Source organism: Mustela nigripes, unplaced genomic scaffold, assembly GCF_022355385.1.
Source record: "Mustela nigripes isolate SB6536 unplaced genomic scaffold, MUSNIG.SB6536 HiC_scaffold_148, whole genome shotgun sequence".
NCBI classification, from domain to species: Eukaryota; Metazoa; Chordata; class Mammalia; order Carnivora; family Mustelidae; genus Mustela; species Mustela nigripes.
Window position 1 is genome coordinate 10,056,531 of NW_026739562.1, and position 69,191 is coordinate 10,125,721.

At 36.5% G+C, this 69,191-nt stretch overlaps 5 protein-coding genes and 2 pseudogenes across 5 annotated transcripts; 5 read left to right on the plus strand and 2 right to left on the minus strand.

Moving 5' to 3' along the window:
• Positions 1–7,362: 7,362 nt before the first annotated feature.
• LOC132008358 (olfactory receptor 4C12) lies at positions 7,363–8,292 on the plus strand. Its single transcript, XM_059386874.1, has one exon. It carries the CDS (start codon positions 7,363–7,365, stop codon positions 8,290–8,292), a length of 930 nt encoding a protein of 309 aa, XP_059242857.1.
• An 8,384-nt stretch (positions 8,293–16,676) lies between these two features.
• LOC132008360 (olfactory receptor 4C46) lies at positions 16,677–17,606 on the minus strand. Its single transcript, XM_059386878.1, has one exon. It carries the CDS (start codon positions 17,604–17,606, stop codon positions 16,677–16,679), a length of 930 nt encoding a protein of 309 aa, XP_059242861.1.
• Positions 17,607–23,011: 5,405 nt separating this feature from the next.
• Positions 23,012–33,099, minus strand: LOC132008486 (large ribosomal subunit protein P1-like; annotated as a pseudogene).
• A 782-nt stretch (positions 33,100–33,881) lies between these two features.
• Positions 33,882–34,796, plus strand: LOC132008487 (olfactory receptor 4C12-like). The gene has a single exon (XM_059387138.1). The coding sequence runs from the start codon at positions 33,885–33,887 to the stop codon at positions 34,794–34,796; it is 912 nt and encodes a 303-aa protein (XP_059243121.1). The 5' UTR covers positions 33,882–33,884.
• A 9,744-nt stretch (positions 34,797–44,540) lies between these two features.
• On the plus strand, positions 44,541–45,476 carry LOC132008372 (olfactory receptor 4A47). Its single transcript, XM_059386889.1, has one exon. The coding sequence runs from the start codon at positions 44,547–44,549 to the stop codon at positions 45,474–45,476; it is 930 nt and encodes a 309-aa protein (XP_059242872.1). The 5' UTR covers positions 44,541–44,546.
• Positions 45,477–57,274: 11,798 nt separating this feature from the next.
• Positions 57,275–58,204, plus strand: LOC132008375 (olfactory receptor 4A47-like). Its single transcript, XM_059386897.1, has one exon. It carries the CDS (start codon positions 57,275–57,277, stop codon positions 58,202–58,204), a length of 930 nt encoding a protein of 309 aa, XP_059242880.1.
• A 1,145-nt stretch (positions 58,205–59,349) lies between these two features.
• Positions 59,350–60,489, plus strand: LOC132008488 (POU domain, class 5, transcription factor 1-like; annotated as a pseudogene).
• Positions 60,490–69,191: the final 8,702 nt, after the last annotated feature.

Consider the following 69,191-nt stretch of genomic DNA (forward strand, 5'->3'; position numbering starts at 1 on the left):
GTTTCATCACCAGCAGACTTGCTCTCCAACAAATACTAAAGGGAGTCCTTTAGACTGAAATGAAGTTGACACCAGGCAGTAATTTGAATCCACATGCAGAAATCAAGAACTCTAGTAAAAATAACTACATAGGTAAATATAAAAGACAGTATTTGTGTACTTAGTTTGTATCTCCATTTTCCTTGTATCTGATTTAAAAGGGATCTGCATAAAGCAGCAATTATAAATCTGTGGCAAGGGGCTTACAGTATATAAACATGCACATTGTATGGCAATAAAAACACAAAAGGAGAGAGGGACTAGAGCTACACGGAAATAAAGTTCTTGTGCGGTATTGTAATTGCTCTAGTATTAATCTGAGTTGTATTGTTTAAGATTTTAACTATACTTTCCAGAGAAACCAAAATAACTTTGTTATTAAAAGTTCAATTAAAAAAAGCCCTAAAAAACAGAAAAATAAGCAATAAGAAAAAATAGAACACTATGAAATATCTATTTAGCCCATCAAAAAAGGCCGTAGCAAAGAATAAAGATGTAAAAAAGAAAGGACAGTGGAAAACAAATAGCAAAATAAATGTAAATTCTGTCTTAACAGTAATTACATAAAATATACATTTTGGAACTTCATTTAAAAGGCAGAGATTCACAGAATGGATATAAAAATATGATCTAAATACAGTTGAACCTTTTTTTGTTGTTATTTTTCTTTTTTGTTTCAAGTTTTTATTTAAATTCTAGTTAGTTAACATATAGTGTATTATCTGTGTCAGGAGTAGAATTTAGTGATTCATTACTTATATGTAACACCCAGTGCCCTTGAACAGCATGGGTTTGAACTGTGTGGGTCCACTTACAGGCAGATTCTTTTCAATAAATATAGTACAATACTATAAATGTATTTTCTCATCCTTAAGATTTTATTAACATTTTCTTTTCTCTAGCTTACCTTATTGTAATGATACAGTATATAACACATATAAAAATATGTGTTCATTGACTATGTCATTGATAAGGCTTTCAGTCAACAATAAGCTATTGGTAGTTAAGTTTTGGGGGAATCAAAAGTTATATGTGGGTTTTGACTGAGGTGTCAGTGTCCCTAACCCCCACTTTTTTCAAGGGCCAACTGTATATTTTGTCTATAAGAAATATAGTTTAGATTCATAGACACAAATAAGTTAGGAAGGGAAAGTATGAAAAATCTATACCATGCAAAAGGTAATCAATTGAGAGCTGAAATTTTTATAGGTTATTTTATATTAACATAAGATGGAATAGACATTGAGATGTAAATTACTAGAGACCAAAAAGATACTTTATAATGATGAAAGAGTCAATTAATCAAGATATGATAATTATAGATTTATATGCAGCTAATAGAGCCCCAGAATTCATGAACACATGTATAATACTGACACAGAAGAAAGAATACACAGACATCTTTAACACTAGTAGCTGGAGACTTTAATATCCCACTTTCAATAATGGATAGAGAGCTTACCAGAAGTTCAACAAGAAAACAAGAGGGTTAATACTATAAACCAGCTATACCTAACAGATAACTAATATAGCTCTTGAACAACAGCAGACTGTAAATTCTTCTCAACCTCACGGAAAACATTCTTTAGGTTGGATCATATATGAAGACATAAAATAAGACTCAATAAATTTAAAAGTATTGAACCTACAAAGTATGTTCTCTGACCACAGTGTAACAAAATTGGAAATTATAATAGGAAGAAATTTGGGAACTTTATAAATGTGTGGAAATTATATAACATACTCTTAAATAACCAGGGGTCCAAGAGGAAATCATGAGGAAAACTAGAAAATATTTTGAGAGGAATGAAAATGAAAACACCACATACTGCAACCTGTAGAATGCATCTAAATCAGTGATTAGTGGGAAATTTATATCTGCATATACCTATATTAAAAAAAAAAAGAAAGGCTTCAAATAATTTAACCTTCCCCCTTAAGGCATTTGAAAAAGAAGGGCAAACTAAAACCAAAGTAAACAGAGGAAGGAAATAACAATGATTAGATCAGAAACAAATGAAGTAGAAAAAAGAATAGAGAATAGAAAAACAATCAAACCAAAAGGGGGTTCTTTGAAAAAAAAAAAAAACACACACACAAAACACTGAAATGACAAACCTTTAGCTAGATTGACCAGGAAAAAAAAAATGGAGAGAAGACTCAAACAGCTAAAATCAGGAATAAAAGTGGGGACATTATTATGAACCTTACAAAAAAAAAATCATAAGGAGATCCTATGAACAGTTGTATGCCAGCAGTTTATAAAATTTAGATGAAATGAACAAACTCTAAGTAAGATACAAACTAATGACTCAAGTGAAATAGATAATCTGAATATATAAATAACAAGAGATTGGATTAATAAAAAAAAAAAAAACTTGCCACAAAGAAAAACTCATGTTAAGATGGCTTCATTTTGAAGTGAATTTCATCAAACATTTGGGATAGAATTAGCACCATTCTTTCTCAAACTCTTCCAGAAAATAAGAGAGGAGGGAACACATTCTATAAGACCAGTATTGCCCTAATATCAAGACTAGACAATGATACCATTAGAAAACTATAACCAACATCTCTTATGTAAAGACACAAAAATCCTCAAAAAATATTACTAACCTGAATCCAATAGTCTATAAAAATAATTATATACTGAGAGCAAGTGAGATTTATCTCAGGAATGCAAGTTTGGTTTAATATATGAAAATCAATCAAGGTACTACACCAAAGTGAGGGAAGAAGGGACATAGGGCTTAGTAAGGATAGCTGCTGTTACATTTTTCCTGGTCTGCCATCTACTGCATAGCCATACATTTAAATATAGCCACTGTTTTAGTTCTCATGATATGTGATTTTAATAATACCTATTTCCTTCAGGCTGCAGAGTACTTGCTACTGTATATGTTTGCAAGACCACAGAACATTCTGATCTCCATTGACCTGAGAATACTACGTGTGAAGAAAATTTGAAGAAATCTGTTTGCCTAGGAAAGATTTCCATTATCAAGTGGCCAATAGAACTCCAGATTTCCAAAAAAAGGTCATTGAAAAGGCATCAAAATCTGTGTTTTTTAGACTTCTACATCAGACAAGTTGGACAAGAACTTTTAACCTCCATTTGGCCTCCAACTCTACATCTTAGTCTGCTTGAAAATATATCAAGTCCAATTGTTCTTATGTGTTCATTTATAGTATAGTCGAGAGGCTGACTTACTATCTTAACCTTCTCTGGTGCCCTCATCCAAGGAAGTTATTTCCTTGGGGATAAGCAATCTAAATGAAACCCCATGTTGTTGTTACAGCCTTTAGTGCCCATTTTGTGATACCCAAGGGCTGGGAGGAGGAATGCTTTATTACATAATTTATAGACCAAGAATGTAGTTTATGCCACATAGGCATAAACTGCAGGGAAAAGAGACATTTGGGTGAAGATATGTTGTTCACAGATGCATTCTCTCAAATAGTTATTTCTAAGGCAAATCTTTAAAAAACAGAGATAATTAATTCCCGAGAGAGCAAAGCCTTAGATAGAAAGCTTTGATGCTCCCAGTATCATCTCTAAACATGATGACTCAAAAGGAAGTTGCTTTCTTATTTTAAGGGCAGAATAAGAGAGTTGTATAAAGTGATAGAAATATGTGTGTGTTTTTTTTTTTTTTTCTATAGCCATAGAGCTAGGTGCTGAAGATCAGAAGATTCTCAGTAGCTAAGGACTTTGAATTCCATGTTCGAGATAACAATTTCTTTTCCTTTGACTTGAATATCTAAAGCGTTGGAGCTTTGAAAATGCCATTGTCCTGTTGGTGGGGACATGAGAAATATACATGTACATGGCATGATGTTTGAACAGGTACGCATAATGGTTATTTCTTTTTCCTGAATACATTGGGCATTCTCCTTAACAACAGAGGCAGCCAGGTAAGTTAACTAGAATTGCTGTTTTTTAATCCAGTTTCTCACATTTCCATTTTCCCTCAAGGGGTTTTGAAACTAAAATCGTTGAAATATTGCTTTCTGATATTTTATGGGTGACCACTTTAAGATATTGTAGGATATTTTGCAGAAATATTTGTTCTCTTCACTCTATATGGAAATATCCATAATCTATCAGGAATAATTTTACATTTTATGGATTCCTGAGTCAATTGCTAGGCTTTTGAATGTGGAGACTGCAGTAGAGCAGCAAATTGGAACTGGATGGTCACTGAAGGGTTTCCTTCAGCGTTAGGGCATATAGTGTGGGTAGCTTGGATAGCCAGAGACTGGCTTATGTCTGGTCACTCATTTCATTGAAGTAGTACTCTGATTTTCATAATTTCTAGGGATGAAAGAAGGGGGAAAATCTCTTCTAATTATAGGAGCAGATATGAGAGGCAACTGAAAAGAAACAAAGAGAAATTTGAGGTGAAGCCAAGACAGGCTGTATGACTTTTACCATCATTAAGATAGGTCAGCATGGAAGAGAGGAGAAAGGACAATATTTGGATTCTGTTTCTTAAAGGAAATCTTAAGCCCTAAAACTGAGAACCTTGAGGAGGGTGCATTAATATATAAGATCTGCAAGAAGGAATGTACCTCCTGCACAGTTGGGAAACTACACTAAATCCCAGGCTCGGAAGCACTTGTTATTCTGACTCTTAACTTTTCTTGGATTTCATTCTAACTTAGGTAAGACCTTATTTCTGCTATAATGGATGTAGTCCCAACAGTATGATGGCATTTTTTGCATCCTTAACTCACAGGTAGCTCCCCCCATCCTTCCCCATTTTTTTAGAGATTCAAGGCAGGCATTGCTAAAGATAAGAGATGAAAGTTAATTCTCTTTGTTACCTTAGGGTGATTTTTTTTCTTGTAAACATTCATTTCAAGGGAAGCAAGATGTGATGGTAGAAAAAAAAAATCACTGCATTGGGCACTAGAAGACTTTTTCCTGTGGTCTGATCTAAACAGTTAGCTGTGTTTTCTTGGACTTTATCTCTCTGCAACTTAGTGTCCTCATCTTTAAAGAGCATATATGTTTTCATTGCAAGGAACTAGAGCATTTTTACTGTACAACAATTTTAGCATTCAATGGACCCTTGAAATCATTAGAATCTGACTCTACATTTCATAGTTTAGTGAAATAAATGCCATGGATTTTATATGGTCTCCGGTGGTGGCTTTAGTTACCAACCCACTTGTCCAAACTCTGACATTGGCTGATTCTCAGAAGTAAACTGGATCTGTATTGGAGAGGCACTTAGTGCTGATGAGCTAGAAGCAGACATCCTGGGTTTAAAGGCAGTCTCCCCCTCCCCTTTTTTTTTTTTTAAATCATTATCACTTTCGGCAAGTCATTTACCTTCTCTCTCTTTTTTTTCAAGATTTTATTTATTTATTTGACAGACAAGATCTGCCTGCTGAGCAGAGAGCCTGATGTGGGGGCTTGACCCCAGAACACTGAGACCATGACTTGAGCCGAAGGCAGAGGCTCTAACCCACTGAGCCACCCGGGCACCCCCATTTACCTTCTCTTGACCAGAGTTTCATTTTATTATATATATATATATATATATATATACATATATATATATATATACATATATACTGTTATCTTCATAACTGGCACTGTTATGAAAATTAAGTGAAATAATGCATGTGAAGTATTTAGTATGGTGCCTAGCACATGACCACCTCTCATTAAAAATGAACTATTATTGTAGGAACTAACATGTTGTGAAAATAAATCTCCACATGCTATTAATAATGGAGTAAAACAGAGCTGTAATAAAAATTTCCATTTCAAAATGTTTGAGCATGTGAATTTAAACAAGTAACAAAGATTTCTGTGCTTAGAAGAAATTTGTCTGAAATAAGAAATGTCGTTATTTTTTTAAAAATAGATTTTATTTATTTATTTGACAGACAAAGATCACAAGTAGGCAGAGAGGCAGGCAGAGAGGCAGGCAGAGAGAGAGGAGGGGAAGCAGGCTCCCCACTGAGCAGAGACCCCCAAGGTGGACGTGGGGCTCGATCCCAGGACCCTAAAATCATGACCTGAGCCGAGGCAGAGGCTTAACCCACTGAGTCACCCAGGCACCCCCATAAGTCCTTACTTTTAATTGCAGTCTGAGGATTCTTTTATGGAAGACCAGGTTCATTCTGTTTGATCAACACTATTCTCCATTTCTCACTTATCCAAAAATATGAGTATTAGAGGGTTTGAGTAGTAATAGGTACATTATTGGTCTTTGGACTAGGACAAGAAAAGAAACTGATCCTGAGGGCGCCTGGGTGGCTCAGTGGGTTAAGCCGCTGCCTTTGGCTCAGGTCATGATCTCAGAGTCCTGGGATCGAGTCCTGCATCGGGCTCTCTGCTCAGTGGAGAGCCTGCTTCCCTCTCTCTCTGCCTGCCTCTCCATCTACTTGTGATTTCTCTCCGTCAAATAAATTAATAAAAACTTAAAAAAAAAAGAAACTGATCCTGTGCTTGAGTCTGTCAATTAATAGAGGGCATCAAACACATTAATTTTGACATAAGACCAAGTTTTGTTTGTATGTTTGTTTCTATATGGGGTAGATGAAAATTATAAAAGACAAGCATTTAAAAATATACTCAAATTACTTCAAGATTTGCAAGAAACAAGTAAGTGAAATAATAGTAATGAATGAGTCAAATTTGGGGTTTTCTGTCTGATTTTGATCATAAAACCCAACTTTTGGCCTGGACCTTCAGGAAGCTATAAAAATGTATTAGTTAGTTGTTGGTTCTCCCAAAGGTCTTCTCCTTTAGAGAAGAGTTGGCAATTAGAAGTGCACTCAATTTTCTTCTCAAGGGCTCTCATCCCTGGAAGGATTATCTGATGCATTGGTCTTCCAGAAGGGAGACCACTGTCTTGGGGCTTGGACTCTTAAACTACCATTTCAGTAAAGCACTTATGGGATCATCTGGAAGAGGTGTTCTTTCCATGTACCTCATTATGTAACTTGCCCATATGTAAGAGGAACAGTTTATCTTAACCTTCTCTGCCTTTATGATTTAAGAATACATTGAGATACAGAGAATAGAGCAATCTGAGGTCCAGGAAAAAGTGAGCATTAACAATGGCAAAACTTAGCTTTAAATACTATATTGAAGTTTAATTCTATGTCCACCAAGAGAAGTTTTGACCTACCTATTCCTAGAAAGTTTTGGAAAGGGAAGGAATCATCTAAGATTGTCAGACTACTGTTAAAAGTCAGAGTTTTGTACTGTTTGATGATTTTATGGTTCCTTATTTCTTTCCTTTTTGTTCTTTAGAAGTAAAGCTTTCCTTCCTGAAGTTTTTTATCCCCCACAGCACATAGATGGAGAATAAAAGAAATGTGACTGAATTTATTTTAATAGGTCTTACACAGAACCCCATGATGCAGAATATAGTGTTTCTGGGATTTTTGGTTCTGTACTTGGCAACACTCTCAGGCAACCTACTCATTGTGGTTACCATTACCACCAGCCAGGCTCTGAACTCTCCCATGTACTTCTTTCTGACTCATCTTTCCTTGATAGACACAATTTATTCTTCTTCTTCAGCTCCCAAGCTGATTTTGGACTCCCTTCATGAGAAGAAAACTATCTCCTTTAATGGGTGTATGGCTCAAGTCTATGCAGAACATATTTTTGGTGCTACTGAGATCATCCTGCTGACAGTGATGGCCTATGATCGCTATGTGGCCATCTGCAAACCTCTGCACTATACAACTATCATGAACCACAGGCTGTGCCTTCTTTTGCTAGGAGTGGCCTGGACTGGAGGATTTCTCCATGCAACGATTCAGATCCTCTTCACTGTCTGGCTGCCCTTCTGTGGCCCCAATGTTATAGATCATTTCATGTGTGATTTGTACCCTTTGTTGAAACTCGTCTGCATGGACACTCATACCCTTGGTCTCTTTGTTGCTGTCAACAGTGGTTTCATCTGTCTTTTAAACTTCCTACTTTTGGTGGTGTCCTATGTGGTCATCCTGTGCTCCCTAAAGAACTATAGCTTGGAGGGGAGGCGCAAAGCCCTTTCCACCTGTGTTTCTCACATTACAGTAGTTGTCTTATTCTTTGTGCCCTGTATATTTGTCTATCTGCGCCCAGTGATCACTCTGTCCATTGACAAAGCTGTTGCTGTCTTTTATACTATGGTGGTCCCAATGTTAAATCCTTTAATCTACACCCTCAGAAATGCTGAGGTAAAAAATGCTATGAGGAAGCTCTGGAGAAAAAAAGTAATTTCAGATAATAATTAAATGTATCTTTGATATAGAAGTAATAGAAGTAATCTAATGCAAGCTTATTGATATATATATGAGGACATCAGCTCTAACAAGAATTTGAATAACACTTGCCAATAGCCACTTAAATGCAAAACTAAGGGTTGAACTGGAATCCATACTTACTGTCTCCCATCCCACACTCGTATCATTACAATTTACTGCTTCTTAATTCATAAATATTTACTTATTACTTAGAATCTCAAATATCTTTAGAACTAAAAGATATGAATCTAGAATATTGTACTTGTTTTAAAATAATCTTATATAACATTAAGATACTGGTTATTACTGATTATAAAATAATAGGTTTAATGATATTCCTTTACTTTGGACTCTAGCACCAATATAAATTCTTCCCTTTGTGAATTTTCTTGTCCATTAAATCTTGGTTGTACAGTAGAAAGAGATACTATTTATCAAATACCTGTAAGTCAGGCGTCGTATTAGGTACTTTCCATGTTGTATCTCAGGGCCTAATTAGGAGACAGATAACACAGTAATTTGAACTGGGAAGGGTTACATACCTTCATGTTCATTATAGCAGAGCATTAACTGGAAAGGGCTAATGATTACTCTAAAGGATTCCCTGGGACTAAGAGGTGAATATCAAAGGAAGGAATACATTTAAAAGGGAGAATTCCTCCCCAAAACTAGGATTCATCTTTTGGAGAAGTAGTTGTTGCCCATTGGATGGTGAAGTTCACTCGGTTGTCTTGGCCAGGACTAGTTTATGGTAGCTGGAGAGAGACTGACAGGAAAAAAAAAAAAATGGACTGGTAAGCTGGGAACCTCCCTCTGGGTTGCTGATAGCCTGAGGCTGCTGAGCAGAGGACTGTGGCCTGGACTGGCAAAAAGGAAACAACCTTCTAAGGCACAGATGGACCAAGGCTGGTGGAAACCACCCCAACTAAGGTGTAGATCTACTGAACTGAGAACTTGATCTCTGAGTGCTTGTGTGATTCACTGGAATTTGCCTGCAGAAGTGCCACTGAAACTCATTGGGAAATCATCTATGGAGGTGGCAGTGTCAGCACCACCAGATGTTTATCCAGCCACCTCCCCCAAGCAGGCACTCTTGGAAGCTATGTAGAACAAGCTGAGATGAGAAGCATATCCAAGAAATCATTACCCAGGCCAATGTCAATAAGCTTTTTCCATATGTTTTCTTCTAGCAGTTTTATGGCTTCAGGTCTCACATTTAAGTCTTTAATTGATTTTCAATGGATTTTTATACGTGGTACAAGATAAGGATCCAATTTCGTTCTTTTGCATGTGAATATCCAGTTTTCCTAATACCATTTATGGAAGAGACAATCCTTTCCCCATTGAGAAGTCTTGATATCCTTGTCAAATATTAAGGGGCTGCATATGCAAGTGTTTATTTTGGGACTCTCAATTCTGTTCCATTTATCTAGGTGTCTATTTTTATTCTAGTACCATACTGTTTAGATTACTACTGATCTGAAATATAGTAGCTTGAAATCAGGAAATGAAAGTGTGATGCCTCCAGCTTTGTCTCCTTTCTGGGGTTGCTTTGGCCATTCAAGGTCTTTTGTGGTTTCAGATATATTTTAGGATTCTTTGTTCCATGTCTGTGACAAATGCCATTTTATTGAATCTATGGATTGCTTTGAGTAATATAAACATTTTAACAATATTAATTTTTCTCATCCACTAACATGGGATCTTTCCATTTATTTGTGTCTTTTTTAGTCAATTTCTTATACCTTTCAGCGTGAAGAATTTTCACTTACTGATTACATTTATTCCTAAATATTTTTTTCTTTCTGATGCTATCATAAATAGAATTATTTTCTTCATTTCCTTTTTAAAAATTTTTTTAAAAATTTATTTTCAGCATAACAGTATTCATTGTTTTTGTACTACACCAGTGCTCCAGGCAATCCGTGCCCTCTATAATACCCACCACCTGGTATCCTGACCTCCCACCCCCCGCCCCTTCGAAACCCTCAGATTGTTTTTCAGAGTCCATGGTCTCTCATGGTTCACCTCCACTTCCAATTTCCCCCAACTCCCTTCTCCTCTCTATCTCCCCATGTCCTCCATGCTATTTGTTAGGCTCCACAAATAAGTGAAACCAGATGATAATTGACTCTCTCTGCTTGAATTATTTCACTCAGCATAATCCCTTCCAGTCTCGTCCATGTAGCTACAAGAGTTGGGTATTCATCCTTTCTGATGGAGGCATAATACTCCATGGTGTATATGGACCACATCTTCCTTATCCATTCGTCCGTTGAAGGGCATCTTGGTTCTTTCCATAGTTTGGCGACCGTGGCCATTGCTGCTATAAACATTGGGGTACAGATGGCCCTTCTTTTCACTACATCTGTATCTTTGGGGTAAATACCCAGGAGTGCAATGGCAGGGTCATAGGAAAGTTCTATTTTTAATTTCTTGAGGAATCTCCACACTGTTTTCCAAAGTGGCTGCACCAACTTGAATTCCCACCAACAGCATAAGAGGGTTCTCCTTTCTCCACATCCCCTCCAACACATGTTGTTTCCTGTCTTGCTAATTTTGGCCATTCTAACTGGTGTAAGGTGATATTTCAATGTGGTTTTAACTTGAATCTCCCTGATGGCTAGTGATGATGAACATTTTTTCATGTGTCTGATAGCCATTTGTATGTCTTCATTGGAGAAGTGTCTGTTCATATCTTCTGCCCATTGATTGTCTGTTTTGTGTGTGTTGAGTTTGAGGAGTTCTTTATAGATCCTGGATATCAACCTTTTGTCGGTACTGTCACTTGCAAATATCTTCTCCCATTCCGTGGGTTGCCTCTTTGTTTTCTTGACTGTTTCCTTTGCTGTGCAGAAGCTTTTGATTTTGATGAAGTCCCAAATGTTTATTTTCACTTTTGTTTCCTTTGCCTTTGGAGACATATCTTGAAAGAAGTTGCTGTGGCTGAAATCAAAGAGGTTACTGCCTATGTTCTCCTCTAGGATTCTGATGGATTCCTGTCTCACTTTGAGGTCTTCTATCCATTTTGAGTTTATTTTTGTGTACAGTGTACGAGAATGGTTGAGTTTCATTCTTCTACATATAGCTGCCCAGTTTTCCCAGCACCATTTATTGAAGAGACTGTCTTTTTTCCACTGCATATTTTTTCCTGTTGAGATCAGGAACAAGACAAGGATGCCCACTTTCACCACTCTTGGTCAACATAGTATTAGAAGCCCTAGAAACAGAAATCAGAAATAAAAGGTATCCAAATTGGTAATGATGAAGTCAAACTCTCTCTCTTTGCAGATGACATGATTCTTTATATGGAAAACCAAAAAGACTCCACCCCCAAACTACTAGAACTCATACAATAATTCAGCAACGTGGCAGGATACAAAGTCAATGTACAGAAATCAGTGGCTTTCTTATACACTAATAATGAAAATACAGAAAGGGAAATTAGAGAATCGATTCCATTTCCTATAGCACCAAGAGCCATAAGATACCTGGGAATAAACCTAACCAAAGAGGTAAAGGATCTGTACTCGAGGAACTACAGAATATTCATGAAAGAAATTGAAGAAGACATAAAAAGATGGAAGACCATTCCATGCTCTTGGATCAGAAGAATAAACATTGTTAAAATGTCTATACTGCCTAGAGAAATCTATACTTTTAATGCCATTCCGATCCAAATTCCACCGGTATTCTTCAAAGAGCTGGAGCAAATAATCCAAAAATTTGTATGGAATCAGAAGAGTCCCTGAATCACTAAGGAAATGTTGAAAAACAAAAATACAGCTGGGGGCATCACGTTACCTGATTTCAAGCTTTACTACAAAGCTGTGATCACCAAGACAGCATGACTGGCATAAAAACAGACACATAGACCAGTGGAACAGAGTAGAGAGCCCAGATATGGACCCTCAACTCTATGGTCAAATAATCTTCATTTCCTTTTTGTATAGTTTATTGTTAGTGTAAAGAAATGCGAATAATTTTTGTATGTATTATGCATCTTTATTGAATTCATTTATTAGTTTTATAGTTTGTGTGTATGTGTTTGTGTGTGTGTGTGTGTGTGTGTGTGTGTGTGTGTAGGTTTTAGGGTTTCTACATATATGATCATGTCATCTACAAACAAATTATTTTACCTTTTCCTTTTCAGTTTGGATGCCCTTATTTATTTTTCCTGTCTGATGGCTTTTGCTGCTACTTCTAGTACTATGTTGAATAAAAGTGACATGAGCTTCCTTGCCTTGTACTGGATCTTAGGGGAAAAGGTGTCAGTTTTAACCACCGATCATCACGTTAGCTTTGAGATTTTCACAGATGGTTTTTTTTTTTTTTTTTTTTTTTTTTGCATGTGTGCTAAGGCAATTTCGTTCAAATCTATTTTGTTGAGAATTTTTATCATGAAAGATTGTTAAATTTTCTTAATACAATTTTGTGAATTGGGGTGCCTGGGTGGCTCAGTGGGTTAAAGCTTCTTCCTTCAGCGCAGGTCATGATCCCAGAGTCCTGGGATTGAGTCCTACATAGGGCTCTCTGCTCAGCAGGGAGCCTGCTTCCTTTCTTCTCTCTCTGTCTGCCTCACTGCCTGCTTTTGATCTCTGTCAAATAAATAAATAAAATCTTTAAAAAAAATTTTGTGAATCTATTGAGATGATCATATGGTCTTAATGTGATGTATCAGATTGATTTTTTGTATATTTTAAAGTAACCTGGCATCACAGAGTTAATCCCATTTAGTCATGGTGTATGATCTTTTGAATCCATTGATTTCAGTTTGCAGAGCTTTAGTTCTTGAACAATTAAATTTATGAGTCTTTGTATGTTGACAATCTATTTATTTTATTCTTCTATTTGAGTTCTGTATTGCATGATACGGAATTAGTTGTTACAGTCCTTTCCCTTGAGAACATTAAAAAAATTTTCATTTTCTCCCAATTTCTACTTTTGCTGGCAAAAATTTTGATGTCTGTCTGATTTTTAAAAACTTCTTTCATAGCCTGTTTTTATTTTATAGGTTTGGTGTTTCACTGAGTTTCTAATAATAGACCAACTGACATTTTTAGAGTTCTATTTTTTTTTTAAAGTGATGGCCTGAGGCACAGGCATTTTTCTTTTAAGATTTTATTTATTTATTTGACAGACAGAGATCACAAGTAGGCAGGGAGGGGGGGGGAGAAATAGGCTCCCTGCTGAAAAGAGAGCCTGATGTGGGGTTTGATCCCACGACCCTGAGATTGAGACCTGAACTAAAGGCAGAGGCTTAACCCACTGAGCCATCTAGGCACCTCTAGAGTTCTATTTTAGGATCAAAAAAATTTTTTTTTGTTTTCTTTCTAAAAATATCAAAATGGCTATTTGATAGACCACTGAAAACCACCCATAGTTGACCAAATCACACTCTCCATAGCTGATCTAATACTTCTATGTTTTTTTTTTTTTAAGATTTATTTATTTATTTGACAGAGGGACAGAGATCACAAGTAGGCAGAGAGGCAGGCAGAGAGAGAGGGGGAAGCAGGCTTCCTGCTGAGCAGAGAGCCCGATGTGGGACTCAATCCCAGGACCCTGAGATCATGACCTGGGCTGAAGGCAGAGGCTTAACCCACTGAGCCACCCAGGTGCCTCTTCTTTTATGGTTTTATTGGCCATCTATGTGTTCAAATTTTCTACATTTCTGTGGCCTACATCTTTCTGAGGATCAGAAACATATATTTAATTGTACATTGTTACTTAAAGGTCATCCAACACATTAAAAAAACATTAATCTTTTCTCTGTTCCATGTATTTGGTAATCTATTCTAGAAACTGGGTATCATCGATGAATCCTCTCTCAAATCTTTATCCTGCATCAAATTCTTTTATTTGTAGTACCAAGTATTTCTTGAACACTTTTCTATCTCTGTGTTAGTTTGGGATCCCCAGATGCCGACTTTGAGATGGGAATTGGACACAGTTGTGTCCACCAAACTCTGCCTCCTCACTGGCACCACGAGACTTCAGACATCAATCCTTTTGCACCCAAATCACCACTGTGACCTCTTACTACTCTCCTGTGGGTAGTCTCATCCTCTTCAAACCATTTCCCACACTGTAGCCATAGTTACCATTCTAAAACTCAAAGCTTTTTTTTTTTTTTTTTTAGATTTTATTTATACATTTGACAGAGAGAAACACAGCAAGAGAGGGAACACAAGCAGGGGGAGTGGGAGAGGGAAGCAAGCTTCCAGCTGAGGAGGGAGCCTGATGCAGGGCTTAACCCTAGGATCCTGAGATCATGACCTGAGCCAAAGGCAGACACTTAATGACTGAGCCACCTAGGCTCCCCTTAAAGCTTTTTTTTTTTTTTTTTCTTTTTTAAGATTTTATTTATTTATTTTACAGAGGGTGACTGAGCACAAAGCAGGGGGCATGGCAGGCAGAGGCAGAGGGAGAAGCGGACTTCCTACTGAGCTAAGAGCCCCATACAGGATTTGATCCCAGGACCTTAGGATCATGACCTGATCCAAAGGCAGATCCTTAACCAACTGAGTCACCCAGGCACCCCCACTAAAATTCAAATCTAACTGCATCATTCACTAGCTAAAATCAAACTTCCAGTGTTTTTGAATTGATTAACATATTGAATTGGTAAGGTTTCCTGTGTACTCTTTTTCACCTCCTGGCCTTTGTTATGTATTCCATCTTCTAGGACAGTCCACCAATCCCATTCCTATTCATTGTACCAGCGGACTTATTTTTACCACTGCTTTCTGTTTCTTACATCTTTTCATCTAGGCATCTTCTTTTGATCCTGTATCTCTCCAGTGTGGTTTCATAGCACCTTGTGATTCTGCTATCTTATCATTTAAGCTTGTTGTAATTTTCTGCTTCATCCTGGGAGACTTTCAATGGATTCTAAGCTCTGTGGAGGCAGAAACTATTTCTTTTTTTGTTCACCACTGAGGGGCCAGCAACTATCAACCTGTCTGATACATTTCTTGGGCTCAAAAATATTTGCTGATTATGAAGATACGACAAAAGGGGTGAATGGAAAATATCCTGAGATAGTTTTGTGTGTAGAAAGAGCCACATATTTTAATAATGCCATGGTACCAAAAAGTAAACTGATTAACACAGAAACATAATATAAGCAGGCCACATTCATAAGGTAGCAAAATGTCACTGAAAGCGGGAGAGTATCAAGTTAAACTATTTTGCATATTGTAGTTTCATATGCTGTGAAATGTAGTTTCAATTTCATTCTCATCCTTAGTATAAGCAAGAGTGAAAACAAGCTAGTCTAGTTTCCCCAAGAGGTCTAGCCAGAATTCTCCTTACAGTTGAATCAGATAAAAGTGGGGAAGAATTCCCCAGTCTCCAGTACTGCTTTCTTGCTCTTTATTTTTGAATTTATTCATCTTCCTTTATACTTTTAATTAATTAAGTAATTAATTCAATATTTACTGTGCAACAGACATTATGCTACCTTGGGGAGACTATTGTTACACAGTAGGTAAGTATTTTACAGAGTATGACTGTATATTCAGTAATAAGGAATTTCTGTCCAACATCAAAATTTTTGAGTCATTACTCTTTCTGATGGGGTATCAGCATAAAATGAGTGATATGAACAATGCAAAATGGTTCTGAAGCCTACAAGAGAACCTGGAAACCTGGAATAGTCTTTATTACCTACCCTTCAGAGGTTAAACTGCTAATGGTTTTATAGCCCTAAATAGTTACCTACCATAATGTTATAGGCAACATATAAAATCAATTGTTATATGTAAAAACCAAGCAGTTATACATGAAAAATTATTAGGTTTTTGTTATAGATAATGAACTAATATATATATTGTGTCCAGTGCTGTCTCTGGCTCAGTAAATGTTAACTAGTATATTTATCGGTTCTTTTGATCATCATTGCCTGGCAGTTAACAGCAGTTAAGGACATGATCTGGGAAATCAGTCAGTTCTGGTTGCTGGTTTTCCAATATATCTGCTTTGGTACCTTTCCATTTCTATCAGTTTCCTCACCTGTAAAGTGGTGATAATTTCAGTGCCTACCTCCTTGGATTGTTAAAGAGATTATTGCTTCATAGCAATAAATTCTAGTATTTCTTTAAGTTGTTATTAGAAGGAAGGCATACGAATCCATATATTTGGTTGAAGCTAGCAAACTAAAATCCAACTTGGTAGAATTTTCTGAATAAGCAGTGGTCCTTGTTTATGTTTTCTCTCTTTTCTTGTATTTATTTCTGTTATCCTCAAAGCAAAATTTATGATTAATAGTGGTTAGTTTATTTCTCCATCCTTTAACTATTACTTGCTGAAATCATGCAAAATGTCCTTTTGAGCTTTCTTTCCACTGGATCAGTGTTGAGCTCCAGGCACATTTATTTGTCACCTGAAACAGTTTTCATACTACACAATTTCTTAATGGCATTTTTCATTTGGGCATTTCTCAAGGTGTAGATTAAGGGGTTTAACATGGGAGTTATAATAGTGTAGAACACTGCGACTGCTTTATCAATAGATAAAGTAGCTGCGGGTCTCATGTACACAAATATGCAGGGCACAAAGAATAGGACGACCACTGTGATGTGGGAGACACAGGTAGAGAGGGCTTTGCGCTTTGCCTCCAAGCTGTGATTCCGGAGGGAGCGCAGAATGACCACATAGGAGACCATTAAGAGGAGGAAGTTTAGCAGACAGATGAATCCACTGTTGGCAGCAACAAAGAGCCCTAGAGTGTGGGTATCAGTGCAGGCAAGATTGAGCAAGGGGTTCAGATCACACATAAAATGATCTATGACATTAGGGCCACAGAAGGGTAACCGGAAGATGAAAAGGATCTGTATGGTTGCATGAAGAAAGCCTCCCACCCACACTACTCCCATTAGCAGGCTACACACTCGCCGACTCATGATGGTTGTGTAGTGTAAAGGCTTGCAGATGGCCACATAGCGGTCATAGGCCATCACAGTAAGCAGGATGCCTTCAGCACCTCCAAAAAAATGTTCCCCAAATATTTGGGTCATGCATCCATTGTATCCTGTAGTCTTCTTTTCATGGAGGGAATCTATAATCAGTTTGGGAGTATTGACAGAGGAATAACAGGCATCAATAAAGGAGAGATAGACCAGGAAAAAGTACATGGGGGACCCCAACAATGGGCTGGCAGTGATGGTGATCACAATGAGCATATTACCTACCACAGTGATGGTGTAGATGACAAAAAACATGACAAATATAATTTTCTGCATCTTTGGATTCTCTGTAAGCCCCAGTAGAACAAACTCTGTCACATTGTTCCTATTCTCCATGTGTTTCACCTGATAGTTAATTACATTGCCTGAAAAGAAAATAATTTTTATTAACATAACCCTGAATTTACTAAACTTCCCATTTTAATATATAATGCATTCTTGGATTCTATTGAATCGTGAATGCTTTTGAGGTTCTGTGTGTGTTGGCAATAAAGATTCTGAGTTATTGGAAATTAATCAAACTACCCCCACTGAAGTTATTGTCAAGATTATGGACATGAAGAACTTTTGTAAACACATAGGCAGGAGGCCATATGTGCACTTAGTCATCCCAAATGACCAAGAGTCTACGTTGTAGTAGTAGATTGTACACATTGTGCTAGCCAAACCTGAAAAAGTGGTAGTAGATGGATGTAGAGCTTCCAAATGCAGAGCTTCAGAATTTTCCCTTTAATCTCTAGGAAATGGGGAACCATGGAAGATAATTAAGAATATGAGTGGGAGGATAAAGAAGAATGTGAAGGGGGGAAATTTAGACATTTTTTATTCTCCTAAAGATCTTTGTGTTCTTTGGCTGAAATGGGTTGAAGTTCAGTGAGGGGGTGGAAGGAAGACACAGGAATCCCAGTAGCAAACTATTGATAGTAGTTGAATAAAGAGTAACAGGGCATCTGTGATGGGAATGTAATCGGATACAAGAGCTACTTAAAAGTACTCATAATGTATGTTTTCCAAGTCGAATAACTTTAAAATAGCTAGTAATATATACTTTTGAATGACTGATTGCTGTGTGCGTGGCATGTAACAAATGCTTTGTATGCATGGTAACTTTTCGTATGATTACCTGTGTGGATGGTATTATATCACTCATTTTGCAGAAGAGGAAACAATCTCAGAGACTAATATTTATAATTATAATAATGATGGCAATATTAACTAAAGCTTACTGAAAAGTTAGTAGTGTACTCTAAGTATTTTTGCAGACATTTGGTTATTTAATCCTCACTACAAACCTACAGAGTGGTTACTGCTATCATTTTTATCCCTATATTACACATTAGGGAATAAAAGCCTAGAGAAGAAGTTAAGGACCTTGCCCAAGATGATGAGCAGCTAATAAAGACTGGAGCCAAGAAAACTCAGGTTATATTTGCTAATTGTTTTACCTCCCAATTTTTAATCCATGCCCTATATTGTTACTTTATAATAAACAATGTTGAACTAGTAATCTCTTTTTTGATATGACCATGATACCTGTAATTACTTTAATACTACTTTAGAGTCAAGCCCATGTGGAGCAGTTTCATCGGAAGACACACAGCACACACAGTGGCATATTGGAACTCTCGAATATTAAGAAAAATGTGGCACAGCTTTCATCGAATAACCCTTTTATCTTGGCCTCTCCCCTAGCCCTAAGTGTTTCTTATTGTAATATATCTATATATATATATATAGATATAGATATAGATACAGATAAAATGGGCCACCAGATTCTTCTGCAAAAATATCAAAACAAATGATCCCGTGGTTAATTGTATTGGTTTGGAAATCAGAAAGACTGAAGTAGAATCCTTGTTCTTCCACTTGTAGTTTCTTTTATCTGGGCTACATTACTTTAGACCTTACAACTCTGTTTCCTCATCTATAAAGCCAGAATGATAATACCCACCTAAAAGTTATCACAACAATTATTTGAGACATTGACCACACCTGTTTAGGATGTACACAGGATTTTCATTTAATTTTATGACTGTGAATGCCCTTATAAGATAGGAAGAATTGGCAGTTTGGGCAATAATACAGAGAAACATTTAACTATGCAATTGAACTTAGGAAGGTTCATCACCAATTTTACTCTCAAAGGAAAGATAGAGACTTGTGCAAGACCTAGCAGTGGATCCCAGAAACTGTTCTCTATGTTTGTGCTTGGGTGAAATAGCTGGTGACCTATATCATTTAATTTTTGTATTTGTGTGTTTGAAATGTAGTAATTTTTTGTTTTTATTCTCATGATTTTTTTTTTTCATTATTAGGAGGTGTCTCCTGGCCAAAGCATGGTATCTGGTGTCAGAAAGCTGGGTCCTACCATTTGCTTAATCTCTATGAGCCCCCAATTTTTTAACTGTCCAATTAGCTAATGATATTCATGAATTATCTTTTGAAGCATTGGGATAAGGATAAATTATTTTATTACTATGTCTGAAAAGTTGGAAAGTAATGAGTAGTATATGTGGAAAGTAACAATCTTTAATAAAGCATCAGCAGTATTGAAAAACTTACCTCAGCTCTCTTATATGATCTTAATGATGTTTGAGGGTATTCAGAAATAGCTCCGTCTTCAAACTGGCCTCTTCTTGTAATAAGTAATTTTCAGTATGAGAAATGTGTCACACTTGGGAAGAGCCTATTCAGATAATTCACTCTCAACTCAATAGTTATTAAGTAATTGTATACATTGAATGTATCCACTTTTGGGAGCTATATATAACTCCATGAGTTTTATAACTCCACGAGTCTACTAAAATGAGTGTTCTTATGAGTCCAAATCTTTATATCTAGCCTAAAGCCTCAAAACTTTTTCACAGATAATTTGTTTGAAATGTGTTTCCTGGTTTTGAATTTAGAATGGATTCACTTAAGACACTACAGAGAAATGATCTATATATGGCTCTGGTCCTGCAGGGCAAGAGGCAAACAGTGTGGAGAAATCACATTCAGGTGGTTCACTCTGCCTACAATGAATTTTGCTCTGGAGAGGTGGAGAAAAACATTTTCACCTTGCCCCGTATGGATAGTTAAAGAGGTTTCCATCAAGGTTCAGGGACCTTGTCTTGTAGTTCTTGTTTCCTCTCCCAGGAATTAATTATCTCTTTTGATGAAGGGCTTTGTCTTAAAAAAAAAAAAAAAAAAGAAAAGAAACAGTATTCTAAAGAGACATGTTGAGAAACACTCATTCTTATGTGGGGAATTGTATTCCCTACACTTGGAACCTAAGCCTGTTAGTCTCTTTCCTCTATGTCCTGGATTTTTAAGAAAGCTGTGGAGTATAACAAATAGCATGGAGGACATGAGGAGTTAGAGAGGAGAAGGGAGTTGGGGGAATTTGGAAGGGGAGCTGAACCATGAGAGACTATGGACTCTAAAAAACAATCTGAGGGGTTTGAATTGACGGGTGGGGGGGAGGTTGGGGTACCGGGTGGTGGGTATTATAGAGGGCATGGATTGCATGGAGCACTGGGTGTAGTGAAAAAAAAATGAATACTGTTATGCAGAAAATAAATAAATAAATTTAAATAAATAAATAAATTTAAATAAATTAAAAAAAAAAAAAAAGAAAAGAAAGCTGAGTGCCACGTGAATAGCAAGGTGCCATAATTCCAGCGGTGCTGTGATGTGGTTCCCCTACAGGCTAATATCACAGAAGTTTCTTTTTTCTCATTTATATTAAACCTTTATTGGAAAACCATAACTGATTGCTTGACAGCTAGAGCAGTGAAAGCAAATGGAAATGGCTGCCATTTTAAAGTTCTTGGCTCTAATAACTCTTTTTCTTTGATTTATTGAAGAATCACGAACAAACAAAATTGTGTGCATTTAAGATGTATAACTTGATATGTTAACATAAGAATGCATTGTGAAATAATCATCACAAATAAACTATTTAACATTTTCATCACTCACAGTTACTATTTGTGTGTGTGTGTTTGTGTAGTGAATAGTTAAGATCCACTCTTTCAGTAAATTTCATATATACGATAGAGTATTGTTAACTACATCACATTGCTGTATAATTATCCATTTTGCATAAGTGAAACTTTCTTTCCCTTGATCAATGTCTTTCTATTTGTCCCTCCCCCAGCCTCTGGCAATACTCATTCTGTTCTATGCTTCTGTAAGTTTGACTATTTTAGATTCCACATCTAAGCAGGATAATGTAGTATTTTACTTTCTTTCTCTGATTTATTTCACTTAGTATAATGTTCTGCAGGTTCATCCAGGTTGTCACAAATGGCGTTTTCTTTTTTTAAAAGGTTATATATTCCATTGTATATATGTTTCAAATTTTCTTTATCCATTCATCCATCAAGGAACATACAGGTTGTTTCTCTGTCTTCCATATCTTGGTCATCATAAATGAAATTAGATGTAGAATAAATTCCCTAAATGTATGGTTTTTTTTTTTGAGAATAATTAGCTATTCTAGGCACTTTTGAAATTCTACATTTCTGAATAAATTTCAGAACAGATTTATCAATTTTTCCAATAAGCCTGTTGGGGTCTTGATTGAAATTACATTGAAAATTTAGAAATAAAATGGTAAAAAATGGGTTTTTTATTCTATCAACATGGTACATCTCTCCACTTATGTATTTAATTTTTTTTAGCAGTGTTTTCTAGTTTACATACACAGATGTTGAATATATTTTAAAAATGTAGCCCTAACATTTCATTTTTAAAAAATAGTATTGGACATAATTTCAATTTCTAATTGTTTAATATTATTGCAGAAATATAGTTGATTTTTTATATAGATTCACAAAGTATGACTTTGCTAAGTTCACTGATTAGATCAACTATTTACCTTAGCACACTTAATATTTTCTCTGCACACAATTATGCCATCTGCACAAAAACATTTTTATAATTTTGCTTCTTTTTTTCTTATTTATTTGAGAGAAAGAGAGAGAAAACCAGTGGTGAGAAGGAACAGAGGGAGAGAGAGAGACCAGCAGGCAGTGGGGCTTGATTCCAGGACAGAGAGAGCATGACATGAGCTGAAGACAGATGCTTAACCAACTGAGACACTCAGGTGCCCCAGCTTCTTTGTTTCTAATCTCTGTGTGTTTTATTCCTTTTTATTTTCTTGTTTCAATGGCTAGACCTAGAGTACAATATATAATAGTAATAGTGAACGTATATCTCTACCTGTCTCCAAGATCAAGAGTGGCATGCTCTTAGGGAGAGAGTATTCATCATTAATGGGATGACAGTTACAGATTTTATAAAAATGTTCTTTATCAGGCCAAAAAAATAATTATCTATTGTTCATTTGCTAACTTCTAAAAGAAATCTTAAATCTGGGTTGAAATTTACCAATTTCTATGCATCTTTTGACGTGATCATGTAGTTCTTCTTTATTCTGTAGTGACTTATACTGAGGGATGGTTGGATGTTCAAACTCTGTATTATTATGGTGCATTATTATTTTTAGAAACTACTGATGGAATCGACTAACTGGTATTTTGTTAAATGTCTTTTGAACATGTTCATAATGGATATGTGTTTGTCAATTTCTTTCTAGTAATGTCATTTAGTATTTAGGGAATGCAGGGTGATATAATGAGTTGCATAATGTTTTATCCTCTATGTTTTGAACGAGTTTGTATGGGATTAGTTTTATTTATTTATTTATTTATTGGGTCTGTCAGTTTTTTTATCGAACATGTTACAAAAAAGTTTTAGTCAAAAAGACCAAAGTTCATGTCATCATCACACTCCTCAGATTCTTCTTTCTCTTCCCACTTTCTTCTCCTCAGCTGAGGCAGTGATGGAAGAGAGAGAAGGACCTCCTGCTGATGCGGAGGGAGCTGCTGGGCAGGTTCACCTGCCCTAATGTTGTTGGCGAAGCTCCTGATGACATTGTCCAGGGCCTTTACAAACAAGCCTGGCCAGAAAGGTTCTACTGACTGCTGAAATGATGTCATTGATCTTTTCCACATTCACCATATTGTGGTGCAGGATGAGGGCTGAATAGATGCAGGTAAGGCCTAAACACAGGTGATAGTGTGTGCAAGTGCTGGGTGGGCCCTGCTGGGTTTGGTGCTAGTTGCAGCATGAAGTTAGGGCCTCACCACAATGTAGACTTACTCTTTTCTGTATGACTGAGAATCTTAGCAGTAGCTAAGGAAAACAATAATACTTATTTCTATAAAATACCTAGTAAGTAAAAAAATAGGTAATTAAAAAGTGAAGCCTTTGGGCCTGGAGTTGGTTTTGAGAAGGATTTTAACCACACATTGTATTTCTTTACTGATATAAGACTATTCTGATTTTCTATTTCTTCTTCAGTCAGATTTAGTAATACTTTTAAAATAATTGGTTTTTAGGTTGTTGGATTTTTTGGCTTTAATTTGTCATAATATTTCCTACTATCCTCTTAGTGTCTGTAGAATCTGTAATGCTGTATTAGCTTTTATTCTTTTTTTTTTTTTAAGAGAGAGAGTGTGTGTGCACATGTGTGAGTGGTGGAGGGAAGGGCGAAGGGAGAGAAAGAGAGAGAGAATCTTAAGCAGACTCCACACCCAGTGTGGGTCCTAACCCTGGCTCTGTCTCACAACACTGAGATCATGACCTGAGCTGAAATCAAAAGGTGGACACTTAATTGACTGAGCCACCCAGGCGTCACATCTTTTATTCTTGATATGAGTAATTTGCCTATATTTTTTGCTCTTATCCTTTCTGACATTTCCTCTGTCCTTGTCCCCTCCTCCTCACTATTCTGGCTAAGACATTGTCAATTTTATTTAAGCTTTTCAAAGAACCAGCTTTTTGTTTCATTGATTTTTTTCTACTGTTTTTCATTTTTGGTTTAATCAGTTTTTATTCTTATCCTCATTATTTCCTATCATCTACTTTCTGTTTACTTTCCTCTTATTTTTCACCTCTTTAGGTCAAAATCTTTGATAATTGATTTTAGACATTATTTTTTTCTAATATATACATTTAATGGTCCAGATTTTCATCTAAGGACTTTTAATACTTTTAGATATTCTGATATGTTGTGCTTTCAATTTTATTTCCTTCAAATTTTTTTTTGTCTTGTGATTTTCTTTTTTAATTGAGGTAAAACTCACATATCATAAGAGTTAAGATTTTAAACATTTAAAACTTCACAATTCATCACAAATGTAGTACATTTACAATGTTGTGCAATCATCACCAACTACCTAGTTGCAGAACATTTTTCTCACTCAATATCAGTTAAATAGTCAATTTCTATTTCTCCCCTTTCCTAGCCCCTTGTAGTCACTAACCTCTTTTCTGTTTCTACAGATTTGTTCATTACAGATATTTTATATGCATAGAATCATACAGTATATGGATTTTGTGTCTGCCTTTTACTTAGCATAATGTTTTCAAGGTTCATCCATGTTGTAGCATGTAACAGTATTCTATTACTCTCTATGGCTGAATAATAATCTACTGTATGGGTATACTACAATTTAGTTATCCATTGATCAGTTGATAGAAATTTGAACTGTTTTAACCTTTTAGCTATTGTGAATGTTGCTGCTATGAAAATTTTTGTACAAATATGTTTGAACACTTGTTTTTAATTCTTTTGAGCATATATCTAGAAGTAGAATTGCTGAGTGGTATGATAATTTTATATTAAATTTTGAGGAACCACCAACTGTTTTTCCACATCTCTAGACCATTTATTTATTTATTTATTTATTTAATTTATTTACATAGAGGGAGAGAGAGAGTAAAAGCAGGGAAGGAAGCAGGAAAAAGGAGAAGAAAGCTTCCACTGGGCAGAAAGCCTGATTCCAGGGCCCTGGCATCATGACCTGAGCTAAAGACAGATGCATAACTGATGAGCCAGGCAGGTGTCCCTCTAGACCATTTTACATTCTTATAAGTAATGTATCAGATTTCTAATTACTCCTTCCTTGCCAACACTTATTTATTTCCTTTTTTGGAAAAAAATATGGCTACTTGAAGGATGTTTGTTATCTTATTGTGAGTTTTATTTGAATTCCCCTGATTTGCAAATACAGATGGTTCTTTCTGTTCAATTTGGGTACCTTTTATTATTATTTTCTAAACCTAAATTCCATGGTAGGAACTTGTAATGAAATGTTGAATGGAAGTATTTAGAGTAGACACTCTTGTATTGTCCTGACTTTACGAAGGAGGCTTTTTGGTGGGGTGTAGTTGTTTGCTGGTTTAGTGTCTGTCTGAACTATTTTTGAGAAGACTAGAGGTCTTACTGAAATAAAGAAGAAAAAATGATATAGTTTGGAAGGGAATTAAACTATGGATTTCCAAACTTTGTGGTTTTCTATGTAGAAAAATTATGACTGCATAATAAGTGAATGTAGCCATATTGCTGTATAAAAGGTCAATATATGAAAATATGTTCTCTGTACCAAGAATAAAAACATTGGAAAATTAAATTGCAAAACACTATTGACATTAGATAAAAATGAAAACACTTAGGAATAAACTCAACAGATTATGCAAAAGAGCTTTGGAAAGTTTATACTACCTGATTTCAAGACTTCATATAAAGATACAACAATCAACATAAGATAAATATATACAAGTATATAGATATATAGAACAAAATAGAGAGTTCAAAAATAAGCCAGCACACACAGAATTAATCGATTTTCACAAAACATTGTCAAAAGAGTTATGGAGAAAGGAAAAGTCTTTCCACCAAAAGGTGCTGGAGTAAGTAAATATTCATTTGGATAATAATGAACCTTACCTTGTGAGTCACATCACATAAAAAATTAATTTGAGGTGAATCATGTACATAAGATAAGAGTAAAAGCTGTAAGTCTTCTAGAAGAAAGTTGGAGCATATCTATGAAGACTTGGGTTTAACAAAGATTTAAGTTAACATCAGTTAGTTTTAGAATTTAAATATCAATATCCAAACATCACCTATTTTCGAAGAAAATACAGGTGAATATCTTTGTGACCTTGAGGTGTGCAATTTTTTTCTCAAAGAAAATAAAAAGCCTTTTTTCATAGATAAAAGATATATAAACACCAATATTTAAACTCTGAAATGCTGTTAATTGGAAGAACCTTGAAATAAATGTAAGGACTAGAAAACATCTGTAAGCAATGATTATTGCTTACAATAATAATGACCTTATGTAAGTTGAAAACAGAGACAATTGGAAAATGGGCCAATGATACTAACAGGCATTTCAGCCAAAAGAAAGATGTGGTGAATAAACACGTGGAGTGATAATCAGCTTAATAGTAATTTTGGAAATCCCAAGGAAACCCACAATGAGATAACATTCTACAGTTGTTTAATTTGCAAAAATTAAGAAGTTCGAGACTACCATGTGATCCAGAGGATATGAACAAATGGGATGTATTTTACATTGCTGCTGGAAGTATATATATATATATATATATATATTTAAATATTTTATTTATTTATTTCACAGAGATCACAAGTAGGCAGAGAGGCAGGCAGAGAGAGAAAGGAGAAAGCAGGCTCCCTGTTGAGCAGTAAGGCCGATGCGGGGCTCAATCCCAGGACCCTGGGATCTTTAACCCACTGAGCCACCCAGGAGCCCCTGCTGGAAGTATATATTAATGAAACTATTTTGGAAAATAATTAGGCATTATCTAATTATCTTGAACTTCCAATAACCTTGATTTATAGGTTCAACTCCTACATACATACTCAAGCAATAGTTGGCATGTGCCCATCTGTAATTGTGTACCAGAGTTGTCACAGCAGTCTGTCAGTAATACTGAAAACCTGGAATTACACAGAAGTCTGTCAACCAACATCAGCTGAAAACAGATTCTTAAAATTTTGGTGGAAATTTCATCTCAAGTTTGAGATTTTTTTCTTCTGGTAGGAATATGACTGTCAAATGTCTACAATAGTCAGACTGTGGAAAGGACTGAGATGTCCATTGACAGTGATGGTCAAACTGTGGAAAGAGCCAAGATTGTCCATCAATGAATGGATAAAGAAGATGTGGTATATCTATACACAATGGAATATTACTCAACTATCAGAAAGGATGAATATTTACCATTTACATTGATGTGGATGGAACTGGAGGGTACTATGCTGAGCAAAACAAGTCTGTCAGAGAAAGATAAGTATCATAAGGTCTTAACTCATATGTGTAATGTAAGAAACAGGGCAGAGGATCATAGGGGAAGGGAGGGAAAACAGAATGGGAAGTCATCAGAAAGGGAGAAAAACCATGAGAAACTCTTAACTATAGGAAAGAAACTGAGGGTTGCTTGAGGGGACGTGAGTGAGGGATTAGCTAACTGAGTGATGGGCATTAAGGAAGCACATGATGTGATGAGCACTGGGTGTTATATGAAACTGATAAATTATTGAACACTACATCTGAAACTAATGATGGAATATAAGTTGGCTAATTGAATTGAAATTTTAAAAAAGGAAAGAAAAAGAAATATGGCTGCCATTCATTCATTTATTAATTCCCATGGGTCTATTTAACCCTCAAAACAATAAGATGTACTGTTAGTCCCTTTTTGGAGATGAGAAAAATTAAGTCTGAGAAAGCTAAATAACTTATTTCAAGGTAATTAAACACTTGACACTGCTTAAATTGGAGGCTGGGTCTGTGTTTATGTGAGGTCCAAGTGCTTTAAGTTGTCTTTGTTCCTCTTTCAAATGAGCCAGTTATAACTGGGGTTTTTCAGTTGCTTGATGTATTTTAACTCTTCTGCTCAAGTAATTTTCAGCTAATTGATAATGACAATGAAAGCTTATAGTCAACTTGAATATGTGATTGGAAAAGTACAATTGATTGGACTTACCTCTAACAGAATGAAACCACAAATGCTCTTGGTGGGCTCACACAGAGACCTTATTCATTGGTCACATTCACCACATGGTATAGTCCAGCTCAATCCCCTCTTCTATATATCTGTTCTCAACCTTGGGTAGTGGTTTTATTTTTGTTTGTTTTTTTTTTTGTTTTGTTTTTGTTTTTTTTTGGCTTCAACTTAAACATCACTTCGTCCCTGAACATTCTACCTTCACCCCAGTTTAATGCATGTTCCCATCACAGCACTATGTTCTTTTTTATAATGCTCACCACTGTTTTTTTTTTTAATTTTTTATTTTTTATAAACATATATTTTTTCCCCAGGGGTACAGGTCTGTGAATCACCAGGTTTACACACTTCACAGCACTCACCAAAGCACATACCCTCCCCAATGTCCATAATCCCACCCGCGTCTCCCAAACCCCCTCCCCCCAGCAACCCTCAGTTTGTTTTGTGAGATTAAGAGTCACTAATGGTTTGTCTCCCTCCCAATCCCATCTTCTTTCATTTATTCTTCTCGTACCCACTTAAGCCCCCATGTTGCATCACCACTTCCTCATATCAGGGAGATCATATGATAGTTGTCTTTCTCTGCTTGACTTATTTTGCTAAGCATGACACGCTCTAGTTCCATCCATGTTGTCGCAAATGGCAAGATTTCATTTCTTTTGATGGCTGCATAGTATTCCATTGTGTATATATACCACATCTTCTTGATCCACTCATCTGTTGATGGACATCTAGGTTCTTTCCATAGGTTGGCTATTGTGGACATTGCTGCTATAAACATTGGGGTGCACGTGCCCCTTTGGATCACTACGTTTGTATCTTTAGGGTAAATACCCAGTAGTGCAATTGCTGGGTCATAGGGCAGTTCTATTTTCAACATTTTGAGGAACCTCCATGCTGTTTTCCAGAGTGGCTGCACCAGCTTGCATTCCCACCAACAGTGTAGGAGGGTTCCCCTTTCTCCGCATCCTCGCCAGCATCTGTCATTTCCTGACTTGTTGATTTTAGCCATTCTGACTGGTGTGAGGTGATATCGCATTGTGGTTTTGATTTGTATTTCCCTGATGCCGAGTGATATGGAGCACTTTTTCATGTGTCTGTTGGCCATCTGGATGTCTTCTTTGCAGAAATGTCTGTTCATGTCCTCTGCCCATTTCTTGATTGGATTATTTGTTCTTTGGGTGTTGAGTTTGCTAAGTTCTTTATAGATTCTGGACACTAGTCCTTTATCTGATATGTCGTTTGCAAATATCTTCTCCCATTCTGTCAGTTGTCTTTTGATTTTGTTAACTGTTTCCTTTGCTGTGCAAAAGCTTTTGATCTTGATGAAATCCCAATAGTTCATTTATGCCCTTGCTTCCCTTGCCTTTTGCGTTGTTCCTAGGAAGATGTTGCTGCGGCAGAGGTCGAAGAGGTTGCTGCCTGTGTTCTCCTCAAGGATTTTGATGGATTCCTTTCTCACATTGAGGTCCTTCATCCATTTTGAGTCTATTTTTGTGCGTGTCACCACTGTTTTTTTTTTAATAGTTGAATTCTTGCATGTGAGGGCAGTGACAATCTCTGGGCTATGGGGGCAGATATGTATTTAAATCCTAGTTTTATAGAGTGCCCGGGTGGCTCCATCAGTTAAGCCTCCAAATCTTGATTTTGGCTCAGGTCATGATCTTGGAGTCCTGAGATTGAGACCTGTGTTGGGGGGTCTTCACTCAGTGGGGAGTCTGCTTCAGGATTCTCACCCTCTCCCTTTGCCCCTTGTCCCACTCCACACCTGCCCTCTCTTTCTCTGTGTCTAAAAATAAATAAATAAATAAATAAATAAATAAACAAATAAATTTTAGTTCTGCCACTACTCACTTCTGATCTTGGGTATATTACCATACTCACAGTGCCTCAGTTTCCTCATCTGTAGAATGAAAATAAGAATAGTGCTCATCATAAAGCGCACCTCATGTAATGCATTTAATAAATGTTTAATGTATTTAGCACTCAATAGTTAGTTACTGTCATTATTAACATTGAACAGCACTATGCTTGGTACATTTTAGATCTTCCATGAACATTTATTGGAAAAAAAAATGAGACATCTAGGTTCTAACTGTAGCTTGATAATTATCTTATTCCTGTAGATCAATTCTAACCCTTGCAAAAAATGTCCTTCTGTGGTCAGAGAGAATATAGGAGCAAGGGAGAAGCATTTTGCTGCCATTTTGGCAAAGGCTGATAAAATTAACCACTCTTCCCTTGGGAAAACAGCATAGAGGTGAGTCACCACTTAAATAAAACTGGTGTCTTTTGACTGTGAGAACTGAAAGAGTTGAGAAACAGGACTCTGTGGATTCCTTGGCAGAGTGAACCACGAAGGCAGTGCCTTTCCCTGGCTATGTCTGTGGCTAGACATGGGGAGCTAGTGAAATTATGGGAGAAAGGGGGAGCATCCTCAGGACCAAAGTATGTAGCTCAGCACTGAGCATAGGTGTTCTGAAAAAAGGCTCAGAAGAATTGGCTTCAAGAGATTCCTCATCCCAGAGACTTTAAGTCAACTGCTGATGTTTTGGTAATTGGATTTTCTTTTTGGCTCTAGAAATGGCTGCCATGTTCTTATGGTCTATATTAAGTCTCTCACACCAAGTTCTGCAGAAAAAACTTAAAAAACCTATAGATTTCTGTGAATACCATAGAAATAGAAATGTGCTAAGTTGCTGAAATCTCCCCCACAGCCCCAACCCAAATTACATTTAAATACAAAGTGAATGTGTCTACTCTCTGGGTTTGCTTACTATCTGAACAAGTCAGGCCAGGATGAGAAGTCCCAGACATACAAGATATGGGGAGGATTGGTATATAAGAAGAGCACAATTTTCTTCTTCTTTTTTTTTATTTAAAGATTTTTTATTTATTAATTCGACAGAGAGAGAGAGAGAGAGACAAGCAGGCAGAGCAGAGCGGCAGGCAGAGGGGGGCGGGAAGCAGGCTCCCCACTGAACAGAGACCCCAATGCGGGGCTCGATCCCAGGACCCTGAGATCATGACCCAAGCCAAAGGCAGAGGTTTAAACCACTGAGCCACCCAGGCACCCCACAATTTTCTTCTTTTTGATTTTACTTCAGAATTTTCTTTTCTGGAGACACTTTTTTTTTTTTTTAACTTTAAGTTTACATAAATTAACATGACCAAGACTCTAGTTTTATATACCTTGGATTGAATGGAGTTTAAGTATTCTTGAGTCTGTGAAGGACCAACTATCGACAAGACAATTGTTTACAGCCCTCAGCACTGAGTTAGGCAAAAATGACTCTTTTTTTTTTTTTTTCCTGATAAGTTTGTATGTAAGGATAACCTATGACTTCTTGATTTGTCAGCATTTTTCTCTGATGTTGATCCTGAGGGCTATAATCAGCAAACAAGCTTGATAAAAAGTTTAGACTTTAAGTACAGCAGTTATTGGAAATTTTACAATATACTTAGTAAGTCTTTCTTAGATGACTTCGTAGTATGTCTACTTTTCTCTGCTTGTCTTTTTTTTTCTCTTTTCCTTTTTGGTTTTATGTTTTCTCCTCTTCTCCCTTTCTGTCTCTACATCCCCTTTAATGCTCTCTCTCTCAAATGCTTTCTAATATATTGGCTATCACTGTGGATGTAAAATTGAATAGGATTATAAAACTAGTAAAGCACAACACTGTACAAAGCCTTTATTTGAATAGTGAACAGGATCTACATTTAGATTCCTGTTTCCTGGAAAAATCTATACTTAGTCTAAGAGTCAAATTTGGAAGTACATTATTTTTTGTTTAGAATATGTCTTCAGCAAATCAATTAATGAATAGACAATAAATCCCCAAAACAAAGCAAGAAAATAAACAAAAAGTAAGTATTTATATTAAAGATTCTTTTAGTCACTTGCTGTAATTTTTTAAAAGATTTTATTTATTTATTTATTTATTTGACAGCCAGAGATCACAAGTAGGCAGAGAAGCAGGCAGAGAGAGAGGAGGAAGCAGGCTCCCTGCTGAGCAGAGGGCCCCATGCAGGGTTCGATCCCAGGACCCTGGGATCATGACCTGAGCCAAAGGCAGAGGCTTTAACCCACTAAGCCACCCAGGTGCCCCATAAAATTTTTTTTTTAATCTGATGACCTTTCTTTTTGACATTTGTCACTGTTTTTCTTTCTTTCTTTCTTTCTTTCTTTCTTTCTTTCTTTCTTTCTTTCTTTCTTTATTTCTTTCTCTTTTTAAAAGATTTTATTAATTTATTCGACAGAAAGAAAAATAGCAAGAGAGAACACAAACAGGGTAAGTGGGAGAGGGGGAAGCAGGCTTCCTGCTGAGCGGGGAGCCCAATGAGGGACTTGATCCTGGAACCCTGGGATCATGTCCAGAGCTGAAGGCAGATGCTAAATGACTGAGCTATTCAGGCATCCCTGTCACTATTTTTCTTATTCTCCTGTTTCTTCTAACTTGTTCAGCTTACATTTTCAGAATCTTTGCCTTTTGGAGATGTTCAGAGACAATTTTGAAATATTTCTTTGGTGATGCTCCTGTGAGAACAATAAAACCATATTAGCAATAATAGTAAATTTAAAATTATTTAACCTCACAACACTCCTAAATACAGATATATTTAGTCCCTAATTAAACAGATGAAAAAAGTTGAGGCACAAAGAGATAAAATAAATTGATGTTGTATAGTTAGTTAGGGGTGCATCCCAGATTCCAAGCTGTCTTTGGATTTTAAACCCATTTCTCTTTGCTCTTTTTCCTTTATTTCTGTCCCTCTTTCCATTGCCTCTTGTTTATCTTCTCCCTTTCTCAGAGAATGCTTTATGAGTGTTTACTTTTGGGGAATACAAAAATGAGTAAGATTACAATTTCAGTAAGGCACATTTTTGCCTTCAAGGATATACCTTGTTGAAGAAAAAGAGAAGAGTAGGAGACAATGTGGCCAGTACTCTAAGGGCCATTTGCCACCTTCTCTGATATTGGGAGGTGCTAGCAATACCATTTTTAGTCCCAAGGAAGTGGAGAAGCTACCAAACAGAGAAAGTAGGAAGTAAATATGGCTTGTGAAAGAATTTTTATATGTGTTTGAGTCTTTTCATTTGACCTCAATTAGAACAAATTAGATTTTTCACTAGTAAACATGTCCAGCAATGTTGGAGGTAAAATAGGTAAATCTTTGGGTATAAGTGAAGGTACCACATGTATGGCTATCTCATGGATTGGTTCTTCCATATTGTTGCATGATATTTTTGTGATTTTAAACGTTATACATTTTTGTTGTAGAAAATTAAAATAAGGAGTACCTGGGTGGCTCAGTTGGTTAAGTCTCTGACTCTTGTTTTCAGCTTAGGTTTTAATTTCAGGGTCATGGGTTTGAACCTGCCTTAGGTATGGAGCCAGCTTAAGATTCTCTCTCTCCCTCTGCCCACTTGTGCTGTCTCTCTCTTTCTCTGTCTCTGTCTGTAAAAAAAAAAAAAAAAAAATCAGGAAATTATAAAGAACAAAAAAATACCATCTATATTGTTATTTGTAATAATATAAGAAAATGAGACAGTTGATAGAATTTTGTGCTTGTTTTTGCCTTCTGTAAAACTAGAAAAATAAGGCACTCCATGAATATTTATTCATTAGGTAAAGATGTCATTATTGAGGATGAGTGTGACTTTCTTTTCAGGGAAGTCACTTGTCGCTTAAACTGAATTGATGGAGTGCTTGCTTCAGCAGTGCATATACTAAAACTGAACTGATGGAGAAGATGAGTAATGTGACAGAATTCATCCTCCTGGGCTTGACTCAAAATGTGGACCTTCAGAAATTCTCATTTGTTGTGTTTTTAATTGTCTACTTGGTCACTTTGGGAGGCAACTTACTCATCATGATCACCATCAGCACTAACAGGACCCTGGAAACTCCCATGTACTTCTTCCTGTGTTACTTATCTCTTATAGATGGCTGCTGTTCTACCTCCATGACCCCTAAAATGCTTGCTGACACTCTTACTGTGAGAAAATTAATCTCTTTTAGGGGATGTATGACTCAAGTCTTTGCTGAGCATTTTTTTGGTGCTGCTGAGATTATCCTTCTCACAGTGATGGCCTATGATCGCTATGTGGCCATCTGCAAACCCTTGCACTATACAACCATCATGAGTCAACAGGTGTGTAGCCTCCTTGTGGGAGTGGCCTGGGCTGGAGCTTTTGTCCATGCAACCATTCAGATCTTCTTCACAGTCTGGCTGCCCTTCTGTGGCCCCAATGTCATAGATCATTTCATGTGTGACTTAAATCCTTTGTTGAAACTCGTCTGCATGGACACTCATATCCTTGGTCTCTTTGTTGCTGCCAATAGTGGGTTCATCTGTTTGTTAAACTTCCTCCTTTTGGTGGTCTCCTATGTAGTCATTTTGCACTCCTTAAGGACCTATAGCTTGGAGGGGAGGCGTAAAGCCCTCTCTACCTGTGTCTCTCACATCACCGTGGTAATATTATTCTTTGTGCCCTGCATATTTGTGTATCTGCGTCCAGTGATCACCTTTTCCATTGATAAAGCTGTGGCTGTGTTTTATACCATGATAACTCCCATGTTAAACCCTTTAATCTATACCTTGAGAAATTCAGAGGTGAAAAATGCTATAAAGAAGCTCTGGATCAAAAGTTGACTTCAGTGGAGAAATAATCACAATGGTGATTTGTGATAAAATGGCTTTATCTTTTAAATGGGAAAGAGAAAATATAATTTGTATGGTTCAGGGCCAAGCGAACACTATAAGTAAAAGTGTTTTGATGTTGGCATATAAATTCTCTGAGGAAAGGCCCCGGCAGGAAATTATGATTTAAAAATATCCCATTTAGATTATTTATTGCCCATTTAGTTGCCAAACTTTGATTACTTTCAGAATCAGTTGGAATTCTTATTAAAATGCACATTTCCAGGATACAGGCTCTAGAGATTTTAATTCAGTGGGACTGTTCCTGGATTGGCATATTTGCATTTTAAACAAATTATGCAGATGTTTCTAAGCAAGTGATGTATACATACACTAAGAGCAATATTGCTTTAGATTATGTTTGCATCATTGGCCTATTAACAGATCACCTTGTTAAAGCATTTCCTGGGAAGTATCTTCCATAGCAGATGCTATGAGCCTCATGAAACTCAATTTTTCATAAGTCATACAATGCAAGATCTCTACCTTTTCCAAAAATGTAGTATTCTGTGAAGATATAAAAGCTTTCTGTATTCTTTATCTTCACTTTCCATACTTTTGAATCTTTTGCTACATCTGGCCTGATTCTCTCTTTTCCTCTTTTACATCCAAAGAGAAGGTCTATTATTCTCGCTGGATTATTTGGGCCAAAATTCATTGCTATTGTAATAGTAACTAGTCATTTACATTGGGAACATTCTTTCCATTATTTTGCTATGTAAAGGAGATTTTATATGCACATTTGGAAGAATGGGTTTAGTATATTACAATCATTAAGAGAATAGTTCTAAATAAGATAGTTCTGAGATCAAAACTCAATTTTACCACATACAGTGTGAATTTTAGCAAATCATAAAAAAAAAGAAAGAAAGGTAAAATAACATTGCACTACCACACCACCTTCTCTAAACAAATATCTCACTTAATTCCATTCATATAGCAGTTGCCTGATATTGTTGACCTCAGGTCCATAATAAAATGACTTCTTTGGCCCTTCAATTCAGACTCTTCAGAAGAAAGTCATACCCATAAATGGACCACCCCAAGGCCTAGGAAGCATAAGGACAATGGAAATGAGAAAAACAGGAGATTGTGGGAAAGTAATGGCAAAGGATGTTAGGAAACATTCCAGCCCCCAAGAATTTTACAAGGCCAGTGAGCTCCAAGTATTATTCCTCACAGAAGGTATAAAGAAACTATGCATTATCCATTCTAATGCTTAAAAATAGACCAAGTAATTCTGTAATGTTATAGAGATTCCAGTAATAAATTTCATAATAGCTAACAGTTATCAAGAATTTATTGGTACTAAGAGATTCACAAGAATTATTTATTAATCCTGATAATATCTCTAACACAATCCTTTAACTCAAAGGCGCCCTTATTTTAACTTTCTATAACATTTTTTTTATTTGTAAAAATGGTAACAATAATAATACCTATTTCATAATATTTTGGGATATTTAAGTAGGCTTATATGTTAAGTGCTTATGAAAGTTCCTGGCACACAGTATACATTAAAAAAAGTATATTTAAGGGCACCTGGGAGGCTCAGTGTGTTAAGCCTCTGCCTTCAGCTCAGGTCATGATCTCAGGGTTCAGGGATTGAGTCCCGCAGCGGGCTCTCTGCTTGGCAGGGAGCCTGCTTCCTCCTCTCTCTCTCTCTGCTTGCCTCTCTGCCTACTTGTGATCTTTCTCTGTCAAATAAATAAAATCTTTTTTAAAAAAAGTATATTTAAAAGGGAAAAAATCCTGGTGTTGGCCCTACTCTTAATATGGACAGATTTTTGCTTATATCTCTTGAACTTGCAAGACCCTTATAATGTCTGGGTCAGGACCTCTATGGATCTTGCCTTGGTCCCTGTCTTTTAGGTGAAGATGACATCTCCTTGTATGACCAATACTATGTCAGATAATGTTTCCCTTGAGCTTTACATAAGAGTGTTACTGACTTTTAGGTTATCATTCAGCCTCAGAAAGTTAGTGCTTGTGGCAGTTTTGGGTGATGTGAAGTAAACAGAATTAGTAGTGAAATCTGTCTTATTAGGTTTTTGTTACATGTGAATTTCATCAACTCTCAGGATTTTATTTTAATCTTAGTTCACATGGACAGTGAAATGGCAATACATTTTTCATACTATAGTTTTAAGCATTAGATGAGACATTGTATCTGAAATATCCAGGGCAATGCTTGTCACTCGGTTACTTAATAAATGTCATTGTCTTTGTTGCTCCCTCACTCATTTGTTTGTGTTCTATTTCTATCTGACTTAAAAAAAAAAACCCTCTGATTTATACACATTATTCAGCTCCATGTACATATTTCTGTTAAGAGATCATGAGGCACTTCAAAATTCTGAGAGTAAAGCCTGCAGAATTACACAAGATGGATGAGATTCACTCTAAAAAATTCACCTTAAAAATGTGAATGTCTCCAAAGTTACAATTAGGTTAAGGAAGATACCAAAATTTAATACACTTTTTATGACAAATAAAAATCTGTAGTATAAAAATTAGTAATTATAGTAAAAGTGATTCCCTACTTATTACAATTTGGCTGATGCTACAAAGGCAAGTTACTGTTTAATCCCCTAAGATCTCTATGAAATAGGTGATGTTATTTCTGCTTTCTAGAAGAGCTGAAGTGTGGAAAATTTCAATAATTTATGGTAGGTCATACTAGAAAATGCCCAAGATGGGATTTAGAACTTGCACTCTTAAACACTGTGGTGTACTTCATAACAATGACAGATGACATAACACTTTCTAGTGGAGGGAAATAGGCAGTAAGCAAGTTAACATATATAAAAAATGTTACATTTAAGGAGAAAAGTGCTTAAAAATTGAAGGATGTGATGTGATAGTGAATCAGAATGCAGGGTCCCTCTCCAAGCTTTGAGTTCAAGAAAGACCTCAAAGCAAGAATTTATAGTGTTTATCTGTGTTTAGGCATGAAAGACAGTGAGCTGAAAGGTCACAAGTAAAACCACTAGAGGGGAGTTTCTGTATTCAGGAAGAGGAGTTCTATCTGACATGGGTGAGTGTCATTAACTACTCTCTTCGGAGATCACCTAAACCTTACAATTATTTTAGTGATAATTAAAATGAAGATGAAGTGAGGTGAGCATTGGTGGCTTGACGGTTAAACATCTGCCCTCAGATCAGGTCATGATCCCAGGGTCCTGGGATCGAATCTCATGTCAGACTCTGTTCAGCGGGGAGCCTGCTTCTTCCTTTCCCTCTACCTCTTCCCTCCTGCTTGTTCTCTCTCTCTCTCTCTCTCTCTCGCTCTCCTCACAAGCTCTCCCTCTTTCAAATAAATAAATAAATAAAATCATTTAAAAAATTAGGATAAGTCACTTATGGTTTGTCTCCCTCCCAATTCCATCTTGTTTCATTGATTCTTCTTCTACCCACTTAAGCCCCCATGTTGCATCACCACTTCCTCATAAGTGACTCTTAATCTCACAAAACAAACTGAGGGTTGCTGGGGGGAGGGGAGTTGGGAGAAGGGGGTCGGATTATGGACATTGGGGAGGGTGTGTGCTTTGGTGAGTGCTGTGAAGTGTGTAAACCTGGTGATTCACAGACCTGTACCCCTGGGGATAAAAATATATGTTTATAAAAAAATCAGGATAAGTGAAATAAAACATCTGTACTCAAGCAGTGACCTTTCCCCAGAACTTGTGTGTGCTTTCTGGCAGATGCTTTCTTTGGTGGACTTGGTATAGTCAATGACATTGATCTCCACTTTGCCTCTTCATGGCTTCTTTATTTTCTACAATTTTTTCCCATGTGAAAGCATTTGCTTAAATGGTACATTTATGTACAGTTGTCCCACTCAAGCACATCTCTTTGACCCTATCATTTTATTTTCTCCCTTTTTCACTAGCTCCAGCTGCAATGGCCTCATTTTTGCCTTTAGGCCTTTGAACTAGTTCTTTATTCCCAGTGATCTTCCTCTAGACTTCCTATGCCTGGGTCATTATCCCCACTCAGTCTGCAACTCAGCTGCACCTCATTAGAAGTCTTCTTTAACCACCTTGTAAAGCCACTCTCTATCTCCCTGAGTTATTTTGTCACATCACTCACAACTTCTCTATAGCATCTTCACCATCTGATTATCTGATTAACTCATTTATTCTCTCTCTCTTCCAATTAGAATGTAAGTTCCATGAAAGTAGATGCATTGGCTGTTTTGTTCACTACTGTGTTTCCAGCAACTAGAGTAGATTTGACACATAGTAAATGCTTCCTACATGCTTACTAAATAAAAGGCCATCATCTCCACTTAACTCCCTTAAGAATAAATGCATTTGTAAAGGTACCCTTGTTAACTGGGAGCTCCTGAAATTGGTGACTGTTCATTCTTGGTGATAAATTGAAATGGAGAATTTTACATCAGTTAGTAGGTCAGCTGGGGTTCTTAGCTAATGATGCAGAATCTCTGTAGCTAACTTAAGTAGAAGGGATGTATAATATGCAATTAAATAACTTATGGCTATTTGGAAGAGTGGGAATCACAGATTCTAGGCTGAGCTATCAGGAAGTACTTGTAGAAGCACAGCTGACTGGACTGGCATGCTAAGGGAGCTACTGCCTGTCCCGTAATCAAGATCAGCCAGCCTTGTGATGGTACACACATTACTGACCTGAGAGCCACTCTGATGCTTGGAACCACCTAGATAACCGACTTCCAATCCAAGACTTGCACACATACTGTTGGTTGACAGAACCCACCACATGCCTGCACCAAAGTGACAGGGTGACAGGGAAAGCAAATGAGGTTCTTTGGATTTTACATTGGAAAGTGGATAATATTTTGGAAACTAACATGTGCAGGATGCTTATAAGAGATATTTGGGCAGCCACATACTCTGGATGTGCACAGTGGAAGATGGGAGGTCACAAAATGGATTTCATTTCTCCCATAGTTTTTAATTTCCACAGAATTTAAGGGTGTCCCAGTCTCTGTCCTACATCTAGGGGGAAGAGCAAAAATCAAGGACCACAAGGAAGCTGAGAGCAGGAAAATTGTTGATACCATACAGTTATTCATATCATTTATTTTTCCCAAATAGGGGCTGTGCTTAGTTGTGGTTAGTGCTGAAGTAGAAACACAAATGGACAGCATGGTCTTTCACCTTCTTCGTTAGCATAGTGTAGCATTTGATGCAGTGGCGCTTCCCAAATATCTCTTCTGCCCTAACTTTGAGCTGTTTATTAGGAGGAAGATTTCCTCAATAAGAAACAAAATGCTTGTCTTACTTTAGTGACCCTAATCCTTTAAAAAAATCACCCCCAAATATATTGTGTACTACCATGCATCAAGCACTTTGCATACATTATATCATCCGGTCATTGTAATTCCCAGAAGTACATACTATTCTCTTAAAGCTAAAAAATGAGGCTTAGAGATATTTAAAATAAGGTTCAAAATAAGTTCAAAATGGTACACTCATTCCATCTTACCTCATATCTCTGTCTGTTTGGACCTTGGCACTTAATGCAGGTCCCCAGGCCATCCAGCTTATCCACATGCACTTACATGCTTCCTCTTACTGGAAACACATCACCTTAAAAAACTAATAAACTTTATTTTTAGGAATGTTTTCAGCTTCTTGTTATTTGAGAAGAAAGTACAGAGAGTTCCTGTATAATCCTTGTTCCCACACATGCAAATTTCTCCCACTATGGACCTCTCATATGACAGTGGTACATTTGTTACAACTGATGAACTTATATTGAAACATTACTATCACACAAAGTCCATACTTTGCATTAGGGTTCTCTCCTGGTGCTGTACCTTCTATGGGTTTGGACACATGTATTATGACATGTACCCATCAGTAGTATCATAAAGAGTAGTTTCATGGCCCTAAAAATGCTCTGTGCATTGCCTGTTCATCCTTCCCTCTCTCCTAACTCCTTGATAGCCACTGATATTTTCACTGTCTCCATAGTTTTCCATATTTCCATAGTTTCCACAATTTCATGTCATTGAAATCATTCAGTATGTAGCCTTTTGAGATTGGCTTCTTTCACTTAGTAATACATATTTGAGTTTCAGCTATGTCTTTTCCTGACTTAATAGCTCATTCTTTTAGAGCTGAATAATATTTATTGTCTGGATGTACCACAGCTTGTTTATCCACTCATCTACCAAAAGGTGTCTTGGTTGCTTTCATGTTTTGACAATTATGAATAAAGTTGCTAGAAATATCCAGGTATAGATTTTTTTTCTTCTCAACTTGATTAAAATATAACTGACATATAATATTTTATAAGTTTAACATGTACAATGAGATTTGGTATACATACATATTGTGAAATTATTACCACAAAAAGGTAAGTTAAAGCATTGGTCACCACACATAATTACTTTTTTTGGGTGAGAATGTTTAAGATCTACTCTCAAATATATAACACAATATTGTTAACTATGTTACCATACTAATTATTAGATACCCTGACTTTATTTATCTTAAGCTGGAAGTTTGTAGTTTTTGATCAAAATCTTCCCCTTTTCCTGTTTCCAGGTCCTGGCAACCAATGTTCTACTCTGGATCTGAGTTTGACTTTTCTTCTTCACTTTTGAGGGATAATACACAGAGTACTAGAAATTTTGGTTGGTGTTTGTTTTTTCTCTCAACACTAAATACTTCACTCCATTCACTTCTTTCCTCCATGGTTTCTGAGGAAAAGCTGGATATAATCCTTGCCTTTGCTCCTTGTGGTGGTCCCAAACTACTGATAGTGATGATGTTGTCCAGGAATGCCTGTGGCACTCACCTGGGCCCATATTACTTGTAGCAAATCCCCACAAACATTTCCCCTGCTGAGGTGTTGTGGCTAGATTGGCTCTTGTGGTTCTTATTATGATTGCAGGATACACTTGACTGCAGTAGAAATAATCAGGGAACTTCAAAGTATGATTTATTATGTACTAGTCCCAGAGGGTGCATGGCATATCTGAGTGCCACACCACAGGTTGCAAGTAAAGAAAGCAGGAGAACACAGACCTGGTCCTCTGCCTTTATTAGGGTCTGGAGGTGGTGGAGAGGTAGTTAGGGTTTCGTGGGTTCAGTCTTTATTGGCTAAAGTAGAAGAGTGGGAATTAGAGCATGGAAAAGGAGAAGCAGGGTCATTCAAGTGGTCATTTATTGAAGTTACCCAGGGCTTTCTGAAAGAGGGAACTTCATGAATGGAGGTGACTTAATTCCTTATCCTGTTAATTTGCTAGTAGCAGTGTCATAAGCTGGCAATATGTTTATTCATGACGGATGCCTTTTGAAGTGGATGCTTCGGCAATCAAAAACTTAATGTCAAGCACTTACACTACAAGAGCTTAATGTCAGATACTCACCCTTCTACAGGTAAGAACTTTTTTCCTCTGGCTGTTTTCATGATTTAAAAATTTATTTTGATTTTCTGAAGTTTGATTATAACATACGTCTATAGTGTTTTGTTTGTTTGACATTCATCTTATGAGGTGTTCTCTGAGCTTCCAGAGACTTGGGATCAGTCATATTGCTTCAAATACTGCTTCTGTTCTTTTCACTTTTTTCTTCTTTTCCTGGTATTCCCATTACATGTATGTTACCCCTTGGATAGTTGTCCCAACTTTTTTGCATAATTTGTTCTGGTTTCTTTTTCAGGGACTGTATAGTTCAGCAGTAGTTCTTGTCCAACTTCTCCATAATGTAATAGGTCTGAAAGTATCCTTACATACAGATGCTCTTTTAAATTTTTTAAATTTTGGGGAAAATCATAGTGAATAAAATAAAGCAAGAGTCAGTCTTGGATATACTCCAAATTGTATGACTCGATGATATATCTGGTTAGAAGGTGAAAAATGACCTGTGATACTTGTCTTTACTGGGCATAAGACACTATTCTCTTCAGGACTGTTACAACTCTTTCAGGAGTAGATTTCATGAATGTCCTCTCAAGATCTCAGTCCAATTAGTTTTGCCATACTAACAGAATAAAATGGCTCCAAAATGTGGATGGTGATTTTTCTTTTTTGAGGGTACTAAAAATAAGTTCATTTCTAGGGAAAAGTTTCCCTTTTGAAAGAGCCTGTTATTGACTTCTTGTGTTACATAGGTTTGCCTGCCTTTATAAATTACCCTAATATTATTATAATAATTATATTATCATATAATTTATTATTATTCTAATTAATAATAATGTGGAATATTTGTTTTTTCTGTTTGCATCATGGAATTCCTTTTAAATAGATCTACAATAAATAATAACAATTTTCTGATGTACTTACAGGCCTCTGTGTAGAAAATGGACATACATAGTCATGTGAAGCCAAAAATATCAATAAGGACTAATGCAGCTTTTTGTCCTTGGTAGTGACACCAAATGGAAGAGACATTGCCAGGTCTTTATGAGTTAGTTAAAAAGTCCTCTTGCTGACTGTGAACGAGTCTTCAAAAAGTAAGCCATTGAGGGGTAATAGTGGAAGCCACGTTTTTCAATTTGTGAATTATTTTATTATGCAGTAAATTCTTATAAATAAATAAATTATTATAAACTTGATTTTATAAGAATTGAAAAGTTGAAAAGTTCTTTGGAATCACAGGAGATCTGAAGTCAATTGACGTTAGTTTTTAATTCCATCTCTGTTACTGAAGGGTGTATGACTTTAAGAAAATTAAATATTTTAAGCCCATTTCTTCAAATGTAAAATGGGGATGAAAATACTTGCTACTGTAAAGATAAAATGTGGTACATTAAATGTGATTCTATATAGATGTGCATATATAAATGTAGATATATATATATGTATAGGTGTGTATATATTATAAACACACATACAGTGTGTGTATTTTGTACACATATAATGTGATGAAAAATATTTTGTACCATATAATGAGATGGAGGTCATTTAGGAAGGAATAGGTTTATTGTGGAAAATGAAAAGATTATCTTAATAAATAATTAATTGATGCCTATTTGGAAATGTCAGTTACATAATTGTATACAGAGAGCCATTCATAAATTGTTCTCCCACTTTGCATATGTAAGTTACCTTAAGTGATTCTTCACTTAGGAATTACACTTTATGTACGACTTTTACATGGTGCATCTTTCATGGAATTTTCTTTTCGTCCTCTCTTGTTCTCTCATGTTTCCTTCAAAACTCAGCTAAAGCACTGAGTGTTATGTAAACAATGAATCTTGGAATACTATACCAAAAATTAATGATACACTGTATGGTGGCTAACGCAATACAAAAAAAAAAAAAAAACAACAAAAAAAAAACAAAAAAAACAACTCAGCTCAAGTATAACTCACGTAATACAATAAAAAAAAAAAAAAAAAAACTCAGCTCAAGTACTGCTTTCTCTGGAAGCCTTCCCAGATCCGATGTTGATTTATGTATTCTGGCACAGGGAACCCTTAGTCTACATGAATGTACTTACAGTGACTCTTGTTAAACTGGTATGTAATGATCTGTCCCCTATATAGGAAATCACCGAGAGGAAGAAACCATTTTGTGTTCAACTGGGTGATATCAGTTATGACAGGTTTGACATAAATAGATTTTCTATGTGCATTGTTTATTGAGTAAATAAAAAATTAAGTTTATAATATAATAAACATTCCCCCCCCCTTTTTTTTTTTAAGGGAAGCTGTTTCTGATAACTTAAATCAGCACCTATAAGGAATAGAGAGAGCCAAGGCATGGAACCAAAGAACAATGTTACTGACTTTGTCCTCTTGGGCCTCACACAGAATCCAAAGGAGCAGAAAGTACTTTTTGTTATGTTCTTGCTCTTCTACATTTTGACCATGGTGGGCAACCTGCTCATTGTGGTGACGGTTTCTTTCAGTAAGACCCTGGGATCACCTATGTACTTTTTTCTTGCTAGCTTATCATTTATGGATGTCATTTATTCCTCCTCTATTTCTCCTGAACTGATTTCAAGTTTGTTCCTTGGGGAAAATATCATATCCTTCCAATCTTGTATGATTCAGCTATTTACAGAACACTTTTTTGGTGGATCAGAGGTCTTTCTTCTGCTGGTGATGGCCTATGACCGCTATGTGGCCATCTGCAAGCCCTTGCATTACTTGGTGATCATGAGGCAGTGGGTGTGTGTTGTGCTGCTGGTAGTGTCCTGGGTTGGAGGTTTTCTGCATTCAGTAATTCAAGTTAGCACTATTTATAGGCTCCCATTTTGTGGCCCCAATGTCATTGATCATTTTTTCTGTGACATGTATCCCTTATTGAAACTTGTCTGTACTGACACGTATGTCATTGGCCTCTTAGTTGCAGCCAATGGAGGGCTGATCTGCAGTATTGTGTTTGTGCTCTTGCTCATCTCTTACGGTGTCATCTTGTACTCTCTAAAGAATCTTAGTTCAGAAGGGAGGCGGAAAGCCCTCCAGACCTGTGGTTCTCACATCACTGTGGTGGTCTTCTTCTTTGTTCCTTGTATTTTTATGTATGTAAGACCTGCTAAGACCTTCCCCATTGACAAATCATTGAGTGTGTTTTATACAGTCATAACCCCCATGCTGAACCCATTGATCTACACCCTGAGAAATTCTGAGATGACAAATGCTATGAAGAAGCTCTGGGGAAGAAATATCATATCTTGTAATAAATGATCACATCTTCCACCACAAAGAGAGTCATTTGGCATTACGGTTCATTTCCTTAGAATGCAGAGGTCTTCTTATATCTGATTCTGACTCTCCTTTCTTCAAAGAATTTCTGATAATTATGATTAAAGGATGGACTAGATGACTGTACTGTAATAAGCTTTCTTCCCTGCTGGAATATAAGGTCTATAATGTCTTCCGTATCACTTCACTTAGAATGGAGTAATGCCTTCATAGCAAGGAATCCATAACTAGGTAATGCATTAGTGAGGAAATTTTTATAAGATTGCACTAAATTTTTTAAAAGATTTTATTTACTTATTTGACAGACAGAGATCATAAGCAGGCAGAGAGGCAGGCAGAGAGAGAGAGGGGGAAGCAGGCTCTCTGCTGAGCAGACAGCCCCACGCACGGCTCCATCCCAGGACCCTGAGATCAAGACCTGAGCTGAAGGCAGAGGCTAAACGCACTGAGACACCCAGGCACCCTTTTAATTATATCCTTGTCATTTAGATATTTTATTACACTATTTAAAATATTCAGTCATGGATGGAATGGCCTCCTTGTTAAATTTCAGTTACCTTATATAAGAAAAGTTGAAGTGTAATAGCTAATAATAGCAAAAATGAGAATCTTAGAAAATAAGATAAGGTGTAGCATAAATTTCTTACTTATTTCTCAGCATGGTCTCTAGTCCTCTTCCTCAGGGACAGTCACTTCATCAGTTTCTTAAAATTTGTCAGGTAATAATCTTTACAAATGCCTGTACATTTAATTATACCTATGTGTATTTTTTCTGTGTATGTAAATGTTTTCTTTTACTATGTAACATCTTTAAAAATATTTCTTTATTAGTTTATTTAAGTTCAATTAATTAACATATAGTATGTCATTAGTTTCAGATGGAGAGTTCAGTTATTCATCAATCCGCATATTATACCCAGTGCTCATTACATCATGCCCTGCTTGTTGCTTATGCAACATCTGCTTTTAAATACACTTTTAATTTTATGATTTTTTAATATACTTTTTATTTTTGTTTTTAATTGAAATTTACTTGCCATACTGTCTTAGGTTCAAGTAACATAGTGCTCTGACAATTATACAGATGACAGAATGCTCACCGTGATAAGCATAGTCACCATCTGTCACCATACAAAGGTATTAGGACAGCATTTATTATATTTCCTATGCTGCACTATATCGTTTGGCTTGAATATTTTATAACTGGAAGTTTGTACCTCTTAATCACCTTCACCTATTTTGCTGATCCCCTCAACACCTCCCCTTTTCCAATCATCAGTTTGTTCTCTGTATTTGAGTCTGTTTTTGTTTCCATTTTTTTTATTTTAGATTTTCAGTAGAAGTGAAATCACCTGCAACATTGAAGACATTCCATACCATTCTATACAGATCTAAATCTAGTTTTTCTTGTACTTGGTAATACTTCCTTATAAATATATACTGAAATTAATGTATGCATTTCTCTTTGGATCCTAAACTTTCAGTATGACAAACAATTTTGCAATACATATATATTTTTGAATATGTGCAAAGATGAGTTCCTAGGAGTACAGTTGTTGCTATATGTATTTGAGTCAATCAATGGTCACATAGTTAAATCTCATTGTTCACACTTATTGCCAAACTGCCATCCTTGAGGTGGTACTTACAGCTACACTGCTGCATCTGAGAGTCCTCCTATCCACATTCTCAAAAATGTATGCCTATAAATACTTAAGGCATAGAACAATCTGATTAGAAATATTTTATTTCATTTTTATGCTTTAATCAAAATCCTTTTCTTTAAAATCCTTATTATATAATTGTTTGAACAATCTGATTAAAATTATTTTATTTCATTTTTATATCCTTTTTTTCAAAATTCTTTTAGTGTAATTGAGTTTGAGCACCTTGTCATATATTTAGCATGATTTGTATTTTTTATTCCTGTGGATCATCTATTAAAGCTTATTTCATTCAATTGTTGACCTTTCCCATGCTGATTTTTATGAGTCATTTGTGTACTAAAGAAATGATCCTTTTTACTGTTGTATATATAATTATTATTTTTCTGAATTGTGATATTTTAACTTTTTTATAGTAGATATATGTGATATTTTTAACTTTCGTATACTACTTTTTTTTTTAGTATGTTCAGTTGGCCAACATGTAGTACATTATTAGTTTTTGATATAGTGTTCAGTGAATCATGAGTTTTGTATAACACTAGTGCTCATCACAACATATGCCCTCCTTAATACCCATCCCTGGGCTACCTCACCTCCCCCCACCTTTCTGTAACTGTCAGTTTGTTTCCCAGAGTCCAGAGTCTATATTTTGTCTTACATTTTACATTTAATGTTTTTTTGCTTTGTATTTTGCTTAAAAAAACTTTCCTTACTTCTTTCATGCAAAATATTCTTCAGCTATTTCTAGTACTTAATTTTTAAGTACTTCTTTTGGTCTTATATTAAAATTGTTGATTCATTGGGAATTTATTGTGATATAGGGATTAACTGGGTATTGAATGTTTTTTCTAATTTTTAGTTGTTCTTTTAAATAGTTGTATAATTATCTTTTTACCATTGATGTGAAATCCCGACTATTATATTCTAATGTCCCATTGGTATTTGGATCCAATTTAGGACTATTCTGTTTTATTGATGTCTTTATTCAAGTCCCAATTGAGATACAATATATGTTTCATATATATAACTCATATTGATATGTGATGAGACTAGTGGTGTCTCTTTTCTGTTCTTTTTCAGATTTATAATTAGTCTTGCATTTTTTGTGTCAAATTCAAATTTAAAATAATAAGTTTATATGTAAATAAGATAAATGTTTAACATTAAAGATGTTAAAAAAAGTTAAAAAAAGTTGAACATGGTTTAGTTACATAACAAAGGCAGTTATTATGTTTAGGATGTTTCAGTTTAAGATTAATTTAAGAAGAGTTTATAGCTTTTCAGTACTGAGACTGTTATCCATGAGCAGGTCTTTTCATTTAACAAGTCATCTTTCATGACCTTGGGTACTGCTTCCATTTTCTTCCTGTATGAGTTATGCCTTCTAGATATCTCCTGTTTTTTATCCATGACCCTGAAATGCTGTTTGGCACTTTTGCTATAATAAAAACCATCTCTTTCAGGAAGTGTGTGACTGACATCTTTGCTGACTATCCATGTGGCCATCTGCAAACACATGTACTATATAATCATTACAAGTGACAGAGATAGGGCTGCTTCTTTGGGGAGACATGTACTAGAAGCTTTGTCCTTGCAACCATTCAGGTCCTCCTCACAGTGTGGCTGCTTGTGTGCAGCTCTATTGTCATACACCATTCATGCATGATGTAAACCCTTGGTTGAAACTCATTTGTATGGACACTCATACCCTTGGTCTCTTTGTTGATGTCAACAGTGGATTCATCTGCCTGTGAAAATTTTCCTCTTGATATAATAAGTTTATTATATTATATCTGTAGCTTGGAGTGGAGACACAAAGCCGTGTCCACCTGTGTCTCTCACATCACTGTGGTGGTCTTAGTATTGTGTCCTGAATATTTATATATTTGCACCCAGTCACCACCTTCTCCACTGATAAAGCTGTGGCTGTGTAGTATAGCATGGTAACTCCTTTGTTAAACTTAAACCTGCAGACTCAGAAATTTGGAGGTGAAAAATGTCATGAGGAAGTTTTAGGGTAAAAATGGTAAGTTTAAGAGATATCCATAACTTTATAAGATAAATTTGTCTCTTAAATGGAACAGAGAAAAGGTAATTTCTATGTTACAGAGGCACATGAATACTATTTGTCCAAAGTGTATTTATTTTAGCATATAGACACTTGGAGGAAGGATCAGGGACAAATTATTTATCATAGTAAAAATACCCTATTTTAGATATATGTATTGTCGAATTGACTGTCAAAGTTTAATATACTGAGAGAATTCGAGTTCTCATAAAATCCAGATTGTCAGGACACAACTCTGGAGATTTTAATTTACCAGTTTTGTTGTTGGAGGACATATTTACTTTTAGAAAAATTACTCAGGTGTCTCTGAAGCCAGTAGTCTTTGCATATACTCTAGCTATTATGCTACAGTTTGTGTTCACATCATGAACCTATCAGTGAAATCAACTTAGTTCTTTTTTTGTGGTACTCTAAAATTTTTTTCCTATTTTGTGTATGTATTTTTGAAATTCCAGTATAATTAACATTTAGTGTTATATTAGTTTCAGGTGTACACTGTAGTGGTTCAACAGTTCTATGCAATACTCAGTGCTCATCTCAATAAGTGTATTATGGATTTCCTTCATCTATTTCACCCATCACCCCACCCACCTCCTCTTTGGTAACCACCAATTCTCTATATTTAAGAGTCTGTTTTGTTTATCTCTTTTTTCCCCATTGCTCATTTGTTTTCTTTCATAAATTCCACATGGGTGAAATCATATGGTACTTGTCTTTCTCTGACTGACTTATTTCATTTAGCATTATAACCTCTAGATCCATCTGTGTTGTTTCAAATAGCAAGATTTCATTCCTTTTTATGGCTGAATAATATTCCATTGTGTATACATACCACTTCTTTATCCATTCATCAATCAATGGAAAGTTCCATAATTTGGGTATTGTAAATAATGTTGCAAAAAACCTAGGGGTGCATTTATCTTTACACACTAGTGTTTTTGTTGGGGTGCCTGGGTGGCTCAATCAAGTTACCCATCTAACTTTGGTTCAGGTCATGATGCAGGGTCCTGGGATCTAGCCTTGGGTCAGGTTCCCTGGTGCAGGGATCCTGCTTCTCCCCCTCTCCTAGCTCATGCTCTCTCTTGTTACTCTCCTTCTCTCAAATAAATAAAGAACTAAATAAATCTTCAAAAAATTGTGTTTTCATATTCTTTGGGTGAATTCTCAGTAGTGGGAGTACTAGATCATATGACAATTCTATTTTCAATTGTTTAAAGAGCTTCCATGCTATTTTTCACTGTGGTTGCACCAGTTTGCATTCTCACCAACAGTTCCCTTTTCTTTACATCCTTGCCAACACTTGTTATTTCTTGTGTTTTGATTTTAGCCATTCTGACAGGTGTGAGGTGATATCTCACTGTATTTTTTATTTGGATTTCCCTGATGATGAGTGATGTTAAGCATCTTTCCATCTGTTTGTTGGCCATCTTTATGTCTTCTTTGGAGAAATATCTGTTCATGCTTTTTGCTTATTTTTAGTTGGATTATTTGTGTGTGGGTTTTTTTTTTTGGCATTAAGTTGTATAAGTTCTTTATGTATTTTGGATACTAACCCATTATTAGATACGTCATTTGCAAATATCTTTTCTCATTCCTACGTTGTCTTTTAGTTTTGTTCATTATTTTCTTCATTGTGCAGATTTTTATTTTGATGTAATACCAGTAGTTTATTTATGGTTTTCTTTCTTTTGCCTCAGGATGGTCGGGTTTTAGAATATAGGTGAAATTTGGTGGGGTGAGTTCCAGAGCTGTCAGTCAAGAAAGAAATCTTGAGATGTCTCTGGTGCAAAGGTGGTTTTATTAAAACATGTGGACAGGACCCATAAGGAGAAAAATCTGCCCAGGGTTTGTGAGCTGTGGCTGATTATGTACTTCAGAGTTGGGGGAGGTAAGGAAAAAGGTGGTTTCAAAAGGATTTTTGTATGTTAAAGAAGACTCACAGGATACCAGAGGCCTTGTGAAATTAAAGTTGTTTTCCCTTCTAGTAAGGCATTAACAGTAAAAGAGTTGGGAGCTTCCTGGAGGAACAAAAATTTCACTTCACCTGCTTCAAGTTTCTGTCAATGGGCTGCAGATTATGAGGACCTTTAATTGTATTTACATTCACTTCTTGAAGCTATACCATTGATAGAAATGTTTCGTTCCTGTACATTGCTAAGATTTTTGTAAACTTAGGGAGACTCATGTCTTGCAGGATTGTAATCTTTATAAACTATTTTGTTTTTCCTTTAGGGCAGCCAGGAATGCCTGAGGACTGTCACATATATCCCATGGAGTGGTGGGCTGTGGACTGTCAGCTTCTGCCTGTCCTCAGTTAGTCTTCTGCTCCCTCATCAAGGAGACATATCTAGAAAAATGTAACTGTGGCTAATGCCATAGACAGTATTGCCATTGCTCTGTTTTAAGGTTTTTATGTTTTCAGTTTTCACATTTAGGCCTTTAATCTATTTTGAGTTTATTTTTGTGTATCGTGTAAGAAAGTGGTCCAGTTTCATTCTTTTTCATGTAGCTGCTGTCCAGTTTTTCCAGTGCCATTTGTTGAAGAGACTGTTTTTTCCTCACAACATATTCTTACCTCCTTTCTTGTAGATTAACTTCCAATAACCATGAGTTTATTTCTGGGTTCTCTATTCTGTCTATTGAACTATGTTCTCTATTCTGTCTATTGAACTATGTGTCTAATTTTGTGCCAGTAACATACTGTTCTCATTGCTACAGCTTTGTAGTATATCTTCATAGCTGGGATTGTGATACCTCATAATTTACATCCTTTTATTTTGCGAATTCCTTGACTGATTTTTATAGATATTTCATATACTGCTTATGGAAGTTATCTTAGTTTTTAAGTTTAGCTTTTAAATTGTGGTAAACTATATGTGGCAAATGTACAGTTTTAGCCATTTGTATGTTCATAGTTCAGGGGCATTAAGTTACTTCACTATTTTCTAATAACATAACCACCATGTGTTTCTGGTACTTATTCATTTTCCCAAACTGAAACCAGACACCCATTAAATACTAATTGCCATTCCCTCTCCCTGAGGCCTAGGCAACCACCGTTCTACATATGCTCTGTGAATTTGATATGCTAAGTACATCGTGTAAGTGGGAACAGACTGTGCTTGTCTTTTTGTGACTGCCTTATTTCACTTAGCAGAATCTATTATAGGTTAGTATGTTTTGGTGTGTGTCAGAATTTCCATCATATTTCAGGGCTTAATAGTATTCCACTGTGTGTGTACACCTCATTTTATTTATACAGTTACCTGCTAGTAAATGCTTTAGTTGCTTCTTCTTACTGGCTATTGTGAATAGTGCCATGAAAATGAGTGTAGAAATATTTGACTGAATTCCTAATTTCCATTACTTTGGGACTATACCTAGACGTGAAATTGCTAGATCATGCAATAATTCTTTAAGTGTTTGAGAACTACCATAACATTTTCCATAGAGCAATATCATTTGACATTCCCAACAGTAATGCACAATTATTCCAGGTATTCCACATTCTCTCCTACATTTATGTGTGTGTGTGTGTTCTTTAATAGTTATCGTGTTGGTCTGAAGTGATATTTCATTATGATTTTAAAATCCATTTTCTAATGATTAATGATACTGAGATCTTTTCTTGTGCCCACAGGCCATTTATATATTTTCTTCTGAGAAATGTCTATGCAAGTTCTTTGTTTTAATCTAGTTGTTTATTTCATTATATTTTTAATTTTATTTATTTATTTATTTTTCTTTAAAGTTTTTTTATTTATTTGAGAGAGAGAGAGAGCTCACACAAACTAAGGGAAGAGGCAGAGCAAGAAGCAGACTCATCGCTGAGCAGGGAGTCTGATGCAGGGCTCAATCCCAAAAGCCTGGGTCCAAGACCTGAGCCAAGCCTAAGGCAGATGCTCAACCAACTGAGTCACCCCCCAGGTGCCCTTCATTGTGTTTTAAGATGCAGAAATTCCTTATATACTCTGGATATTAATACCTTATCAAATATATTATTTGCAATTATTTTCTTCACTTTTATGTGTTGTTTCACATTGTTGGTGGTGTTGCTTGATGCACAAAAGTTCTTTATATTGATAAAGTACAATTTATATATTTCTTTTTGTCTGTGTTTTTGGAATCATTGCCAAATCAAAGGTCATAGTTTCTCTTCTATGTTTTCTTATAAGAGTTTTATAGTTTTAGCTAGATTTTAGATCTTGATCTATATTGAGTTAATTTTTGCATATGATATGCATTAAGGGCTCAATTTCATTCCTGTCTATACTGGCTATCCAGTTTCACAGCACCATTTTTTGAACCACCTGTCTCTACCCCATGACTACTCTTGACATCTTTGTTGAAAATCATTGAATATATATGCAAAGGTTTATTTCTAGGCTCTGAATTTTGTTCCATTACTATGTCTGTTTTTATGTCAATATCACACTCTTTTGATTACCATAGCTTTGTAGTAAGTTTTACATCCAGGAAGTTTTCCAACTTTGTTCTTTTTATTTTCCCTTTTTTTTCTTTCCAATATTATTTTCTCTGTTTGTGTTCCTTGACATTCCATGTGAGTTTTTTAATGGATTTTTCTATTTCTCAAAGAACATTTCCTTTTTGATGGGGGGTTTATAGGGATTACACTGAATCTATAGATCAGATTAGGTAGCATTGACATCTTAATGGCATGAACTATATAAGTCCATGAAAGTCTTTCCATTTATTTGTATCTTTCAGATTATCTTTCAGCAACATTTTATTGTTGAAGACTGTAGAAGACTTTTGCCTCCTTACTTATGTTTTTTCTTAAATATTTATTATTTTTGATGTTGTCGTAAAAGGAATTGTTTCCCAAATCCTCTCTGGGCTATTCACCGGTAACATAGAAATTCAATATATTTTCATTAAAAAAGTAACCTCTCAACAAATTGGGTAGAGAAGGAATGTACCTCAACATAAAAGGCCATATATGACAGATCCATGTGTAACATCACTCTCAAGAAGGAAAGGTTGAAAGCTTTCCCACCACACTCAGGAATAAGATGAGAGTGCCCACTCTCACCCCTCCTTCTCCCAAAAGCATTGGAATAAAAATCCCTGTGATATTTTTTAGCAATTTCTACATGTATATCAGGCCATCAGTGAAGTGACTTCACTTACTTTTTACTTAAAATTACTAGCTGTGACTATGTTTCTTTATTTTTTTTCTTTTTAAATATTTTATTTATTTGTTTGACAGAGATCACAAGTAGGCAGAGAGGCAGGCAGATATTGGAGGGAAGCAGGCCCCCTGACCATGACCCCAGCTGAAGGCAGAAGCCCCAACCCACAGAGCCACCCCCCCGTGACAGTGTTTCTGATGTTGGCAACTATCTCAGATTAAACATTATCTTTGAAAAAAGGCCTTCAGTGATCATCTTCTTCATAGCAGAATTCTCCCTGAGTACCTTGTTTTCCTTATTATTAGCACTGAAAAGATTATGAATAGTATGCTAAATTGTTCCTTTATTTATTGTCTGATTCTATTATGAGAAAATAAGGTCCATGGAGGAAGGACCTTTGCATAATTTTTGCTTATTTCATTAATTGCTGTGTCCTCACTCATAGCACGGTTCTTGGCAGTAAATAAGTGCTCCAAATTTAAAATTAAAAATTTTAAAATAAAAAAATAACAATTGAATAATTATTATGTCTAAATCTGTGAATAAATATCTAGAACATCTATCCAAACTGCAAGGTAACATAAATTGACTATTAAATGAAAGGAAAGAAAAACTTGCTATGACAAGTGGGGAAAGACATGATAAATTAATTTTCCCTAACACAACATGGCAGGGCTGAAATTTTATTCTTGATTGGTGGTAGTCTTACAACGGCTCTAAGGATATATATATTTTTTATCACCCTAACTATGTGATTTGACTTAATACCTTCCTCCTAAAGATATTTTTAAAGTTTTTGTGGAAATTCCCAGCGAATTTAATTAAGTAAGAATTAGTCTTGGACACTTCCCAATTCTAGAACTTAATGAGGAGTTTGGTTAGAAGGCATAAAATGTTCAGTGATCTTTGCTTGTGTTGGGAAGAAGATGCTATGCTCCTAACTACTGATATATATTTTTTAGGGGGGTTCTGTTAGGCTTACAGCATTACCTAAAGAAAAGCACAGAATGTCTCTTAAAATATCAAGTCAGCTAATCTGAGCAAACTGACAGGACAGAATGAAGTTGACTAAAGAGCTGAATGGTATTTTTTCCATTTAGACAATAGTAGGAGAGAAGTTACTTGAGAAAAGACTCCCTCGGGAATGTCTGGTTGCTATCTCCTTATCTCAGAATAGGAATTCCTTGTATTTTTGGTAAATTCTTCTAATTTGCTAAATTTTTGATTTCTGTGTGGATCCTGGATTTCCTAGGAAGTATTTTACAGTACAAATAAAAGCAAACGTCTGAATAACCAGAAGACCCCACGGAGAGAACGAACAGACAGTTGAATGAAATAAAATATGTCCTCAAGTAATAATGCAACTTTTTACCTTTTCCTGTCAGACTGGATGATAGAAGAATTCCATATTCCTGTGAATGAGTAAAAAGTGTTCCTTCAGATTGTGGACTTTCCTACCTAAGGTAAGAATAACAGTAAATAGTGGAAGCCAGGCATTGCAATTGTGTGAGTATATTTATTCCGTAAAAGATTACTTTAGATAAAGCAAACTTGGATTGCAATTCTAGCTTTATCACTTAAAAATGAATGACTTTGGAAAAATTAATTAGATGTTTTAAGCCTCTGTTTTTCAACTATGAAATGAGGATTATAGTTCCTGTTACTATAATAGAAATGTGATTCCTTAAGTTGTGAGCCTGTGAGTGAAATCCCCTATAGTTGTTGTGAGCAGTGGCATTATCAGATCAGAATCAGATTTAAAAAGGATCATTTGGACTGCATCAGGGCCACAAACTGATGGAAGCCAGAATGAAAGGGGAGGGATGTTGTGGGAGGCTAGTGCAGTGGACCAGAAGTGGTGCGGGGAGGGGAATGATCAAGTAAGTGATCTATTTTAGAGGGGGTGAATAAGATTTATTAAAGGTATCAGTAAGCGATACAAGAGCAAGAATGGCATGAAGGACATGGCGATATTTCTTGTCTGAGCAATGATATGGGAGGTGGTACCATTTAATTATATGGGAAACACAATACGTTTATTGATGAAAACTAAAAATTTGGTTTTAAAAGTACTGAATTAATATCCAAGTGGAAATGTTCAAAGTTGGAGACTATATATAGTCTCCAACTCTGGAGATATCTATATTTATATCTATATCTATATCTATATAGATAGATAGATAGATAATATGTATTTTTATATATAATATACATATTATATATAATATATAATATGTGTATAATATGTACATATTATCTAGATAATATGTATTTTTATATATAATATGTGTATAATAATATGTGTATAATATATAATATAATGATATGTGTATAATATATAATATGTATATAATATGTGTATAATTTCAGGACTTCTTCCTGAAAGAAGTCTCAGGAAAGATGCAATCCAGGGCCACAAACTTCCATTCCTAGTTTGATCCACTCACTTCAAATATGTCAGTTACCTTAAAGGGGCCTCAAGTATTTAGTTTTATGACTTTATAAACTGTGTATCTTTGCAAGGAATTCCCTTGCCTTCTTTTCTTGTCCTTTCAGTTTTCCTTTGCTACTCAGTTAAAGCGTTGCTTCCTCTGGGAAGCCTTCTCTGACTGCTGTTTGCTTATGACCTTCACACTGTGCAACTATTTTTATAGTATCACTTATTACATTGGTGAGTATTACGTATGTTATCACTGAGTGTTGAAAACCATGGCTTATTCAACTTGGAAATCACAATGTCTATGACACATGTGACATAAACAGGTACTTCTGCCACAATCTTTTAATTGAATGAGTCAAAAAAGAGTAATCTTATAATGCATTTAAAATTTTCCCCTTTCTTTTGTAGATCACTTGCTTCTAATAAAAGAAGTCAGTTCCTAATGCAGATAGATGGAACCAAATAGCAATGTAACTTACTTTGTCCTCTTGGGCCTCACCCAGGATCCAAAGGAACAAAAGATCCTTTTTGTTATGTTCTTAGTCTTTTATATTTTGACTGTGGTGGGAAACCTGCTCATTGTGGTGACTGTAACTGTTAGTAAGTCCCTGGACTCACCTATGTACTTTTTTCTTGCTAGCTTATCATTTATGGATGTCATTTATTCATCTTCTATTTCTCCCAGATTGATTTCAGACTTGTTGTTTGCAGAAAATACAATATCCTTCCATGCTTGTATGACTCAGCTATTAACAGAACACTTTTTTGGTGGATCAGAGGTCTTTCTTCTGTTGGCAATGGCCTATGACCGCTATGTGGCCATCTGCAAGCCCTTGCATTACTTGGTGATCATGAGGCAGTGGGTGTGTGTTGTGCTGCTGGTAGTGTCCTGGGTTGGAGGTTTTCTGCATTCAGTAATTCAAGTTAGCACTATTTATAGGCTCCCATTTTGTGGCCCCAATGTCATTGATCATTTTTTGTGTGACATGTATCCCTTATTGAAACTTGTCTGTACTGACACATATGTCATTGGCCTGTTAGTGGTGGCCAATGGAGGGCTGATATGCAGTATTGTGTTTGTGCTCTTGCTCATCTCTTACGGTGTCATCTTGCACTCTCTAAAGAACCTTAGTTCAGAAGGGAGGTGGAAAGCCCTCCAGACCTGTGGTTCTCACATCACTGTGGTGGTCTTCTTCTTTGTTCCTTGTATTTTCATGTATGCAAGACCTGCTAAGACCTTCCCCACTGACAAATCATTGAGTGTGTTTTATACAGTCATAACCCCCATGCTGAACCCACTGATCTACACTCTGAGAAATTCCGAGATGACAAATGCTATGAAGAAGCTCTGGGGAAGAAATATTATATCTTTGAGTAGATAAATGTATCATTCACCATGAAGAGAATTATTTGCCTTTAGGATCTATATCTTTGGACTGTAGAAGTCCTCTTAAGTTTGATTTTTACTTCCTTTATTGTAAGAATTTTAAGTGAATTATTATTAAAGTGAAAAATTTCCCTTGAGGCTAGAATGTAAGGTCCATAACACCTTGTCAATCTCTAATTAGAAATGTGTGATGCCTCTATAGCAAGGAATTCATACTAGGTAATGAATCACTGAGGACATTTTTATATGACTACAGTAATTTTTGGTTATTTAAAAATTTTTTAAAAACATTTTTTCTGACACAGTATTTTTTTTTAGATTCAATCAGTTAAGTTTATCCTTTTTATATTATTTGAAATAATGCTATGTAGAGTTTTCCTTATTAATTTTTGGTTGCTTTACATAAAAATATTTAGATTAATACTTTTAGTTTACATAAGAAAAATTGAAGTGTAATAGCCAAAAATAGATAAAAATAATAATATTGAAAGCCTTACAAAAAGAGATACAGTGTAAGATTAAGTTCTGTTTTACTCTCAGCATTGTTTCCAATTCTCTTCTCCAGAGGCAGTTGCTTGATCTGTATCTTTAAACTCATCAGGTAATCTTTACAAATGCAAGTGTAAATTTAAATATTTATGTGTGAGTCTTTCAATGTGTATGTAAATGCTTTCCTATAGAAATTTTTAAAAATCTATAAAATTTTATAAATAAAAATAATTTTATTATTTTTATTATTATATTATTAATTTATAACAAATTATAAATTTATTATTTTAATATTTATTAATAAATATTTGTAAATTCTAGAAATAAAATTTATAAAATTTTAATTTATAATAGCTTTGTTAATTGATTTTTTTAAAGATTTTATTTGTTTATTTGGCAGACAGAGATCACAAGTAGGCAGAGAGGCAGGCAGAGATAGAGAGGGGGAAGCAAGCTCCCGGGTGAGAGAGAGCCCGATACAGGGCTAGATCCCAGGACCCTGAGATCATGACCTGAGTAGAAGGCAGAGGCTTAACCCAGTGAGCCACCCAAGCACCCCTAATGATCCCTATTGGTTTATGTTTAATTGAAATATAGCTGACATACAATATTATACTGGTTTCAGGTTTATACTATCGTGATTCAACAGTTATGTACATTATGATAGTGTGTGGGATGAGGGAGGGAGAGAGGTGTTGAACAGTCTCTTGGAGAGCCCTCATTTTTCCAGACCCCTTGGTTTGGGCTCCTTCTGTTCCCCATGGCAGGGGAATGACTTGGCATTCTTGTATCCACAAGGGGACGGGAGTGGACTGGATGGGCCAGGAGCGCTAAAGTCCTACTGGGTTGACCCTCTCACCTGGCTGACCATCTGTTACCCTCCTGGTGGGTCAGGAATAGAATCAGGGTTTAGGTCAGATGTCGAATTTTGGGGGGTTCCCCTATGCCTCCCTGCCATATGAGTTCTGCAGAAGGACAGCATTCTGTGGCCATGAGGTTAAGGTGGAGTGGGTGCTTCAAGGCAGCCTGGAGACCTCTCAGGCGGAGGGCAAGCTAGGAGCTGAAGTGGAAAGCCAGCTCCAAGGATTCTTTCCCTGAGCAGAGGAAAAGCTGGAGCTAAATCCTGCAGAGTCCCAGGACATCAAAGTTCTGCTGAAAGACGTGAAACAATTTGCCAAGCCCTTGAGGCAGAAGAGGATCACTCTAGGATATATACTCAGGCCCATGTGGGGCTCACCCTGAAGATTCTTTTGGGAAGGTGTTTCGCCAAATAATCTTATCTGACCCTTTGAGCCTCAGCAGCTCAGTTTCTACAACACATGTACGCTGTGGCCCCTGCTGTAGAAGTGGGTGGTGGAAGCTGACAACAACAAAAATCTGCAGGAGATATACAAAGCAGGGACCCCTGTGTAGGAATGAAAGCGCAAGTGAACAAGTCTGGAGCACCATATGAGGTAACCTGGAGAACATGTTCCTGTAGTGCCTGAAACCCACCCAGGTGCAGATCAGCCCCATTGCCCAGAAGCTGGGGCGTGAGAAGCATGTGGTCTGAGTATACATCTGCAATGGTCTTCAGTAGGGACTACTGGCCAGGATAGGATTTTGAGGCTGCTGGGTCTCTTTTTTCAGGGGTACCCGTATCCTTTCTTTCAGCACCAGGGCCCGGCTAGGTACCCCAGGCCATGGGACCCCCACTTCACTACCCTATACTCCTCGATTCGTTTCCCTGAGGGTGGAGCCTTTCCCTCAGTATCTGTCACCACTCTGGGCTCTCCCATGCTTTCAAACTGAGGTGCCCTTCCCAGGATTGGGGGGGGGCAGAGGAGAGGGGAGAGCTAGGGAACAAGTACCTGGGGTTTGTCTCAGGTCTTTGGGATCAAGTTCTTCATTCACTGAGAAAGGATTTGGGAACACAAAAGATGTGGGGGCAGGAAGTTTGAGAGGTCTATTTGGAGGGAAGTCAAAGTTCAAGGATGCTTTTTTTTTTTAATCCCTGCATCACTCATCACTTTGTTCTTAAAGAAACCTGGGATGCAATAAAACAAAAAGTACATTACAGAATGCTGATCATGAAAAGCGTAGCTTCCATCTGTTACCATCTGTTACCAGCCAAAGTCGCTACAACATTATTGGTTATATCCACTAGGCTGTACTTTTCATGCTTGTGAGTTATTTATTTTATTCCCCAGATATTGTACCTTTCAGCCCCTTCACCTACTTCCCAAATCCCTCCTCTCCCTTCCCTTTGGCAGCAGGCATTTGTTCTCTGTATTTATGAGTCTGTTTTTGTTTTTTGTTTGTTTTGGTGAGATGATTAAATTCCACATAAATGTGAAATCTTTTGTAACATCTTGAAGATATGCCATACTAGTCTATATAGATCTCTTCATTTTTCTTATACTCCTTGTTACTCACTTGTAAATATATACTAAAATAAATATCTCCATTCCTGTTCATGTTATTACTTTTTTCTGTAATGAAGATTTTTATAATTGTGTGTTTGTGAATATGAGCAATATGAGTTTGTAGGAGAGGACTTTTTAGGAATGTATTTGAGTCAATGTTCAGATAGCTAAATGTTGAATTTCATAGTTATTGCTAAACTGTTGTCCTTGAGATTGTACTAATAGCTACCCTGCTGCTCAGTCTGTGAAAGTACTTCTGTCCATATTCTCCACAACCACCCCCAGATACATACTTATGGTATAAGGCAACCAGAAAACTTACAATCTTTCTCATATTATTGAGTTTGGGTATCTTTTCATGTGTTTAATGAATCATCTGTTTTTTTAAAATCTGTTTTGTGTAATTGTTGATCTTTTTCATACTGATATTAGTGAGTGCTGTCTTTTACTGAGGAAATGATCTCTTCTACTGTTGTATAAGTAATTGATATTTTTCAAGTAATTGAACCTGTGATGTGTTTTAATACTTGTATACATTATAGAATGCTTTTAGCATGTAAGTAATGTCCTTATTAATTTAATATTAAGTTATTTTTGGCTTATATATCTTGCTTAAAAAGACTTTCCCCATTTCATTCATATCATACCAAAATATTCTTCAACTGCTTTTTTAGCTCTTAATTTTAAAGCATTGTTGAGCCTGCATAATTACATTAAAACTTTTGATCCATCTAGAATTTATTTTTATATAGGCATTAAAGAGGTATGGATTTTTTAGTTGGTTTTCTAAATTTCAGGGTTTTTTAAAATAGTTTCATAGTTTTCTTTTTGCCATTGACTTGAAGTCCTATTATATCTAAAGCTCCATATACACTTGGATCCCATTTAAGATTTAATTCTGTTTCGTTGATCTCTATTCATTCCCATTTGGTACACAATAAAATTGCTTTCATATGTAACATATTTTGTATATACCTCATTTTTTATTCAGATTTATGCCTATTCTTGTGTATTTACATTTCAAAGAGAAGTTTAAAATAAAAAAATGATTTTATATTGAAATAAGTAAGATAAATAATTTTAACATTAAAATAAATTGACAAATTAAAATAAGTTTAAATAAAATAATTAAAATTTAAGTTTAAAATAGTTTAGATACAAAACAGTTTTATTTTTAAGAAGATTCAATTTAAGAAGATTAATTTAGGAAGAGTTTATAGCTTTCTAGTACTGAGAACTGCTATCCATGAGTAGGTTTTTTCATCAACAAGTTATCTTTCATGACCTTGGGTACTGCTTCTGTTTCTGCCTGTGTGAGTTATGCCTTCTAGGTATCTGCTGTTGTCCATCCATGGCCCCTGAAATGCTGCTTTGCACTTTTGCTTTAAGGAAAACCATCTCTTTCAGGAAGTGTGTGGCTGACGTCTTTGCTGAGTATCCATGTGGCCATGTGCAAACCTCTGTATTCTGAAATTATCACAAGTGATGGGGATAAGGCTTCCTCTTTCAGTTGGCATGGGCTGGAGGCTTTGCCCTTGCAACCATTCAGGTTCTCTTCACAGTGTGGCTGCCTGTGTGTGGCTCCACTGTCATAGACCACTCATGCATGACATAAACCTTTGCCTGAAACTCATCTACATGGACAATCATTCTCTTGGTCTCTCTCTTTTTTAAAAAAAAGATTTTATTTATTTATTTATTTATTTGACAGACGGAGATCACAGGTAGGCAGAGAGGCAGGCAGAGAGAGAGGGGGAAGCAGGCTGCCTGCTGAGCAGAGAGCCCGATGTGGGGCTCGATCCCAGGACCCTGGGATCATGACCTGAGCTGAAGGCAGAGGCTTTAACCCACTGAGCCACCCAGGTGCTCCCTCTTGGTCTCTTTGTTGGTGTCAACAGTGGGTTCATACCCCCAATAGCCAAAGTAATGTTGAAAAAGAATACCAAGAGAGCCTGCTTCTCCCTCTCCCTCGGCCACTCTCCCTGTTTGTGCTCTCTCTCTCTCTGTCAAGTAAAGAAATAAAAAATCTTAAAAAAAAGAAAAAGAAAAAGAGAAAACAGAAAAAAAAAAAGAAAAAGAAAACCAAAACTGGAAGCATCAAATTCCAGACTTCAAGCTGTATTAAAAAGCTATAATCATCAAGACAGTTTGGTACTTGTATAAAAACACACAAGCAGATCAATGAAACAGAATAGAGAATCCGGAAATGTACCTCAATTCTAGGTCAACTAATCTTGAACAAAGCAGGGAAGTATATCCAAGGGAAAAAAGACAGTCTTTCAAGAAATGTTGTTGGGAAAATTAGACAGCCACGTGCAGAAGAATGAAACTTTCTTATACCATACACAAAAATAAACTCAAAATGGATGAAAGACCTAAACTTGAGGCAGGAATCCATCAAAATCCAGAGGGAAACATGGGCAGCAATGACCATTGCTCATTATCCTTGGCCTCTGATGCAGTAACTTCTTACTAGACACATGTCAAGAGGCAAAGGAAACAAAAGCAAAAATGAACTCTTAGGACTTCACCAAAAAGTATCTGCAAGCAAAGGAAATAATTTAAAAAGCAACCTCTGGAATGGGGAACAATATTTGTATGTGACATATTTGATAAAGGTTTAGTGTTGAAAATATATAAAGAAGTTATCAAATTGAGCACACACAAAATAATCCAGTCAAGAAATGCTGAGAAGACATCCAGATGTCTAACAGACATATGAAAAGATGCTCAACAGCTCTCATCGTTAGGGAAATACAATTCAAAACCATGATGAAAAACCACCTCACATTTGTCAGAATGGCTAAAATGAACAACACAAGAAACACAGGTGTTGGTGAGGATGGGAGAAAAGAACCCTCTTACAGTGTTGGTGAAACACAAAGTGGTACAGTCACTCTGGAAAACAGTATGAAGTCTTCTCAGAAACTTAAAATGGAACTATCTTATGATACAGCAATTGCTCTACTAGGTATTTACCCAAAGGACAGAAAAACACTGACTTGAAGGCACACATCCATTCTGATGTTTATAGCAGCATTATCAACAGTAGCCAAATTATGGAATGAGCACAAATATTCATTGATTAATGAGTGGATAAAATAGATATGGTGTGTGTACACACACACACACACACACACTCTGAAATATTACTCAGCCACCAAAAAGAATGAAGTTCTGCCATTTGCAGTGAGGTGGTTGGATCTAGAGTGCATTATTCTAAAGGAAATAAGTCAGTCAGAGAAAGATAAATACCATATGATTCCACTCATATGTGGATTTTAAGAAACAAAGCAGGTGAGCATAAGGGAAGGGGAGACGTAAGAAAGGGAGGCAAACCATAAGAGACTCTTAACTATAGAGACAAACTGAGGGTTGTGAAGGGGAGGAGGGTGGAGGATGGGTTAGATGGGTGACTAGTATTAAGGTGGGCATTTCTTGTGATGAGCACTGGGTGTTATATGTAAGTGATGAATCATTAAATTGTACTCCTGAAACTAATACTACACTATATGTTAACTAACTAGAATTTAAATTAAAAACTTAAAAGGGAAATAAAAGAAAAAAGAAATAAAAAGAAACCGATTTACATAAGGAAATGGAGTCCACAGGAGAAGAGGTAAATTAAGTCAAAATAAAATATTTTATCTTAAGAATAAATTTAAACTTTGAAAGAATTTCAAAAATAATTTAAATTCTATATACTTTTGCCAGTAGAACAAGAAATTAGATGCTCTGTAAACATACTAAAATGTAAAATAAAAATCATTTACAGAGAGAAATTAAAAAACCCATATTAACAAGCTGGGAATAGAATGAATTTACTTCAACATATAAAGGCCATATATGGCATATCTGTAGCTAACATCATACTCAACAGGGAAAGGTTGAAAGCTTTCCCACTATAATTGGGCACAAGATAAGTGAGCCCAGCTCCCACCTCCTTTTCACATAGCAATGGGCTAAAAATTCCTGTGAAAACTTAGCCTGTTGTACAAATAGGTCATGCCATCAGTGAAATGAGAACAAATTACTTAGGATGTTTAGTTAACTTTACTACCTATAGCAGTGTTTCTGATCATATAGTATTAGTTTCAGGAGTAGAATTTGGAGATATATCCTTTGCATTGCAGCTTTAACATTCCCTTCGAAGGAAGGCCTTTCCTGATCAACTTCTCCATAGTAGAAATCTCCATGAGTTCCATGTTTGCTTATTAGCCTTGATGAAGACTATACTTAGTTTAGTAAATTGTCTCCTTATGTACTGTCTGACTCTCTTATGAGAATATAAGGTCCATGTAGAAGGACCATTTGTATAATTTTTTCCTCTATTTCCTTAGTTGCTATGTCTTTACAGCATGTTTCCTGGCAGTAAATAGGAACTCCAAATTAAATAAATTATTAATTTAACAATAGTCTTTATGCCTAAATCTGTGAGTAAATAAAATGCCTAACCACACTAAAATTGACTATTAAATAAAAGGAAAGAAAAACTTGCTATGATAAGAAGGGAAATCCATGATGAATTAATCTTCCCTAACACAAAATGGCTGGGCTGAAATTTTGTTCTTGACTTGGTAGTAGTTTTACCATGGTTCTAAAGGTATGTTTTTTGTTTGTTTGTTTATGTTACCTCTTTCTGATCCTAATCATGTGATTTGGCCTTATAGTGTTAGGGTCGGTGATCAAAGGAACAAGACTGATACAAAGCGAAGGTCAAGCAAAGCTTTATTTTGTGCCAAGCATCAAGAATCCAACTGACTGGTCAGGGCTGTCTCTTACGAAAAGGCGAAGACGATGATCCCGACAAGGTCACTCCCAAGAAGGCTGCTCCGGACAAGGCTGCTCTAGGCAAGGCTGCTCCACAGATGAGGCTGCTCGCCGGTCGAAGCCGCTCCCAAGAAGAGGCCACTCTGGACAAGGCCACTCCCAGGACGAGGCTGCTCCCGACGATGACGAGGCAACAATGACAGCGACAATGACAAGGAGGACAACCCTGATGACACAGACTCTGCTCCCCATGATGCCACTCTGACAAGGCTGCCCCCCAGAGAAGGCCACCGCTGCAGATGAGGCCGCTCACTGATGAGGCTGCACCCCAGACAAGGCTGCTCCCAAAAAGAGGCCACTCTGGACCCCTCACCGAGGGGGCCTCTTCCCAGATCAAGCCACTCCCCAGAACGATGCAGCTCTGGCAAGGCTGCGGCTCAGGGTGACGAGGCATTTCATGGTGAGGCTGCTGGTGGCTAGGGGCTGCTGGCGTCTCCAGGCCGCTGGTGTCGGGACCACTGGCGTGTTGGGACCGCTGGCGTCTGTACCGCTGGGTACCGCTGGCGTCTCAGGGCTGCAGGCATCGGGACCGCTGAGGCCAGGCCACAGACGGCTTGGGGCCGCTGGAGGCAGGACCGCAGGCGGCTGGAGGCTGTAGGCGGCTCAGGGCCGCTGGAGGCGGGACCGCAGGTGGCTCGGGGCTGCAGGTGGCTGGAGGCTGCAGGAGGTGGGACCTCTGGTGGTGATTATAAACTCTTACAAGAGCTGTTACAGCCTTTTCTGCTCCCACCGACTCTTCAGCTCCCAGCTCCCAGCTCCCTAGGACTCTTCAGCTCCCCTGCTTCCACCCTCTTCTTCCTCGGACAGCTCTCCTGCTTCTTACCCCTGATAGCCTCGCACACCAACCTTTACGGGGTTGGTTGAGCCCCGCCCCTACACAGGTGGCCAATCGAATCTTAATTCACCCCAGTGGATATACACGCGTCCCACCGATTGGACGTCTCCACCCTGCCTGGCCCGCCCCTACATCCGGGGTCCACAAGCAAGTTCCTCTGAGAGGGGCAGGCCCTTACAATAGTATCTGTTTTTTCTCTCCCCCCCCCCAAGATTTTATTCATTTATTTGGCAGAGAGAGACATAGTGAGAGAGGGAACACAAGCAGGGAGAGTGAGAGAGGGAGAAGCAGGCTTCTCCCTGAGCAGGGAGCAGGATGCCAGCTCTCCAGGACCCTGAGATCATGATCTAAGCCCAAGGTAGACACTTAACCAACTGAGCCACCCAGGCACCTGGCCTAACAGTATCTTTCTAGAGATATTTTTAAAAGTTTTTAATGGAAATTTCCAGTGAATTTAATTAAGTAAGAATCAGTCTTGGACACTTTCCAATTCTAGGAGTTAATGAGGAATGTGGTTAGAAGGGATAAAATGTCCAGTGGTCTTTGGTTGTGTTGGGAAGAAGATACTATGCTCCTAACAACTGATACTCATTTTTTAGGAGGTTTCTGTTAGGCTTAAAGCATTACCTAATGAAAAGCACAAGAATGTCTTTTAAAAATCTCAAATCAGCTAATCTGAGCAAGCCAACAGGACAGAAAAAAGATGACTAAAGTGTTGAATGATACTTTCCTATTTATAAATTAGTAGGAAAGAAATTACTTGAAAGAAATCTCCCTGGGAAATGACTAGCTGTTCCCTTCTTGTGTAAGTATGGGGTTTACTTGTCTTTTTGATAAATTATCCTAATGTGCCAATTTTTTGTTTTTCTTTGCAGACCCTGGAATTCCTAGGAAGTAATCTACAATGTAAATAAAAGCAACCTTCTGAATAACTGGAAGGCTCCATGGGGTAAATAGCTGGAGAGTCGATTGAAATTAATACATCCTCAAGTAATAATGCAGTTTTTTTGCCCTCTCTTGTCAAACTGGATGATATAAAGATCCCAGGTCCCTGCGAATGAGTAAAATGTGTTCCTTCAAATTGTGGATATGCCTACACAAGTTAAGACAAACAAAAAATGGCAGAGACCAGGCTTTGCAATTGTATGACTTTTCTTTATTATGTAAATGTAGATTACTTTGAGATAAAGCCAAGTTGGATTCTGATCCTAGTTTTATCACTCAAAACTGTGTGACATTGGAGAAGTTAATAGGGATTACAATTCCTTTACTGTAATAGAAGATGTGATTCATTAAGTTGTGAGTGAGTGATTGGAATCTACTCTAGTATTGTGAACAGTGGAGCGATACATCAGAATCAGATTTAAAAAGGACCATTTGGCTGCATCATTACAACAAACTGAAGGAAGACAGAATGCCAGGTGAAAGATGTGGCAGGATCCAGAGTACAGTGAGAGAGAAGTGAGGGGGGAAGGGAAATGATTATGTTTGTGATATATTTTAAAGGGAGTTAAAAGGATTTGTTAAAGGTATCAGTATGTGATATGAGATCAAGAAATAAATAAAGGACACTGTGATATTTCTTGTCTAAGCAATGATGTGGAAAGTGGTACCATTTAGTGAGCTGAAAACGCCTATGTTTATCATGGAAAATTAAAATTTAATTTCATAAGTCCTGGAATGATATCTGTTTGGAGATATTCGTAGGTAGAGATATCATATATATGAAGTTCAAGAATTAAGGGAGAGGCACAACACTGGCATGCTTTCCCATTTATTGGTCAGGAAGAGGAGACATATCCAACCAAAGACCATAAGAAGGAAATCTCAGTGAGGGATGAGACAGTCGAAGGCAGTGATCTTCCATTCCTAGTTGATCCATTCACTTTAAATATGTCAATTACCCTAAATGGGTCTCAAGTATTTCACTTTTGTAACTATGCACCTTTGTGTGGAATTCCTTTGCCTTCTTTTCTTGTTTTTCTTCTTTTCCTTTGAAACTCAACTAAAGAGTTGCTTCTCTGGGAAGTCTTCCTTGACTGATGTTTGGTAATGTATTCCTACCCCTGATCTTTCATTGTGTGGTTATTTTTGTAATGGCACTTATTTCATTGGTGATTAATATGTATGCTATCACCAAGGGGAGGAAACCATGGCTTGTTCAACTGGAAATTATAACGTCCATTACACACTTGACACAAACAGATATGCCTTCCACATTCTTTTAATTGAATGAGTCAATAGAAGATTAATCTTGTAATGCATTTAAAAGATTTCCCCCTTGTTTTGTAGATCACTTCCTTCTTTTTTTTTTTAATATAATTTTTTATTTTTTATAAACATATATTTTTATCCCCAGGGGTACAGGTCTGTGAGTCACCAGGTTTACACACTTCACAGCACTCACCAAAGCACATACCCTC

Bases quoted from the DNA above. Each gene is read 5' to 3' on its own strand.
- LOC132008358 (XM_059386874.1), top strand. From the start codon at position 7,363: ATGGAGAATAAAAGAAATGTGACTGAATTTATTTTAATAGGTCTTACA.
- LOC132008360 (XM_059386878.1), bottom strand. From the start codon at position 17,606: ATGGAGAATAGGAACAATGTGACAGAGTTTGTTCTACTGGGGCTTACA.
- LOC132008487 (XM_059387138.1), top strand. From the start codon at position 33,885: ATGGAGAAGATGAGTAATGTGACAGAATTCATCCTCCTGGGCTTGACT.
- LOC132008372 (XM_059386889.1), top strand. From the start codon at position 44,547: ATGGAACCAAAGAACAATGTTACTGACTTTGTCCTCTTGGGCCTCACA.
- LOC132008375 (XM_059386897.1), top strand. From the start codon at position 57,275: ATGGAACCAAATAGCAATGTAACTTACTTTGTCCTCTTGGGCCTCACC.